The 70,193-nt window shown below is 54.1% G+C and overlaps 1 protein-coding gene across 1 annotated transcript; it reads right to left on the reverse strand.

Annotated features, from left to right (window-relative positions):
• Window positions 1-14,527: 14,527 nt before the first annotated feature.
• TRIM29 (tripartite motif containing 29) lies at window positions 14,528-40,401 on the reverse strand. Its single transcript, XM_030333625.2, has 9 exons — window positions 39,547-40,401; window positions 31,473-31,568; window positions 30,431-30,664; window positions 28,999-29,197; window positions 26,314-26,415; window positions 23,854-23,946; window positions 21,660-21,755; window positions 18,614-18,690; window positions 14,528-15,689 (listed from the first exon to the last, which is right to left on the reverse strand). The coding sequence occupies exons 1-9, from the start codon at window positions 40,348-40,350 to the stop codon at window positions 15,627-15,629; spliced, it is 1,764 nt and encodes a 587-aa protein (XP_030189485.1). The 5' UTR covers window positions 40,351-40,401; the 3' UTR covers window positions 14,528-15,626.
• Between the last annotated feature and the right edge of the window lie 29,792 nt (window positions 40,402-70,193).

Genomic DNA, 70,193 nt, shown 5'->3' on the forward strand with positions numbered 1-70,193 from the left:
TTGGCATATAATTGCTCATAATATTCTCTTATTATTGTTTTTACTTCTGCTATGTTTGTTGTGATCTCTCCTCTTTCATTCTTGATTTTATTTATTTGGGTCCTTTCCTTTTTCTTTTTGATCAAACTGGCTAGTGGTTTATCAATTTTGTTAATTCTTTCAAAGAACCAGCTTCTGGTTTCATTGATCTGTTCTACTGGTTTTTTTTTTTTTGTTTGTTTGTTTGTTTTGGTTTGGTTTCGAAAACATTAATTTCTGCTCTAATCTTTATTATTTCCTGTCTTCTGCTGGTTTTCGATTTTATTTGCTGTTCTTTTTCCAGCTCTTTAAGGCATAAGGTTAGGTTGTGTATCTGAGATCTTTCTTCCTTCTTTAGGAAGGCCTGGATTGCTATATACTTTCCTCTTATGACTGCCTTTGCTGCGTCCCAGAGGTTTTGGGTTGTGGTATTATCATTTTCATTGGTGTCCAAGAACTTTTTAATTTCCTCTTTAACTTCTTGGTTAGCCCATTCATTCTTTAATAGGGTGTTTTTTAGTCTCCAAATATTTGTTACCTTTCCAAATTTTTTCTTGTGGTTGATTTCAAGTTTCATAGCGTTGTGGTCTGAAAATATGCATGGTATGGTCTTGATCTTTTTGTACTTGTTGAGGGCTGATTTGTGTCCCAGTATGTGATCTCTTCTGGAGAATGTTCCATGTGCACTGGAGAAGAATGTATATTCTTCTGCTTTAGGGTGAAATGCTCTGAATATATCTGTTAAGTCCTTCTGGTCCAGTGTGTCACTCAAAGCCATTGTTTCCTTGTTGATTTTTTGATTAGATGATCTGTCCATTGCTGTGAGTGGGGTGTTGAAGTCCCCTACTATTATGGTATTACTATCAATGAGTTTCTTTATGTTTGTGATTAATTGATTTATATGTTTGGGTGCTTCACATTTGGCACATTAATGTTTACAATTGTTGGGTCTTCCTGGTGGATAGACCCCTTGATTATGATATAATGCCCTTCTACATCTCTTGATACAGACTTTATTTTAAAGTCTAGATTGTCTGATATAAGTATGGCTACTCCGCCTTTCTTTTGTTGACCATTAGCATGATAGATGGTTCTCCATACCCTTACTTTCAATCTGAAGGTGTCTTTAGGTCTAAAGTGGGTCTCTTGTGAACAGCATATAGATGGATCTTGTTTTTTTTTTTTTTTTTTATCCATTCTGTTACCCTATGTCTTTTGATTGGAGCATTTAGTCCATTGACGTTTAGAGTGAGTACTGAAAGATATGAATTTATTGCCATTATGTTGCTTGTAGAGTTGGAGTTTCTAGTGGTGTTCGCTGGTCCTTTCTAGTCTTTGTTGCTTTTGGTCTTTATTTATTTGTTTGTTTGGTTGAGTTTTTTTTTTTTTTTTCATCTTTTCTCCCCTCAGAGAGTCCCCCTTAAAATTTCTTGCAGGGCTGGTTTAGTGGTCACAGACTCCTTTAATTTTTGTTTGTCTGGGAAACTTTTTATCTCTCCTTCTATTTTGAATGACAGCCTTGCTGGATAAAGAATTCTTGGCCGCATATTTTTCTGATTTAGCACATTGAATATATCCTGCCACTCCTTTCTGGCCTGCCAAGTTTCTGTGGATAGGTCTGCTGCAAACCTGATCTGTCTTCCCTTGTAGGTTAGGGACTTTTTTCCCTTGCTGCTTTCATAATTCTGTCCTTGCCTGAGTGTTTTGTGAATTTGACCATGATATGCCTTGTTGATGGTCAGTTTTTGTTGAATCTAATGGGAGTCCTCTGTGCTTCCTGGATTTTGATGTCTGCGTCTTTCCCCAGGTTAGGAAAGTTTTCTGCTATGATTTGTTCATATAACCCTTCTACCCCTCTTTCTCTCTCTTCCTCTTCTGGGACCCCTATGTTTTTGATGTTGTTCCTTTTAAATGAGTCACTGATTTCCCTAATTCTTAAATTGTGCTCTTTTGCCTTAATCTCCCTCTTTTTTTCTGCTTCATTATTCTCCATAAATTTGTCCTCTACATCGCTGATTCTCTGTTCTGCCTCATCCATCCTTGTAGCCGTGGAATCCATTTGAGATTGCAGCTCAGTTACAGCATTTTTTTTAAAGTTCATCCTGACTAGCTTTTACTTCTTTTATCTCTGCAGAAAGGGATTCTAATCTATTTTCAACTCCAGCTAGTATTCTTATTATTGTGATTCTAAATTCTGGTTCAGACATCTTGCCTGTATCTGTGTTGGTTAAATTCCTGGCTGTCCTTTCTTCCTGCTCTTTCTTTTGGGGTGAATTCCTTCATTTCATGATTTTGAAGGGAGAAAACGAATTAATGAGGTAAAACAAATTAAAAATTAAAATTAAAAAATTAAAATTAAAATTAAAAAATTAAAACACACACACACAAATCGAATAAATGATGCTAGATCCTAGGTGTGTTTTGGTCTGGGTGTTGAAAGGGACTTGACAGATTAGAGAAAAAAGGGGAAAGAAAAAAAAAGAAAATTGTTTGAAAATTTGAAAAAATGAATACACTGAAGTAGACTAAAATGAAATGATGGAAGTAAAATTGAATTTGAAAAAATATACACAAAAGTAAAAAATATAGTAGAAAAAATAAACAAAAATGTTTTTAATAGAAATTGAAAATAAAAATGAATTTTTTCTCTTTCTGTATTCAAGAAAATGAAAAGAAAAAAAAAAGAGAAAAAAAAAGACAGAAAATTGAATAGGTGGACCAGTGAACAGACTGAAACATGATTTCGTTTTCCCCTAGGTGTCAAACTGTGAAACGCTTTATTGTCCATAAACTAAGCAGGCGGAGAGACTTGTGTTCCTGAAGAACAAGGTTGGCCCAGTTGGGCCGGGCTTAGTGTAACAGCTCCGCTCTCCACTAGACGGCGCTGCTTAGCTTACTGGGGCAGATCGTTGTGGCGCTCGTAGGTGCGTATGCGCATGCGCGGGAGCAGTTAAATGGCGTCACCCAGCCACCCGGTCTGTAGTGTCTGAATCCTGTTCTCCCCGATCAGCAATCGCGCACCCGTCCTTTGTCTTCGGCTTCCATCTACTCCCCGCTTTTACACGGTTCGTGACCAAGCCCCAGGCAGCACCTCCCTCCCGAGTTTTGTCTCAGATGCGGCTGTGTTTCCCGACTCCTTACTTCTGAGAAGCTGCGGCTTTGACCCGTTCTGCCCGTCTGCTGGAGGGTCTCACCGAGCAATGGCCGGGTGCCGGCCGCACCCAGGAACGTTGGCAGGACCGTGCTGCTGCTGCCCAGAGACTGCGGCCGGGGGCCAGCCCGTCCCAGAAAGAGTTTGCGAGACAGTGTAGCAGCAGCATTTCAGGGACTATGGAAAATCACAACACCCATCCGGCACCAGGCTTCACCCCCAACGACCTTGTTCCAGCACCGGTGAATGTGGTTGTTCTCCCGGGGCCACTGGGGCCTTGCCTTTGGGGGCGGGGGAGCCACACAGCCTCTGCCAGGTGTCCTCCCAGCAGGGGAACCACCTCTCCCCGTGTGGCCTGAACCCCGGACCCCGCTCTGCTCCTGGGGATTCGCCCTTCCCACCAGAGCACCACCAGGTACCAGCTGCGGAGTTTCAGACTCTGCGCTCCCCGTTTATAGTCTTAATGGAATTGAAACCCTCTCCTTTCTCCCTTTTTAGTTCAGTCCCTGCGGCTGTTTCCACTTTTCCACTTTTTCTCCAGCTGCTTTTGGGGGGGGGGTGCTTTTCCCATATTCTCCCCCCCCCCCCGCTCCCCGTCTCCACACGCAAAACACCTCCCTGCCCTCCGCGGCTTCTCTCTTCCCAAGTTCACCTCTCCTCGCCGTGTACCTGCTGAGTTCTGTGGTTCAGGTTGTGCAGATTATTGTGTTAATCCTCAGACCAGTTTTCTAGATGTGCAGGATGGTTTAGTGTTGGTCTGGCTGTATTTTGGGGACGCGAGACACCTAAAAAACTTCCATGCTGTTCCACCACCTTGGCTCCTCCCCTGTTGTTGTTCATTTATGAGAGAGACGGGGAGAGAGAGGGAAAATCTGAAGCAGAAAGCAGAGACAGCAGCTCTGTGCTTACAGCAGAGAGCCCGACACGGGGCCTGACCCCGCGAACCATGAGATCATGACCCGAGCTGAAGTCAGAAGCTTAAGCAACTGAGCCACCCAGGCATCCTCGCTTTCTCATTCCTAAGATTTGAGGAAAGGGGGATATGTCCTTGGTTTGCCTGCCAACTAGAGGCTGAGGGATGGATGTGGTGACCCACCCTCCCCCAGTTCCCTCCCAGATTGAGGGACTCAGAAAGTCATTTCCATGGTCTTTCTCACTCTCCCCCGGAGTCCCATCCCAGGGGCTTCCAGGCCCACAACGGCCAGCATCACCAGAGAGCCAGAGGACGTCACCAAGGCGATGGGTGACCTGAGCTGAAGCGGAGGGAAGCATGGATCTAGACCCCGGAAGTTAAGAAGCTTCTGCTCTGACCTTGGCTTTGGAGCTGATTTGAGCTCAAGGCAAGTGCCCAGGACAAAAGATCTACTTCTGACTAAAGTGATGATTTGGGAGGAAGCTTGGAGCAGTCCAGGAGCACAGGCTCTGGGTCCCGGCTGATCTGAAAGCTAACTCTGCCCCAGTTTCCTCTTCTGTAAAGTGGGCTATAATAGCCATAGTGAGGCTTGAATGTAGTTATCTGGTAACGAGTTTCCCTCCCTTCACCGTGGAGGCCAGAATAAGGCTCAGGAGGCCAGACCACCAGGCAGAGCCACCTGAAGACCTTGCTTCTCTTTTTGTGAATGCCCTCGGGTAGGGTTCCCCGGGATGGGACCCTCTCGTCAGGCAGAACTTGGCAGGTGGGTGTGTTGGTCACAGGAGCACTCAGGGGCTCTCCGCTTCTTCAGGGCATGCCAGTTGCCTCCACCTTTCAGGATGCACCCACCCAGCTGACACTCTGAGCCCTCAGAGAATGCCCTACCCCCCTCTGTGGCTGCCTGACTTCCCCGGTCCCCGGCTCCCCTCCAGGGTCCCCTTGACCTCCATGCCACACATAGCCATCACACGTGGCCTCCTCCTGCCGTCCTCACCCCTGTGGTGGGCGAGCAAGTCAGGTGACGTGTCGCGAGGCTCCGAGGGCTCCCTGTTAAGTGCTGTAATTTAGCCCGGGTTCTGTGTTTTGATTTTGCCCAGCTGCGTCTGTGTGCATTTAGATTAATCCTGTTAGCTAGTGGGAGCGGGGCTACCTGCTGTTTATCAAGAGTGCTTGTGTGATTCCCTTTTGATGTGTAGCCACCGTCCCGGCGGAGAAGCCTCCAGTTTCCTTCTGCCCGTAGGAGCAGGGAGAGGCGTGGGGGTCTGGCCTCAGGCACATTCGATCTTGCCCAGACCCACCCACCGGCTTGCACCGCCTCTTCCATCCTCAGCCCCTACCCAGGTCCCACTTTCACTGCACAGCCTTTGACCTGCTGCATCTCGGAGTCCAGAAGGTTCCAAGGACGTAGCCGTGGCTGCTCTAAAGCCCACAGGAGGCAGGTGCTCTGAGTGTTCGGAGACCCATCCTGACTCTGTTTTCTCGCCCGTGAGTTGGGGTGACTGATAGCCATTCCCACTTACGCAGACATTTGCCCTGAGGGTGAAATGAGAGTACCTGTTGAGAGCGCTTTGACGGGAGTCGCCCCTGCCGTGTTGTCAGGTACAAGGCAGGAGGGTGGTGTGGTGGAGCATCATGGGAAGCAGGGTCGGGTTCTGCTGAGACAGGTGAGGGACTGTTATTACTCCCATTTTGCAGGTGAGGCAAGTGAGGCACAGAGAACTTGCTAAAGGTGAGTGATTCCAGAGCTGAGAGCCACAATGGCGGATGGCCTTCCCAAGGTAGACAATCAATGTGTGTTGACTGAATGAATGAATGCCTTCACCGCCAGGGAACTTACTACCTCACCAAGCAGTCTGCTCGACTGTTGGATAGTTCTAGTTACTGCAAGATTCTTTCATTGAGTAGACATTGTCTGCCTCTTATCATACCTCCTTACCGTTGGCCCTAGCCCTACTCTGATGCCCAGGGGCTTGGGTCACCCCTGCCATCTCCAGCCCTAGTCTACAGCGGCTAGTCTACAGCCCACCCCAGGCCAACTCATGTCCTCAGGCACAAGCCCAGGGACCGCAGGGCTGAGTCTGGGGAATGACCACCCCCTACTGGGTACAGAAAGAGCCAGACCCCCCCTCCCTAGGGAGCAGGATCTAAGTCCTCCTCATAGAGACGAAGCTCTTGTTACAGTGATGTGGGAGCCGTGGGTCCTGGCTTTGTAACCCCCCATCAGCCACTGGGTCAGGGTATGGCAGGAGCAGGACCCAGGTGACAGCTGGCAGACGGGAGGGGTGCACACGGGGGAGCCGCTCCTTCCAGCAATCTGAACAATCCCACGCTTGGTTAGCTCTGCAAGTGACATTGCCTCTGAGCTGACCAGTTGTGGCCCTGAGTCTGACCTGACTAGAGGGCCATGAGACCCAATCTCGGGCTGTGAGGCTTGGAGAGCGCTTGGGGAGCTGCAGGGGGGAGGTGACTTCAGGGTGTGAGCCTCCCTTCCCCCCCCCCGTCCTGAGGAGTGCAACTAGCCTGTCACGATGTCAGGCAGGAGACAGCACCTGAGTCCACCGGGGCCCCTCCGGACAAGGTGGAAAGTCTGTTTCCAGGAATCATCCTGCCTGAGCCCTTCACCACAGCAGGGGGCCGAGGGCAGGGCCCCCTTCTGTCTGCCCTTGAGAAGCCAGGCTGGGAGGCACAGGCTGGGGACTGCTCCCTCCCGCGTCTGGGACTGAGACCCCCCAACAATCCAGGGCCAGGACCTCCGGCCACGTGCTGGATGCCGAGGGGACTCCCCCTGACAGGGGGAGCAGTGAGAGTCGTCGGTTCCAACGCCACCTGCAAGTCAGGGTGGCCACGGCGAGCCAGGTCTGGGACTCAGGATGAACCGGGCTTGAATCCTGCTTCTGCCCGTTACCTCACTGCCCCGGCCTCAACTTGCGTTTCTGTAACACGTGGAGTGATGCTTACCTTGCCGCGTCACATGAGTCACTCAGGCCGACTTGCAAAGGTCACTACGTATTTGGCATTCGTGAAATAACAAAGTGAAAGAAAGGGAGAACAGATCGGGGGCAGCCCCTCAGGGAAGGGGAGGAAGGGGAGGTGAGGACGTCTATAGAAGGGCAACAGGAGACATCCTCGTGGAAAGGATGGAAACCAAGGAAATGCTCTGTGCCTGGACCGCATCGATGCCAGTATCCTGGGTTGCGATATCGTACGTAGGTTCTGCAAGATGGTGTTAGCGGGGGCAACATGGGATCCCTTCGTGAATACACTGCATGTGGATCTTCAACGGTCTCAATAAGCTTAATTTCTTGAAAACCGTCATTTTATGTCTGCTGAAGAGTAAGCATCTATGACATTATCTGTTCTTCCTCCTCCCCGCCTCGAGTTCTTCTGTGAGCTGGGGTGGCCTGGGAATTGGCATCATATAGAACTGTCATGGCGAATGGCGGGGGGGGGGGGGGGCGGGGGGGCTGGGTGGATAAGAAGCGCCTTGACTGTCTGTCTAGCATCTTTTATTTCCATGCCTTCCGTGAGTGCTTAATAAATGCACAAGCGACTGAATGAGTGTGTGCGTGCATGAATGAATGCCCATTACAGAAAGTAAACTGTTAACCTCTCACGAAGTGAGATGGGCTTAAAGCACGAGATACTTGGGGTACACGCGGGGCCAGTCTTGCAGCCCCCAGATTGGCCAGCCCAATTCCCTGCCTGGCCTCATCCACCCCGGGGCTGCATCGTGAGGCGTGTCGGGGGGGGGGGGGCGGGAGCCAGCTTCGTGCCTGCGAGGACAGCAATGTGACACAGTTTAATTAGCACAAGAGTAAATTACATCAGACGTAGCGAGCCCCGACTTCTCCCGACGGCGTGGGGAAAATGGAAGCCTAGCATTTTCAATTTAAGGTTTAGTTAGATAATACCTATTGGTGCCAGTAGATTACAGAGTGGATATTAAATCCTGCAGGATTTGGAATCGGAGCGTACAAATGGAATCCATAAGTAGGGGGAAGCAGCCGGAAGGAGCTGGCCCTGTGTCCTCGGCTAACAAGAAAGCGTCTCTGCAGCCAGCCCAGACCCGGGTCCTTAAGCTCCCACCAAAGACTCCAGGCCGGTGAGAGGGGTTGGTGATCATTCTAGGGGCTCCCCCAGCAAATTCTCCCCACGTTATGGGTGCGGGTGCCGGGGCCCAAGTGCAACTCACATTTTAACAATCAGAATCGCAACTCACGTGTCGGCTCCTTCCAGCCCTTCCTCTCCTCTCCATCTGGTCGACTCCTACCCTACCTTCAAAATGGCTCAAGCCTTCCTCCTCCAGGAAGCCCCCAACTCCACTAGGATTCCTCCCTGAGCCCCACGAGCCTGGGCTTCTGGGCGTTGCAGTCACCACTGGTTATGGTCTTCAAGGATGACCTCGTACCCCCACCTCTCACTCTTGGAAGAGAGTGACAGGACTTACTCTCCTGCACCCTCGTTCTCAGGCGCACGGGAGAGCCAACGAACGCGGGCTACACAAATGGGCTGTTTGCATTACATGCGTATTGATTTGTGGACAGCCGATGAATTCTGAGGATGAGATACATGCGCAGCATTTGAGACTCAAAACGTAGAGAAGGACCTGGCCTGCTTTGCAGGGCCCGGCTCCTCCCCGGGGCAGCCCGCGGCGGGTGCAAGCCTCCAGGCCCGAACCTCCAAGCAGATCTGTGGGTGCATTTCCCCCTTTCTTGACAAAACAGCAGCATTCGCGCCACGTTACTCCCCCTTCACCGGCTTCCCTTCACCGCCTTTCTTGGAGCCTGGTCCCATCACTGCCGGGTGAAACATCTCTGGCAGGCCCGGCACGGAGGCTCAGACTCAGTGGAGAAGGAGGATATAGAAGCTTATTAGTCTAAGCAGGATGAAATGTGTAAATTAATTACCTCGGCCACCCGTGCATGTAGTGGCCCGCCCTGCACTCGGGGAAGACAAGAATTAGCCTCCATTCTTACAGTTTGGCAACCCTGCCAGACGCGACTGGGAGGGCCCCTGGCCGCCTGCCCGACACGGGGGAGGGAGGGCCCCAGGAACCAGAGTCGGGTGGTCTTGTGGGACAAGCAGGTCCCTCCCTAGATGGGGGAGGTGGGACTCTGTCTCCACCAGCAGCAAGAGCAGGGGGGTGGGGAGGGGCCTCCCTCTGTCCTGTCCTCGATGCCCGTTCACTGAGCACCTATTTACCAGGTGATACAAGGTGTCGGTCACCGTGGTGACCCTTTCCTAGTTTCCCTTCCTTTGATCCTCACCAAAACCCCAGGGGGCTCTATTATTAGAGCCCCACTTCACAGAGGAGAAAACTGAGGGCCAGGAAGAATAAGTAACTAGTTCTACTGACCCAGCCGCTAACTGCCGGGGTCAGGATTCAGATCCAGGACAGCAGGCTGCCTCCCAGGAGGACGGACAGGCAAGGAGCCGTCTCTGGGGCCCTGTCGCCAAATGCGCCTTCCCTGCTTCCACGCCCCCTGGCAGGACTCGCTCCCCACACCCCCACCCCAACCTCCCCCCCGGAGCCTGTGCAGCTGAGCCTTGGCCCTCCTCCCCCTGCAGCTGGGACCTCCCACCTGCCTCACCTGCCCACGGGCCCTCTGCTCTCGGCCAGTTTCCCAAACTGCCTCACCCCCCTGCACGCCTAGCCCCCTTGTCGTTGCTTCTTCCGCCATCCGGAATAGCATCACCCGCCACAATCGGCCCCACCCCCCCGTGTCTCCGGCCACCACCACTGTCCGCCTGGACCTCCACTCCAGTGTCACCCCAACCTGTCCCGGAGCCCTCTTCTTAGGGCGCTAATGTGATCACTCACCCTCCTGCTGTGGCGGTGCCACCATTTACGGGAAGCCCCAATTCCCCACGAGGCGCTGTGCCCTGGGGCCCTGCCCGCCTCACTGCTGCCCAGGGTCCCCTCCTCGGCACCCCCAGCCGGCTGGCCCCTGCCGTCCCCATACTTGCAGAACATACTCTTTCAGGCAGGTCCCCTGCTGGGCGATCCTCACCCCCAGATGCCCTCAGAGGGAGAGCCCGCCTCCCCCAGCCCTGCTCCCCGACGTCACCGGGTGTCATATGTCGTGCTCTGCAGGACACTTATCACATCTAAGTCAGCCCACATTCACCGGTGACTTTATCTTCAGCTTCCCCGACCAGCTGTAATTTCCACAGAGAGAGTGCATCCTGTCTCCCCGCGCTGAGATCTTGGTGCACCACGAATATCGGCAATGAATGAGGAAGCCCCTGGGTCCCGCCATTCGGAATCCTCACCCCCAGCCCTCTCTGTCACCTGGGCCTGCGCGGTGGACCCAAACCTAGGCTTCAGGTCATCTGGTCCAGGTCGCCCTCTGGGAGGGTCCCCTGCCTGAGCCATCGAAGACCCACAACCTTGCCTCCCAAGGAATAACCGTGAGTGCTTTTCAGTGACAGGCTCTCAAGGCCATGCCTTCCTCTGACAGATTCACCTTCTGCATGTTGCCAGTCAGCGCTAAGGCTTGCGGTCCATTGAGGGTCTACACACGAGGACGGAAATGCAGTTTGCCCCCCAAAGCCAGTAGGGAAACAAACTATCAGTCCACTTAGGATTAATTCCTTCACCACCAGCTAGCCAAAGACCTTCCCTTCCTCCCTGACCTGGCTTCTGCCCTCCCTGGAGAGCCCCCAGGGACTAGGGCATCGTTCTCAGTCCCTGGGGGAGGGGGGGTCCTGTCCCCCCCACTGTCCCCCCTCTTGCAAGAGGGTCTAGTGGTTCCCATGACCCCGGTCCCCGATTCCTCCTCCTTGCCTTGGCCCTTCCCAGCCCCAGCCTTGCCGTTTTTCAAACTTAATAGTCAATCCTCAGAAAGATAAAACTGCCTGGGTCCCTCCTGGGAGGCGATTTGAAGGTTTGGTGGGAAGAGGAGGCCCGGACAAGAGCTGGGTCCCCACCTCTGCCTCCCAGTGCCCACCCCCTCTGGACATTCATTCCTGGCCCCAACTCTTATCCTTCCGATCTCCCCGCACAGTCAGTCAGAAGGGAGATACAGATCTCCCCATCTGGTAAGCAGGAAATCTGAGGCTGACAGAAGTCAAGGGGCTCTGCCCCTCAATTTGCTGTCACCTTCGATTTTGAGGACTCTGCCTTTCTATTTACCACCTCACCTGTTGGTCTGCCCTGTACAGAGTCCCCTCAAGCTTCAGGGGCTGCAGAACTGAACCTGACATGCCCACCAGACCCCCTCCCTCAGCCTGCCCGCCTGCAGGGAGAGCCCAAGGGCAGCGGCCCCCACACGGAGGGGACCCTCCCCATGCCCCACCCTGCAGCCCCCCGTGCCAGGCTGGGCAGAGTTCGGTGGGGTCAGCAGCAACCTCTCGTTCCTGCCCAGCTGGGGGACTGCTGGCCTGTAATCACACGTCCCACAGTCTAGGGCAAGATCTGCTTAGCTCATGCAGAAGGAGTGCAGAAAGGGGCTCCCCTTGAGAACGAGCTGTGGGGGGCCGCCTTCGGCCTGGGGAGGGAAGCTCAGCGCCCTTTAACTGCAGTGAAATGCTGCCACCTGCTGGCCATGTCTCAGAACTGCAGGGAGCCGCCGGGCTGGTTCTGGGCCCGGAAAGCCGAGGGAAACCGCCCTTTCTGTGCCCCTGGTCCCTTATCCAAGGGCGGAAGCTAACAAGGATGGGGTTGGGATGCTGTCGTCGCTGCTGCTGCTGGCTGCTGTTGTTAATGCGACCACAACCACATTACCACGTCTCAGTTATTGATCACTTGCTGTGTCAGGTGCTTTGCACATTGTTCTCGTTCTGGCAATCCTTTAAGATGCTTCCTTCTTGTAGGCTGGGTAGCTTGCCAAGGTCACACAGCTGGTGAGTGCTGCAGCCGGGGTTCTAACTCAGGCAGTCTGGCCAACCGTCGCCCAAACTCAGAGTCCCAAGTGCCAACTCCCCCAAGAAGTGTCCCAGATATGCCCTCAGGCCTGGCGCCTCCCCAACTCTTCTGTTAACCTTCCCCACCTCCCCCCACCCCCCCCAGGGAACTGCTCCTTAGCCTCCAAGGCCTGTCCACATGGCCACACTCTTCTAGAACAAACCGGAATAACCCCTGACGTCATGGAGTCCCTACTGCAGCGGGTCCTGGAGATCCAGGCCCAGGGCAGAGCTTAGATGCCTCGGAGGCTCCCAGACCCTCCCTTCTGAGCAGGGAAGGCTTCTGTTGGGGAGGGACCCAGGCCCTGACAGGGCGTGGAGGTAAGGAGGGGAAGCTGGGCTGGGTAAGGGGAGCCTCGGGGATTTGAGAATCTGATCCACCCGGTTCTCAAGCCAGTCCTGGTCACGGAGCCCCCGCTGGGACGGCGCTCGATTCCCAGTCCTCCCAACTATCCTCGCTGTGATCCTTAGCTCACAAACTATCACAGCTGGGAAAGGACCTCAGGAATGATCCAGTGAAAACACCACCTCCTTCTGTAGATGGGGAAGGTCAGGCCCAGAGAGGGCAAGCAGCTGTCCCAGATCACACAGCCAGAAGCGACTGAGCCAGGAAGAGAACTCCCAGCGACCTAGCCAGGGCTCTCTGCTCAGCCCCAGTTCTGCCTCCCCCCTCCCGCAGCCCAGAGCCCTGTGGCCCTTCCCCCACGTGCCTGTAGGCTACCCACAGCAGGCCTAGAATTGCCTAAAGCCCACAGCCTTCGGGGACCAGACACAGGGGAGCAGGGACAGGGACTTGGCTGGGGCTGAGAGGAAAAAGAGTGGAAACAGCATTGATCCTCTCCTTTCTCTCCCTTTCTGGGAGAGACACCTCCCTTCCCCTGCACTCCCGTCCCTGAGCCCCTGTCTCGAGGCCTCCAAGGGGGCCAGTGTTTTCACTCATGCTGAGGGAAGCATTCTCAAGAAATGGAAGCAAGGATTCTCCTGATCACTGTATTATCACAGCTCTCACGGTAACGGAGCCAGCGGAGAGTGACGGGGAACATGGTGCTCAGGGGACATCCCCGCCCAGGCCCCAGCAGAGGACCCGGGGCCTCTGGACATGGCTGTCCTCCCGCTGTGCCGGCCTCCGGGCTGCAGGTGGAGGTTCCCGGTGAGGACCCGGCCAAGGGCAGACGGGGGCCCGGGGGATTCAGCGAGACAGGGGGTCCCCGTCCTTCTCTCTTCTGGAGCCAGCGGCTTTGGGAAGGGCCCCAAATGTTGGGGGACTAAGGGCTTTCTCAGAGAATCTGGGCATCCCTGGAGCCCAGGAGAGTGACCCTCCTCCCGCTCATAGCCACAGGATGGCAGGTCCTAAAGAAGGTCTGGGAGGCTGTAGGGCACCCAGTGCCCACGGGCTGGACCTGCTGGCCTGGGGGAGGGGCTCCAGAGAGAATTGCTCGTGGTCAGGGGCTGCAGGGAGCAGCGGCCAACCTGGGGGACCCCGTCCTCACGGCTCCCAAGGGAAGGCACGGAGGTGACACAGCACACTGCTTCCGTGGTAGGTAGCTTCCCTCACACTGCTGCACATCCTCCTGAGATGCCCCGTGTCCCCTCACCATCCTTTCCTGTCTTACCCCTTCCCCTCTGTCCTCTGCTTCTGGCTCATTTCTCCCCTCCCTTTTCTGATTCTAAGGAGCCCCCTCTGGAAAGTCTGGCCACTGGCCCAGCAGGGCAGGGAGAGGGAGGAGGGAAGGGGGTTGTCCCTCCATGATGCACCAGCAGCTAGCTCATTTAGGTACCTTGACTACGTGGCAGGGGAGAGAGCTGCTCCCCTGGTGTCCCTTGGCCTCGGGTAGGGAGAACAAGGAAGGACAGTGAGAATGAAGGAGACTTGCGGCGGTGGCGGGGGGGCGGGGGGGGGGGTTCCCGGCCACACCAGGGAAAGGGTGTGTTTTCCTTGCACCCTCTTCCTCTCTCTTCCAAGTCTTGCTTGCCTCTTCCAGGAAGCCTTCCCTGACTACCCCTCCTGGCCTCTCTGGGCTTCCAGGGCCTGGACAGCCTCATCTCCTTCCTGCATGCCCCCAGCCCAGGATGGTGTTGCCCTCAGGAGCCCACTGGTTCTCCTGCCAGGCCTTGGCCGTGGGGTCCCCCTGCCCAGAAAGCCCTCCCCACCACAGGGAAGCGCTTGGCCAGTCTTGACTCCAGCCACTCCTGGGTCCTGCTCCCCTCCAAGGACTGCAGGATAGGCTGGCTGGCAGGGGGGTAGGGGAGGCGGTCAGAGCACGCAAAGCCCTCTGGGTATTCAATGTACCGCAGGACCCTACCCCACCATCCTCCCTTCTGTTCACTGTTAGCTGAGGCCCGCCTGACAAAGGTCCAGTCTCCTGCACTGCACCCCAGTGACTCTGATGGGAGGTGGGGAAGGAGAGGAGGGAGACCTGAAGGAGCCACGTCTTCTGGAGGAAAGAGGAAAGATGACTCCAATGCCCCCAGCGGTGGGGAAGTGTTCAGCAGAGGGCCCCTCTGGTGACCCTCGAGAAATGCTTGTTCAGTACAGAAGTGGGTGATCAATGGTTTATTCAGGAGGGGAAAGCCCAGGCTGAATGTCCCCCTCCCCAGAACCCTCAGGGCCCTTGGGAGGGACAGCGAGAGGAGGAAGGGCCCCACCTTGCCGTTCCTGGTGTGGTCCCCTCTGCAGGCCCCGAGCCCCATGACGGCGTGTGACATGGAAGGTAGTCAGAGGGAGGAGGAAGACAGGTGCGGAGCAGTGTGGAAGGCACCCTTGGAAACAGCGGCAGTTACGTGGAAATTGCAAGTCACCAGCCCAGCCCCACTTTCCCCCCACCTGCTCACTTGCCATTGCTGGAGAGGACACAGAATTGCAGAACCATGAAAATTCCATAGGTAAATGGCATTTCCCTTGGGGCAGCTGGGCCAGTAGCTGTTTTCGTGGATGGATTGTATCATGGTGAGGAAATTGCTTATCTCAGCTGGTGGAAGAGGGAAGTATCTTGGCTAAGACCATCCTAACAGCCAGGAGACCCCATTCCCAGGGACTTCAGACTCAGAGTAGATATGGTGACGCCCAAAGTGGCCAGGATGATGCCAGACACTGGGAGCTTTTCCTGCATGGTGGCCAGGGCCTGCAGGCTCCTCCGGGCTGGGCACTGGTGGGCAGGACCAGAGCAGGGCACTTAGGGCCAGTCTCCTGATGGGGCCGGGCTGCTGGGAAGAAGAAGGTGGGCCCATGCGGGTGGGAGATGGGCAACTATCTTGGCCAAGCATCTACTGACCACATCACACGGGAAGGAGCCCTGGAGAGAAATGGCCAACAGGCCTCAAGACAGCAGGGGGGGCAGGAGAGGCAGGCTGCTACCACGTGGGCACCCACGGGAGCCCCAGCAATCCACCCTGGAGGAGGGTGGTGGGTTAGGGGAGGCAGGCCCACCTATGTCCCACCCCTGCGACGGCTGGCCTCTGAGCACAGGAAAGACGGTGACCATCAGAAGTCCCAACGCTGGAGAGGGGCCTGGATGGAGCATGGCTGATGGGGGAGGAGGGGGGAGGCTCCCATCCACCCAGATGAGAAGGATGCCAAGAGGAATAGGATCAGCCGGGGAGGGCAGGGGTGGCAGTGCCTCGTTTCTGTCCGTCTGGAACTCACGGGGCCTCGTTGGACCCCATCGCGTTGCCTTTGTTGACGTAGAACGGTCGGTAATGAGACTGCGGGAGAGGGGGCGAAACAAGAGTCGTTGGAGGAGGCAGATGAAAGCTGAGCCTATTAGCCAGACCCCCTAGCCTAATGTCCCCGCAGGAAGCGGCAGTAACCTGAACCCACAACTCTAGGGCCCTGCGGCCTCGCCTGCAAGCTCTCCCTGCCTTGTGAGCGGGGTTGGGCCCCAGTATTATTGGAGTCTCTGGGCTCATATCCTAATGAGAGCTCATTCCCGTCCATTGGTAAAGGAGCAAGAACCTCAGCCCCTCATCAAACCTTCTCTCCATGGCCCAGGAACACCCCCAGCCCACCAGAACCCCCATTTGTATACGCTTTCACCTCTACGGAACTGCACTATGCAGTTACCAGGGTCTTCCATAGATGGACCCATTTAGGTTTTTAACAGCCACCCAATTAAGTGGGTTATTATTACCATCCTTGTTTTATACATGAACACATCAAGGCACAGAGAGGCTAAGCAACTTCCCACGGCCACCCAGCAGCTGAGTAGGGGAGCTGGGATTTGAACCCTAGCATTTTAGCTCCAGAGCACGCCCCCCAATTCCACCCATGTCTCCGAATGACCCCTTGGGTCTTCAAGCATTTGCTTCTGTCGTCTCCGCATGACTCCCACCGACAGAGAGGGTGCAGGTCAACACCGAGCTGCCCAAACCCAGCCCCTTTGCCTCTCTCATCCTGGCCCCTCATCGGGATTCAGGAAGCGTCCTCAGCACAGAGTCAGCAACAACTTTCCTCCCCCCACTCTGCTCCCAATCAGCTCACCAGGGCCCTGAGAAATCCTCCAGCAGCGAAGAGGCCGGGATTCGCTGCTGCTTGCCTTGTGTGAGCACCCCCGGCCCCTCTGTGGGCTTCTGGAAGTGGCTCTGTCCCTGAGCTGGGTCAGGGACCGAGCCCATCTCACCCTCCACTGATGCCGGTACAGGAGACACCGAGGATGTTTCCAGCCCCTGCCCTTGACCTTGCTTGCCCGGAAACTTGTATCTACTGGTAGCTCCTTGCCCACGTCTGGTCCAGAGCAGAACTGGGGGCCTGAGGAGTGTGGGGGCCGAGTCCTTAGCTCAGACTTCGGTTAAACCACTTATTAAACAATGCAAGAGGGGCGCCTGGCTGGCTCAGTGGGTAGAGCACGTGACTCTTAATTTCAGGGTTGTTGAGTTCGAGCCCCATGTTGGGTACAGAGATTACTTTTAAAAAACAAAATCTTTAAAAGTTAAAAAAAAAAAAAAAAAAGTTTTTAAAAATAAGCAACACAAGAGACAGAAGCCCAGGAAGGAGAAAGGCATGGCCAAAGTCACATGGCTCCCCAGTGGCAGAATAGGCCTGGACCCGAAGGTAGGCAACAAGGCAACATGAATAGACCTAGAAATGGATGAACTCTTTCTTTCTGGAAGGCTGGGTCAGGCAAATGGGCCACAGGTCAGCGAAGGGTGCTGTCCTGTTAAGAGCCCAGAGTGGTGGGTAGGCAGGAACAGAGCTTCAAGGCCTCTGGGCTTGTCCCCATTTTCCCAGCCTGCCCCTGTCCCCTCCCTGATTCAGGGCACATCAGAGTTGGGAGGACTGTGAGATCATCCAGGCCATCTGACTCTCGTTACAGATGTGGAAACTGTGGCCCAGAGGAAGAAGGACTCACGTGAGGCCACACAGCAAGTCGGTAAGAGGGTGAGGGCCAGACCCCAGGCCTCCGGACCCCCAGGCCAGCCTTCTTCACATACGATCACCTGCCTCATACATACGAGCATCCTTCCAGTGCTGGGTGCGAGCTGCGGACGTCAGAACCCTACCTGCCAAGCACTGCTAATGAGCCTTCTCTGCAGGGACCCAGGCTCTCGGAGGTGAGAGTATGTGGTTGGGAGGGGAAGGACCGAGTCCAGGAACAAAAACCCTCTTTCTTTCTCCCCATATCTGCTCTTTGCAGTCCTGCTGCTACAATGCCTCTGGACCCAGCTCGAAATTACACACACTATCACTTAGCTCCCCTCACCAGCAAATCAAAAGATTCTCTCCAATTAAACCAGCCCCAGTCACCGTGGCCCGGAGCAAATCACTTCCCCACGCTCTGACCTCGAAATGCAAAGACAGCAGGGAGCGAGGGACTCGAGCCCCTGTCCCTGGCAGAGCCCCTGATGCCACCCATACCCCAGGGCAGCTGTCTGACTCTGTCAGTGGAAAGAGATATGCACAGCAGAAGGTGGGGGCACAGCCTGTCGAGGAAGCCCCTGCTTGCCTAGGTCTTGGGTCAGGTCTAAAGGTTATCAGGGGTCACTTCATCTCAGTACTACATTATAAAACAGGGGCAACAGTCTCAGAGAGGGAATCTGGGATCCCATGAGCTGGCTGGCCCCCAAAGTCATGCTCCCCTCTTGTGTGGCTTTTCAGTTCCTGGTTCAGGGTCATTAGCTACTGAACCCAAAACATCTCTGTTCTTAACACCGTAGCCTCTGCCTCACCGCACTATAACCCCCATGGCCTCTGTGCTGTCAGAGCTGGGGAATGGCCGCAGGGAAGTGGGACCCGTCACTAGGATGTCTGTCCCCTGGACAGAGAATATCACACTGTCAGAGCTGAGGAGGACAAAGCTATCATTCAGCAAACACAGGCACCCAGCAACCATTTGCCAAATGAAAAAAACCAAAAACCAAAAAAAAAACCCAGGGCTGCCCACTTTACAGATTAGAAGATTGAGGCCCAGAAAGTGTGTGCTTACCCAGACCCACTGCCTATTAGCCCTAGGTCTCTACTGCCCTTGGCTGAGTGTCCGTATTCAGGCCACTGTCGCCTCCCCCCTCCATCCCAGAGATGTCCCCATCCCCCTATCACCTCCCCTGGGAAGTTGCCCCTGGGGAGCCCCATTCAGTGCCCATTCTGGACACACCTATGCCCAGGCAGGCTCTCCTGGCAGTCCCTTACTCACCAGCAAAGTCTGCTTGCCAGATTTCCAAGTCTGGGGCTGGGTCTTGGGGCTCTGGCTCCTGATGAGGGAGGGATAGCCTGCGGAAACAGGAGGCGCCGGTCAGAGGGAGAGGGGCTGGGCAGTCAGGGCCTCCAGGACCACAGTAACACGGGTGCCATCTCCAAAGTGACCACCAAGCTCCATCCAGCCCATTACCAAGTGTGGCTGCCCCTCAAGAGGTATGCAGCAGCTGTGGGGGGCGGGGGGGGGGGCAGTGGAAAACCCTGGGGAGGCTGGCCAGAGGGAAAAGGCACCCAGACAGAGGGAGGAGGAACAGGCCAGGAGGGTGGGGCCAGGCCGCAGGGGAGTGTGGCCGCCAAATCCAGGTCAGGCTCACATTACTCCCCAAGGATTTCCCCCCACCCACCCTGAAGGTTCACACCACTGGCTCTGTGTCTTCCCATGAGCACAACCTGCCAGCGTTCCCACCAGGAGGCGCCCTTTCCAACTGCCCACGCTGCCTGGACAGGGCTCCATTGTCACCACCGTGGGGACTTTGCACACGGCTTCTCCTTCAGCCTCACCCCGTTTCTGTGAGCTCAGCGGTTGGCCCCAGCTGCACGGCCAAGGGAGCGGCAGTTTTTTGTGGGGTGTCGAAACCCATCCCCACGTTCCTCCTGCCCAGTTCCTCTGCCTCTGGCCTATTGCGGGGCGGGACGCTGGGGCCAGGGACAGGCAGTAATTTGCCCGGTGGCTATGGTCCGGGCTTAAGAGAGCAAGCCCACGGAGCCCAGAGCACATGGGTGCTACCCGGGCCTGATCCTCCCACCTACCCCGCTCCCCTTCAGCCCAGTGGGATCTGGGAGGACCTCTGGACCACAGAACAGTGGAAGGCACTGTCAGCCTCAGCCATCGGCCTGCTGGGACAGTCCGCAGGGCCTGGGGAGGAACGGACTATGACCCGGACTAGAGAAGCTCAAGAAATAAACAGGGTCTGTCCTTGGCTGGGGCAGCCCGGAGCCCTGTTCTGGGCTGCTCTAGAGGAGGATGAGCTGGTCAGGCCCAGAAACCACCTGCAGCCCTGACAGGCTGCCGGCCAGGCTGACCCTTCTCTTGGTCTGCCCTCCGCAAGAGGGTGGAGACAGAGCAGAGAAGCCAGGTCTCTCCCCGCATCTGGGGGAGAGAGGGTTCCGCGGGTCCTGAGTGGCAGATGGAGAGAGGGGGGGATTCAGATCTCAATTCTCAGTTCCCAGAAAGAAAAACCCATGCCAGCCATGAGAGAGGGGAGGATGGGGGTGGGGCCCGGGGGGGGGTGTGTGGTCCAGGAGACCAGCCGCGTAGAGCAGACAGAAGTCCAGGGGAAGGGTGAGCTAGGGAGGGTGCTGGCGGGGGGGGGGGGGGGGGGGGGGGGGGGGGTGGTGGGTGCGGGGATGCATCCCTCTTCCAGGGGACTCTGGGGAGGAGGGACCAGGGTCCCCTAGAACTGGCAGAGAGCCCCATAGGATGTCCCGTCTGCCCTGCTGTGGGAGAGACAAGGGGAGGGAAAACAGGCAGGTACCAGGATTGTTTTTAAACAGCCCGCTGCCGTCCAGGGGTTTGGAAAACTCTGTGGTGGCCTGTCCCGAGGTGGTGAACTGATAGGGGACTTTCCCAGTGCCTGCTGGGAGGGAGAGAGAGAGGCATTAGCAGCACGGCCTGGTCCCAGGAGGGGCCAGAGGGAGTCACAGCTCCCCCCGGGGCGCTGTTATCCAGGCAGCCTTATCCAGGCAGCGCTGAGCATCTCTGCCTCCTTCCAGGGCCGCGGGAGTAGGTGCAGGTGGGGTCCACCCTCACGGCGGGTGGGGGGGCTGGGGGGGCGCGGTGTGCGGATTCTGCTTGCACACAGGTAGGCACCTGCCCAGAACCCCCATCCGAGGCCATTACCGGCTGGGATGGGCTGATCTGTGTGAAGGCGACCACAGATGTTCCTGGGCTGTTCCTCTGGGGCTCGGTATATTTGAGGAGGGGCTGTCCTCGGGCCAAGCCTTTGACAGGGGAGGTACTGCAGGCCAATGGGGGGATCCACGGAAGCCTGAAAGCTCCAAATCACACCGGAGGGTGACTGTCTTCCCTGACTGGTGGCCTCTGATCTAGAGGCTTGACCAGAGAGCAGGGAGGGATGTGCTAAGAGGCAGACAAGGCCAGGGCAAGTGCCGGTTTCCTGGGCCTGGCTCGGGGAGAGGACATCCGTGGGGGTCTTGCGGGCTGGGACCCTCCGGTCACATTGCTTGTAAGGCGAGCAAGGGGAGCTGGTCCTTCCAAGAATCCCAGCCCTGGGTACAGGCTGGGATTCCAGCCCGGAAGGGACAGCTGACTGATAAAGCCACCCTCGGAGGCCACAGCTTGGGGGTCTGCTGCCCTGCACAGCCCCTTTCTCCTCCCCCCGCCCCCGACTCTGGCCAACCTGCTTATCCTTGCTTCCGGGCCAGATGCTTGTCCGAAGACAGACGGGGCTTATACCGGAGTCCACAGAGCTGTCCCTGGGGCCTTTCAGAAGAGACACGAGGGCCCTGGCCAACCTCAGGGGACATGAGTCACTGACCGCTCAGCTTCATCAAAGAATTCTGGGGAGCAGAGTCAGACTCGGGAGGCCTTAGAAGTGGTGTAGTCCTGCCTTTGCGAAAGAAGGCTTCACAGGACTCTGACTCTGCAGCGTGTTGGCAGCTGCTACGTGGCCACAGGGCTCTCGAGTCAACTGAGGCCGGCTGTCGCCGGATGAACCAAGTTAAGTAAACCTTCTGCAGCGGGAGGACTCCAAAGTTAGGCCCGAGGGAAGCACCCTGGGGATGTCAGGGGTGGCAGTGGGCATATGGCATGGTCACGTCCTGACGATGTGGCTCACCGTTGGTGGCCATCGCTGGTGTAGCCCGCGCTTCTCTAACAGCAGAGGCACAGGTGGAGGCAGCTCCCTGGCTCTCAAGCCGGGGTCTGTGCCCTACAGGGCAGGCGGCTGGTGAGGGAGGGAGCAGAGACCAGCATAGAGCTCAGCGAGTGACAGGAAAAGCAGGGCAGGGTGGGGACCGCTCACCTTTCAGGGAGAAGGAGGAGCTGCCTTGGACAGCGGGCAGGTCGTCAGAGCTCTGAATGGTGGAGGAGTATTCCCAGACCCTGGAGGTGTAGTTACCTGGCAGGACACGGGAAGAGGCATCAGACCCGTGCTCCCCCCGTGCAGCCTCGTATGGGGACGCAGAGGGCAGGACGAGACCATTTCTGCCAATCTGTCCAGCCCCCGTCCCGCTTCCTGCCAATCCTTCCTGCCATCAAACTCATGCTAAACCACAAGGTGTCTGCACATCCCTGCCCAACCTCAAGGCCGGGACTCAGGTGCCAAGTCCTCAATCAGCGCACAGCACTTTCCTGGGCCGCCGCCCCCACACTCACCGGCACCTCCACCTCCCGGCTTCACCTCCCTTCCCTCCTCTCCAACACTCCACCCTCCATCCGGGCTACCCCTGAGCTCCCCCAGCACCCCAGGCACAGACACTCGACCTGCTCCCCATCCTCAACACATATGTTGGATCTTCTGACGTCAGCTTCCCTGTCACTCCCCCAAATCTGCGTGTGCCTCGGCCCCAGGCTTCACGTCACCCTGCACCCCTCTTCCCCCTGGGTCCTAATGGCAAGTTTCATCGTCTGTGTCCCCCCCCCACCCCCGGGCTCCATGGGGCCAGGGGGCAGGCCTGTCTGGCCCAGCATCACACGCAGCACCTGGCACTGAGCCCGGTTCCTAGAAGATTTCCTTGTATGGTTGATGGAGGAATGAACGAAAGAACAAATAAATACAAACACATGCGAACACCCGGGGACGGAAGCGGCTGATACTACTCCTGAAACTCTGCTTGCCAAGTTGAACAGGAACAAGTGTCCGTTTGGAAGTATGCCCCGTAGTCTGGAGGAGGAGAGGCAGCAGGGAGGGCACGGAAAGAACGGCAGGAGCACCATGGGGACGCTCAAGTCTGGGGCTTCAGAGCCCCCCATGGACGACGCAGCCGTCCCGGGCCCTCCCTCTCAGCAGTCCGGACAGCCCCCTCCCTGGTGGTCCTCTCCCACAGCTGCCTGCCTGGGGCTGACGCTGGGGCTTGGCGGTCAGAGGTGGCTGGGGCCGCCTGCCCACCCCACCGTGAGCCCCTGCCAAGGGGACCTCAGGAGGGCTCTCCAGCACGGCCCCTGGGGAGCAGACCCACCCAGAGCTCCGAGGGGCCAGAGGCCCACACCCTTTCATCCACTTGTTTGGATCCACTCCTAACACTCTTCAACTCTTCTGTCCACTCTCCACTCCTCCTCTCTTTCAACTCGTGTTTGCTGAGCTCCCCCCTCCAGGTTTGCAGCAGTGAGCCGGACAGACCCAGCGTCTACCATGCATGTGGTAGTAGCAGTGTGAACCCAGTCCTGACACAGAGGCCTGGCCAGTGCCCTGTCCACGGGTGCCCTTGACCCTCCAACCCGCCAGATCTCTGAGGGCCCATGTCCTCACCGAAGAGGTCCCCCACCCCCTTCCTCACCTCTTCAGACCTCCCGGTGCCACATCCGAGGTGGGGGTTCTGGTGGAGATGCCCCAATCCCCTCCTTCCCTGCACATGGCTGGCACGCACCTCAGAGCCTCCCGGAACCTGGGTTCTTGGGGTGCATGGCCCTACCCTTGGCACGACGGTGCCCTCGGTGCACCGGGCAGAGGGGTCTCTGTGTTTGGCAGCTCTCCCAGAGGAAGCCACGTCTCCGCCCCTAGTTCACCTTCTCCGGGTCTTAAGGGCATGCCACTCACCTCGAAGGGTGGCAATACCTCCCGGATTTCCAGGGACGGCCCCAATTCGTATGATGCCATCCTCTCCCTTTACAGCTACACTAGTCTGTCTTAACCACCGTGACTTCTCCGTGCAGAAGTGTCCAAATCCATAAAGGACCGGGTCCCCCTCAGGTCCTTGTGTCCCCATGCTTGCTAAGGGAAGCTTCTACACCTAACCCCAGCTCCCAGTCTCCCTGACTCACCCTTCAGGGGGAGGAAGATCGTTTGGACTCAGCGATGCCCAGGTGCCCGGCTGCCTCTCCGTAGCCCAACTAATGAGGTCACACCCGCCCCCCCAAACACACACACACGCACACGCACACACTCTGAGCTCAGCAGGCCCCCTCCCACCTGTCTCTGGGCCCCTAGCCCACCTCAGCCCCCACATTCCCCTCACATCACGAGCCCTGCCCATCTACACACTGGGCCATTCTCTCACCTTTGGTGCCATAGAGATTGTTGAAGTTCTTCTGGTTCGTCTCCTTGGAGAGGCGGCTGGGGGACCCTGGCTGGTACGATGTCCTGGCCCCACCTGTGAAGCAGATGAGCAGGAACCATCATTGCAGAAAGGTGGGTCTGGTTCAAGGCAGGCCCATGGCTCCTGACTTGGGGGTTATATGGGACTCCTGGTCCCCGAACAGCCCCCATTGCCTGTCTCAGGACCTGGGTTTCACCACCAAGCTCCTCTGGGTCTAGGATAGGCAGTCACTTAATCTGCCCTCCAGCCAGGACACTTGAGAAGGAAGGAGGGCTATTAAGTATGCAAGAACATCAGGTGTAAACCTGGACAGATTGGGGCGTATGGTCACCCTACCCAGGGGGCTTTGAAGGTCACCAGAGGCTGGAAAAGCCAACACTTCCCTCCTGAGCCAGTCCCCTGTGTGAATGAGACCCCAGAGGCCAGGAAATGAGGCGCCCTTGAGGAAGGAGGATCACGGCAACCGTGCAGGGGGCCCAGGGATCAGGCCCTGGGCCAAGCAAGAGCTCTCCAGAGATGGTGAGTGGGTGCCCGCAAACACCTCTCGGGTGCTTCCCCGTCCGGGGACAAGACCTTACACTGCACGGCAACCTCCAAATTCGGGTTCCCACAATCTTGAGAGGACGGCAGACTGGGATTCATACCCCCACCTCACAGGTGAAGAAAACACACTCCCCATATGTGCCAGGGTCCTTCTTTCGGCCCCTCCCCTCCCACCTAACCAGCACCTGCTGGTCCTTCTCTAAACCCCTGTGCCTGTGGTTCCTCTCACCCAGGTGTCCTCTGTCCGTCACAGCCACGCCTCTTTACTGAGCACACTGCCCATGTCGGGGGGCCTGGAAGCCGACCTCCACCGGGAAGTCTCCCTGCCCGAGCCCACTGCCCCGGGGCCCCCAGACTCATGCCAGTGGCCCTCGGGTGGGCCTTGCTTCCCGATCCCCTTGCCGACTCTCCCTGGCCCTTCCTTTGCCTCTACCCTGAGCCTGGGAGCTCCCGGAGGGCAAATTTCCTCCTTCCTCCTGTCCTCCGTGCAGGGGCGGGGACACCGGATGAACCTGTTTCTTCCACCTACTAATGTCACAGCCTGACTCAGTGACAAGCTGAAAGGCTTCCTAGCATCTGAGCCTAATCTGTCTCCTCTCAGAGGGGGCAGTGACCAGGCCAAAGTCACCAGGTCCTGGCTCTGGGACAGCCCCTTGGCAGCTCTGTGCTCCTCCCTCCACCCCTGTTCTTGCTCTGCTCCCCACCCCACGACCAGACTCACGGTGGAACCCACACTCTCCTCGGTCTTCCACAGAGCAGGGGAGCCCAGCAGGGGCCAGCCAAGGGGAGCGATCGACGCACACCGGGTTCCTCAGAGGGACCAGCTTGGGCAAGGGATGCTGGGGAGGCTGGTTAGTGCAGCTCAGCCACTGGCAGACCTGGGACAGAGCCCCGGGGAGGGGAAGGGGCAGGCCTCACCAGGAATGTGGGGCAGGGGGCACCCGGGGTGCCCAGCTGCCTCGCCATGCCTCTGCCAGAGCCCAGGTGTTGTTTTCAAGTTGGGTGGAGCGCAGAGTTTTCTCCCGCTGAGCTCATCTCTCTAAATCCCCTACGCCCTTCCCATGGTGTGTGTGTGTGTGTGTGTGTGTGTGTGTGTGTGTGTGTGTGTGTCTGAGGTGTCTGAATCAGCGCTCTGGCCTGGAGGCCCCCCCCCTCCCCAGTTCCCTGCGCCTTCCCCACGTCTCCGGTCTCCTTTCCCACCTTTCCCCACACCCCCATTCTTCTCCCGACGCCCCCCACCCCCACTCACACACCTTCTGTCTGAGGGCCCACAGGCCTGGCACACCCACCCTTACATAACGGGCACTACTGTGGTTTGTTGCCAGTGCAAAAGAATGCGACAGGCTACCTACCGCCCCGGGCGAGGACGGGCAGGCTCTGGCCTATACCCCCACCCGGCCGGGACCGTCCAGGCCCAGAGAGGGAGGGCCAGGCGGCAGGCACGGGAGGGAGAGGTGAGGCAATGTGGAACCAGCCGTCGGTCTCCCTGCCCTTGAGGAGCAGACTGGCTCTGGAGGAGCCAGCCTCCCACGGGACCACAAACACTCAAGCGGAAGCGGAACACGGCTCAGGCCTGGCAGACGGCCGCTGGTGAAAACAGCGGCCGGGGGACCCTCCGGGAGGAAAGGCAAGGAAGGGTTCGGACTGGAGGCAGGGACCCTCCGGAGGGGAGGGAAGCCGTGAGGGGCAGGGTGCCAGCAACTTATCTCTAACCCGGATGCTTCTGAGGGTGAAAGAGGGCACCGTTCGAGGTTCTACCGGGACAGCGGGTATGTCCCAGGACTTCCCGAGGCAAACCGAGTGACGGTCACTCGACCAAGGCGGAACCCGGCTGAGTCTCCGGGCCCGTGGCCCGCAACGGCAGGGTCTCTCCCTTACCCTTGGGCGTGAGGTACATGGAGTATCTCTTCATGGCATCAGGCGCACTCCACTCGCTCGTGTAGCTGTTAGCGTAGTTGTTCATGTAGCGGTGGTCGCCCCCTGGGAAGGAGAGGGGTCAGTCACCAGAGGGGCAAGTGGAGAGGAGAAGCCGGCCCTTGGGGGCATCCCTGGGCTCTGCTGAGTTGGCCCATAGCCCCTCTGTCCCAGGGAGAGGCAAGAGTCTCCGACCTCAGAGAAGGCAACACCCTGCCCTCTGCTCCTGAGCTCCCAGGAGGCGAGAGAGACTCTACAGTGGGACATCCGCCTCCCTGGACTGAGCCTTGGCAGTAAGGCCACAGGGACAGCACCTTGCAGTTGACAAGGCGCTGCCGATCTCCGTTTCTTCTTGGTTGTGTACATCCTCATGTGACAGACAAGGAAACTGCGTCTCAGGAGGTAAGTGAAGCCACTTGCCCAATGTCACATGGCCCATAAGGGCAGCGTTGGGGTGGGAGCCCTCGTCCCCGCTTCCTCACTTCGTCCCAGCCACTGTTGGTGGCCCGAGGGGATGGAATGACGTCCTCACGCCGACCCCCATGGCCAGGGATCCAGCTGGCTGAGCAGAGGCACGCAGAGGGGAGTGAGCTGAATGGGAGGGGCACTGACTCTTCCCACCCCACCCCCACCCACCAGTAAACCCCCAAACCCAAACAGATCTGTGGAGCCAAGCTCGCCCTCCCCACCCCATTCCTTCCTCTCGCCACTTCCCCATCTTCTACTTTCCCTCTGCCCTTCCCTCTCCCTCTCCCCGGGGCAAGAGAAGGAACGAGAGGAGGCTCGGACCCCCATCCTGTATCTCCACCACCTGTGCCTAGCAGGGGCCCGACACACAGTAGGCACTCCTAGGTGTTGGCCCAGCCCCCACCCACCCTTCCAGCACCATGGCAAGCCCCGGATGAAGGCGATCTGGTGCTTCTTAGTCTCCGGGCCTAAGGCTGAGTCCCTGGTCCGATGGGCAGGCTGGCATCCGGGAAGAGAGGAGGTCTGACTCACTGGCCACCCACCCATTCCCCCCGGCCACCCCGCCCTAGCCAGGGACACTCCCAACAACAACACAGCAGCGACCAAGAACCAACGTGGAGGCCCAGGGCCCCGGGCACAGGTGCAGGGCCACTGACATCAGCAGCACCACCACCCTGCTCCTCGCAGCGCCTCCCTGCACACTGTGCACCGGGCACCGGGCCACACCTGCACAGAGGCCATGGCCGGCACGGCCATGACCTAGAAATGGCACGGCGGGCGGGCGGGCGGTAGGGCTCGCAGGCCACCCTGACCCAGTCAGGGCCACCCTCGTTGGTCTGGCCAGACCTCAGATGAGGGGCTCTGCCCTCGAGGCCCTACCCCAGGGACCGTGATCGTCACACTCCCCGACCCCTCTGCACAGCCACCAGCAGCGGCAGCTTCTCGGAAGGGAAGACGTGGAAAACTGAGTAGCTGAGTGTGAATCCTAACTACATCCCCTGCTTAGCTGTGTGCCCTTCGGAAAGCTGCTCCTCCGAGCCTCAGCCTTCTCGTCTGTGAAATGCAGTCCATCCAGCATGGAAAATAAGCTGCGGTAAGTGGAGAGCTCCCACAAGGCCAGCACACAGGGAGTGCTCAGTCACCGTTAGCCATCGCCATCGGTGTCATCACCGTTGTCATTAGGAGGAGCTCAGGATCTGAATGCCTCTTGAAGCCAAATGATCGTCTTGCTGCAATGGCTCAAGAATCCTCAGGTGCGACTGAATGTCCCTCCCATTTCACAGGGACACCGTGTGATGGCACCATCACCAACGCATATAGATGCCCCCCTAAACTTCAGCACATCTGCACGCCGTTATCCCCTTCTCATCCCCAGAGAATCGCATGCTCCACCTGGAGACAAAAGACAGGGACCACTCACTTCCTTTGGGGTGTTTGGAGCCAGAAGTGTCCTTAAGGCCCTGTGTTGGGCCTGGGCCACCGGGTGGGGCCTTGGGAGAAAGTGCTCTGGCATCAGGCCCTGAAAGGACTAGGCTGGGCCGGTGAGAAAAGACTTAATGGACTAGTTTCTCAGATGAGGAGGCTTTCTATGAGATGATTCAATTGGCCTCCGCGGGGGACAGCATGACTCAGAAGAGAAGCTGACTTCAGGGGCGCTGGTGAATCACTGAGACACATGTATCACATTGTCCCCAGCCAGCCCATTAGGCCAGGTCTAGCCTCTGGGCTCAACACCACTCAGTGTAGCCATGGTGACAGGTAAGCTCTCCCTCCAAGCATGATGCGGTTCTAGGTCATGTCTACTGGAGTCCGCAAAGCCACCAGGTTAGCGTCTGGCCCTTACAAATGGCAGCATCTGCTTTCCCACACAGCTGTTGGATTGAGGTCCATAATCAGATGTAGACCTGAATGAAATTAATCCCTGAGTTTGATGGATGACCCACCGAGAGGAGGCATTTGTGCAGCCAGTGCCCAGACGCTCGCTGCCCTTGAGGGCCCTTGTAATCACTGCATGACCTTGGCAGCAAGTTCAACGGAGGCCTACAATCCCCGAATCCCTCGGGTAGGATGGGTGGTTTGGAACAATGAGGGGCTGGCTGGCTAGGTGCCAGCCCAGGCAGCAGGGATTGGCCTCAGAGGAAAGTGCCCGTGGCCGTGGGACCTGCCCACAGAGGGACCTACCGTTCTCCATGTGATTCCTCTCAATGAAGTTGCGGCTCAGGTCGGCCTTGCACATCTTCTCAACGTGGCGCATGCACACATTGAGTAGGTCATCCTTGAAGTTGCCAAGCGACTGTCCCAGGCCCTCCCCCTCCAGCAGAACGTGGTAGGTGGGCAGAGGTGGGGGGAGGGAGTAATTGCTCATCAATGCACCGAATTCCTACCAAGGAAGGAAAGAAGCCATTAGCTTTCTAGGTCTTTGGGAGCTGGTGGGGGGAGGGGGGCTCCTCTGCAGGGGGCTCTCAGTCCAGCTGGAAGACTCAGTACCCGGAGCCAAATGTGCTGGATTCAAGACACAGCTCTGCTACCAACTAGCCACACTTGTCCTCATAAGTTTCTCCCTCCGTGAAATGAAAGGGTTTGACCAAACTCCACTGGAGGCTAACAGCTCTGATGGAGCTGGTAGTCAGATATGCGACTCTACGGTTCCCACTTCCACAACTGGACACTTCATCCTACCTCACAGGGGTTTATGAGAGTGACACAAGCTGTGGCATCTTTGGGAGTGAAAGCACTAAGGAAATGCAAGGAACTTCTAGAATGTTCTGGGTCAGCCACGGCACTACCTCCACCTTTACGTGCCATACTCAAGCCTGCCTCATGCTTTGTGCTTCTCCCCTCCCTTCCCCCTCACTGGAGAGTCCCTCCTCTTTCTCAAACCTCTCTGGGCCTTCAAGACCCAGTCCAAATTCCATCTCCTCCACAAAGCTGTCTTAGGTTACTCCTGCCTGCTTGCCCTTCCCAGAGCTTCCACAGAACTTATCTCCCGAACCACATGCTTTATCATTTAATTACACACTCTTCTATATTGCTCTCTAATTGTACACATCTTATCTTCCCAGCTGGATTGTAGCTCCTGGGGGGCAAAAACCATATCTTGTACTTTTCTATTCTCCACAGCACCTAGCAGAGTCCTGGGCATGCTGTAGTACCCAAAACACTCTAGCAGTTGGAAGGATGGGTGGATGAATAGACACACAGATAAGATCAAGGACAACACACGGGTAGCGCTTACATGCCACTCCCCCATAACCACAGCAGGCATCGCTAATCAATCCCAGAACTCTTTCCTACTGAGCCCGAAGCACCATTAGTACATATCAACTGAAGTTGGTACAAGGTGATATTTGTGTGCCATCTTTAGAGTAGACAGGAAAATGGCTTGGATGGAAAAAGTAAATGGGCAGATGCAATGGAGGATGGATGGATGGATGGATGGATGGTGGATGGATGGATGGATGGATGGATGGTGGATGGATGGATGGATGGTGGGTGAATGCATGGACACATGGGTAGCAGATAAATGAATGATGGACAGATGGATGCTGGATGAAGGTCTGGGAAAGCAGATGGAAGAACTGAGGGATTGAATGGTGGAGGAATTCCTTGTTACCTGCAGAAATAGCACTGAGTCACTGATGCTTTGCATCTGCTCCCTGGTCTGCTTGTCCTCATGCAACACCTTGGCCCTCTCGTCCAGAGCATCCACGATCACCTTCACTTGGTCCACGGCATCCTGCTCCCGCTGCTCCAGGGCAGCCCTCACTTCCTCCTTTTGTTTCTCCAGGTCCCTCACCAGGTCCCGGAAGTTTTGCTCCAAGATAGCCTTCTCGTTGGTGGTGAAGCTCTGGGTCCAGAGTGAGAGGAGAGAAGAAAAAGGCTTTCCATAATTAAAAAGAAACTCCCTCGCGGGATGTATCTTTAGGTTCCCAACCCAGAATCAGAGCCAGGCAGGGTATTTCTACTGCCCCGACCCAGCAAGCCTGTTTGGTTAAGAATCTCATTCAAAGGCACCATTGACATCATCTATTGACAGAGATGGCCAGGGTTTTTTTTACAGCCCGTTCTTCCTTATCTATCTGTGACTCCTCCCTGGGTGGGTTGACTAGAGCCATCATTCCAACCTTGGGCGATTCCAGAGACCCAGAAGTTCCCCCATGAGTCAGGCTGTGCTCTATGAAACTCAGCTAGAACCAAACATCATTCAGAAAGTGAATTGATGGGCTGTTTACGCAGCCAGGGTCAAGAGTCAGTGATTTCGGACTGTGGTTGGTAGTTACTCAAACCATGGCAGGCATACATCCAGCCATACTGGCACAAGTCAAAGGACAACGTCATGCATTTGGTGGCCGGGTGGTCTGGTAGACAGACCAGACAATGGAGGGCCCTGGAGGACCGGTTGGCTTTATTTGCTCCACCCCTGGAGGACCTGGAGGGGCTTTATTTGCTAGGATGATGTCAAATGAGCACAAGGTGATGGACAAGATCCCACCCAAATGCCTGGCCCAGACTTAGAAGGGGAACTGGTGGGGACGCCAGAGGGGTGGGAGGAGCCAGAAGAAGCGTGCAGCGTAGATGGGGGCCAAGCCTGGCTCCTCGCAGGTGGGACAGGTGGGGTGAGCCCACGGCAAGGCTGAGGCATGGAGGCGGCCCACCTTGATGCGGTCCTTCTCTTTCTGCCACTTCTCAGCTTCGTCTTCAATCTCGATGATCTTGAGCTGCAGCTGTTCCTTCTGCAGCGACAGCTCTGTCTGCAGGGAAGGAGCCAAGGTTGGAGAAGTCGGGGAGGAGGAGCACCAGAGAATCCAGGAGTGGACCCACCCAGGGGGCCGGCTTGGGCAAGGTTCGCCACCCAGCCCTTTGGCCTCCATTCTGCAGACATTCATCGGGACCCTAGGTATGCCAGCCACTGTGCCCTTCATCAGGGATCCAGCAACAAGCCAAACACTACTTTGCTATGAACTCGGGCCTCGGGGGCTGGACATCCCAGCTGTGTCTCTATAAGGACTAAACCTCCGCCAGGTCTGTCCGCCCAAAGTGAGCAGGAAGGAGGTTTGTTTATGGGGTTCCCCCTCCTTTCAATGGACCTGTGGCCACTGGGAAGAGGGAAGAAAGCTCCTGTCTCCTTCAAGCTTGGGGGAGCAAGGGACCCAGCCAAGCTCAGCCCAGCCCAGCCCAGCCCAGGGAGTATCCCGTGGCAGTAACAGTGTGCAACGTTTCTGTGCCATGACGTGGGGCCTGTGTTGCAAGCAGGAGCCCAGGCTGCAACCAACGGGGACTCCTGTCTGGACAGGCACAGCTATAAACCTGTTTACAGGAAAGAGAGTGCAGTCTGCAGTTTGGGCAGGATGGAGACCTCTATTCAGGGTCCTGGAGGAGGAAGGGGAGACCAGTGAGTGAGGCAGTGATGGGGCGGGGCGGGGGGGGGAGGATAAGAGAAGACAAGCAGAGATTCCAGGGATCCCCGCTCAGGGGAGGACACAGGCTGCTGGGGTCTGGGGTGGGTTGGGAAGGGGACCAAGGAGAGGTGCCTTGGGAGGGGAGCTCTAATGGATATGGAAAGTATAGATAATACTTTCCTTCCATTTGGGGAAATTTCTTCTCTGGAAAGCAGCTACCACAGAGACGAAAGGGGAGGCATGAAGCCAAGGCCAAGCCGATTAGGCCAAGCCAGGAAGCACCTCTTTGTTCTGCTGGGCCCCCTGCCAGTGCTCTCAAAGCACCTTCCAGCTCAGAAGACTGGTGGGTGATCTCCACCCAACAGGCAGGAAGACTAAGGCATCTGAGAATGCCTCGGGGTGCTTGCGGTCACCCCACTACCCTGGGTTTTGAACACAGAGTTCCAAGCCTTTCTCCAGCTGCCTCTTTGAGGAACCCACAAGAAGAGTCAAGATGAGGAGGCCACAAACCACTGGGAATGTGAGCTCCGTTGGCACGGGGTCCTGAGCCGGGTATAGACTTCGCCACACGTCACACTTAGAGTGCTCCACCCGGACGACAGGCCGCCACCTGGGGTCCCTCAGCACGTGCCCAAGGGGAGTGGATTGGTAGTGGAGACAGCTTCCCTGGCTTTCTTAGAAAGGGTGCCCAGAGGGCCAGGGAGCTGGTGGAGAAGATGGGGAAGGCCCGGGGCAGGAGGTGTGGAGCTCCCTGGCCCCTGATCCCACCCCACACCCGCTCTCTGCCCACGCTCCTGCGCCCTCCAGGCAAGGAGACTCTGCGTTCTCGGTAAGCATCCGCCCCACCGGCAATGGGCTGAAAATCCCGTAACGTGGAAAACGCCATCACCAGAGAGAGAAAATGGTGGTCCGGAGGAAAGAATGAAGGAAGTTGAGCACAGGGTCCGGCCTGGTCTCTGGAAAAAGGCTGGGGAGAAGCCAGGAGCTGATAGACACTGCGGTGGGGGAGCAAAGGAGTAAGACCCCACCGTGGACACGGAGACTCAGCCTTCGCACTCCCTGAGGATGCAGGGCCCGAGAGCCCAGGCCACAGACAGTAGAGCAGATCCAGTGGCCTGGAAGGACCTGGGTCATAGGAAGAGACAAGAGTCTGGACAATGGGTCTGTGCCAGGCACCTTGCCCATCCCGGGAGAGCTGCTGGGTGAGGCCCGAGGTCAAGGGGACAGCTGGAAGCCACTTCCTGACCTGGCTGGAGGCGGGGAATTGGCCGGGCGCTCTCTCCCCTACCTCGGCACCCCCAGAACAAGGCCTGATGGACAGGAAAGCAGAGAAGGAAAGTGCGTTTACTCCCACCCCCGGGCCTGTGGCTGGTGGGGGGCAGGGGCAGCCCTCCCATGAACGAGGCTGGGGGATCCAGCAGGGAGCCCACCCACAGCACGGGACTGCGAGTCTAAACATCTGAATCCAGTTACCGCCGCCCCCAGGCAGGCGACTTAAGTGCTCCGTGCCTCGGTGGCTCTATCTTCCGTGGACACAACAAGAGGCCCGCCCCCCAGGAGGTCATGGGAAGAGCTGGGAGCAGGACAGTGAAGCTGTCAGAAGGTGCCTGGCACAGAGAGAGCCCCGGCCTGTGGCCCAGCATTGTCTTGTGTGGGGCACCTTCCGTGGTCCAGGAGCCGTGCCGGACGCTCTCGCTCGGGCCAGGCTTGGCAGAGTGAGTGCAGTGTGGTGAGCAGGCCAGCGGGGCACAGGCGAGCAGGGAGGTGGGGGGGGGGGCGGACAGTGCGATCAGGTGGAGCCTAGCTGGTGTCCAGAGGTGAGGACCGCAGGTGCGGCCTTGGGATACACAGTGAAGGGTGCACACACAGAGGCCTGCGTCGTGGGGAACAGAAGCCCGGGGGACCCTGGGGAAAGCAGAATGGGGATGAGGGAAGGCCGACCTTGCCAGTGGGAAAAGGTATGACCAGAGAAGGTGAAGGCCAGGGGAGTCACGTGCAGCAAGCAGCACCTGCTAGCCGCTGTGGGGGGAAGGGGAGACATGAGGCTGGGCTGGGGCCTGCAGGTGAGGAGAAGTCTCACCAGACAAGCGTGGATTCGCCGGCCAAGAGAGTGGAAGAACCATGGAGTAAGAAGGAAGGGGTTAGCACGATGGAGAGCCGGGGCCAGGGCCGACCCTAGAAGCCCATCCTGCGGAAGAGAAGGAGGGAAGAGGGCAGCGGGGCTGGCAGAGGTGTGGCGAGGAGAGCCAGAGGGGAGGAGGGGGAGGCGGCTGATCTGGAAACATGTGAGGGCAGGGGCACAAGTGGAGCCACACTGTCTACGGCAGTGGGCGGGAGACTCAGGGCGGAGGAGAGACTAGTCTCCTTCTCTCTTTGGGGCACTGGGGAAGTCGGACACAGGCTGGGAGAGGGCCTCGCAAGACCAGACTGGCAGGACGCAGCGGGATCAGGGAAGGGCCCTTGGCCTGGGAGCTCTGTGCGGCTAGAATGGTCCTTGCTCGCCTCTGGGATGAGGGCTACACTCTTCGGAGAGGAGGGTTTGGGGTGAGACCCCTGGGGACGCAGCCAGCATCTGTGTGGCCCTTGGCAGTTTCTGCCCGCTTAGCAGGGCTGCACGAAGCTGGAAAAGGCGGGATATAGGAAAGAAGATAACGTAGGAAGGCTCCGCGATCCTGGGTTCCCCCACAACACTCGGAGGAGGAACGACACTTAACTGTATTATTGAATATCACCTACACGTCTGGCGTTGTCTCCTTTAACCTGGTGTCACCCCATTTCACAGACTCAGAAACGAAGGCCTAAGAAGATGACGTACCTTGCCCGAGTTCTCACAACTAGAAAGCGGCCGCGGCCAAGATACAACAAAGGACTCAGGTCGTAGTATGTGGCCTCTTCACCTGCAGCCTCTTCTCCGCATCTTCCCGGACAGCGTCCTTCCCCTTCAGTCCTGCCGCTGGGGCCTCAGCTCCCCACCCCTCCATCCCTGTCTGCGCCTTCCTCATCACTTCCTCCTACTCCCGGTTCATTCCCTCCACCCTGCCCAGGCCTGTCCCTAAATGCCTCCTTTGTTCCCTTCTCCTACACTCGCCTGGTTGCCACCCGCTCTGTTGCCCGGGATGGGCACTGGGTAAGCCACCCTGCCTGCAAATCCTTCTGGCCTTGGGGGACCAGAGGTCTCCCTGAGAGCAGAGTGACGGCACAGCAGCCGGTGCCTCCATCCGATGGGGCCCTCAGACACACCCGAGCGAGCGCTCACCTGGACATGTGACCTGCATGCCCCCAGGGAAGGGGGCGAGGAGGCTGTGATCCTCTTCTGGCTTGATTTGACCTCACGGGCCGTTGGCTCTGATATTTGCCAAATGAGCCAGTTAATTGCCAAATTTGTACTCTCAGACAAATGGTAATTATCTGGATAAGGATCTGAAATGCTGGATGGATTTCCCCATTTCCACCCAGATGTCAAACAGCCCAGCATTAGTCTGTCTCACCGAGGCTTACTGTCCCTTCTGCTTCCTCGGGTGTCAGGACAGGGAAGGGGCGACTGGGGACAGACACAGTACCACCCAGGCTGGCTCCAGACCAGCGGCGGGCCCTTGAGAACGTCGCCCCGCCTGTCCAGGCCTCAGTTTCCTCCTGGTGATATTGGACGTGATCCCTGACTCCCAACCTGGTTCCACGTTAGAATCCCCAAGGGAGACTTAAAAATACAAGATCCCAGGCCTCAAACCCCTGAACCAGAACCTCCCAGGGAAAGGCCCAGAAGCAGTGTCATGATTCACCCACCAGGTGACTCCAACCTAAGGATGGTTGTTGGGAGCCACTGGGCCCAGTGGCGCCCCCCCCCCCCCGGAAGGCCTGCCATCACCTGAAAACAAAGTTTAAAATACTAGAGGGGCACCTGGGTGGCCCAGCCGGTTAAGCACCTGACTCTTGGTTTCGGTTCGGGTCTTGATCTCACAGTTTGTGGGTTCGAGCCCCGGGTCGGGCTCTGTGATGGCAGCGTGGAGCCTGCTTGGGATACTCTGTCTCCCTCTCATCCTGTCGCTCGCACACTCATGCTCTCTCTCTCTCTCTCTCTCAAAATAAATAAACTTCGTTTTGAAAAATGGTAGCGAGGAAACAGTCACCGGAACAGTCCGAACCCCAGCTCTGCCGCTCTGCACTGTGACTTCAGGTAAGTCTCTTAGCACCTTCAAGCCTCTGTCTTCATCTATAAAATAGGTGAAAAGCACACACCCTGTGGGGCTGTTGTCAGGAGTAACATGTAAACCTCTGGTGCATAGATGTGTCCATAAAAATGGATGCGTCTCCTGCCACGTGCTGGTCCCTTTCTTCCCCTGTCTCCAAATAGTTCACAGGATAAACTGCTTCCCCTCGGCATCCACAGGCGAGTGCTCCCCCATTCGTGCCTCTCCAGGCTGCCGACCCAGAGCCCAGGCCAGACCCACGCCAGGGCCACGCAGCTGGTGGTGCAGAGGCTGGGCAGGTCACCCTCGAGCAGACAGCCACGGGCCAGGAGGAGTCCTCCCTCCCGAGTCGATGCAGCAGGAGGGACTTGGGATAAGACAGGAGGCAGGCCGTGAGACACAGAAAAGGAGGGATATGTGCAATGTAATCTCATCAGCCTACTCCACCCCGTCCAGAGGCAGGAGGGCAGACCGGAGGACATCTGTGGAGCGGGACTAGAACATTCTGGTCTTGGATCCACCAGAGGAAGGACTGTCATGCTTCCGCATCAAGTGGCCTTTTCCCCAACACTGCCTCCGCTCAGAGGCTCCAGGGAGAGTTGAAACCCAGGAGATGAGCACCCCCGCAGCCCTGGGTGTCCTTTGCAGCCTAATGCAACCATTCAAGGTAGGTCTAAGATGACCTCACCTGGGGCCTTCACCAGCCGGCCTGCAGAACAGGTTCTGGACAGGGCTCCTTGCAAAAAAAACCTGTGTGTGGGTTGACGTTTGGGTCTGCAGGGGATGCCTCCAAAGGACGCCGGGATTGACACGCTTATTCATTTCAATCAGTCAACCCACTAACCCCGCTCTGTGCCAACGTCCCCCACGTCTGACATTCCAGCAGAGCCAGGCCTAGACAAACAGCCGTGCTCCAGCTCAGCCTCCCGGCTGGCCCGCACCACTCCCTGCCTACCCCCTTGGCTGCTGGTGCACGCTCGTGCACGCGCACACACACGCTGTCTGAAGTTCCCACCGTTAGTCACTCCGGCGGATCAGACATTTTCCTCTGAAAGCCCCTGTAAAGCATGCGTATCCTGGATCCCATCCCCTCAATGCCCTGCCTCTCAGTTGCTCTCAAATCTTGGAAGAGAATTAGGGGGCTTCTTCCTCTACATGCTGGCACAGATCCCTTCCTCTCCCTGGGCATGTGTCCCCGTCTGCAAGGTGAAGGAGGAGACAGAGGAGACTGCTACAGTCCAGCTGGCCTGGCATTCCGCCCTCTACAAGTTGATGTTGATCTACGGCTGCTTCTGTGTAACTGGGCGGATGTTCCCCAGGCTTGTTTGTGCGTCTGAGCTCTGCCTCCTGACCTACATCGTGAGCCCTCAAGGGCGAGGGCTGTGTCTCTGAGTCCTGCGGCAGCCCCAGGCACTGGAAGGTGAACTCTTGAGTTTCTGGTGCCTCCACAGAGGGCTGACCAAGACCCTCGAGTCCTCCAGGGGCACTTGGACTTTTCTTAGGTGATACTTTTGTTTCAGACGCACTTTGCGGGCAAACCCTACGTATAAAACAGATAAATAAGAATGTATTCTGCTTGTAGAAGTGGGAGCCGGAAGCCCCTGCCTTCTTGGCACCAATATCTGCCCCCCTCCTTGTCGGGGAGGTGTCAAAGACATCTCCAAGAATCCTAGGACTCCATGGGGGAATTTGAAAACCACCAGTCTAGTCCAACACCTTGGTTTCACACATGGAAAAACCAGGACTGAGAGAGCGGTAGGGACTTGTCCACAGTCCAACGGCTAACGAGAGGCAAACCCCAGGGCTGGACCTCAGTCAGGCCTCCCAGAACCCTCTGCAGGGTTTCGGTTGCAGTAGATGAGGATGATGGCCCTTGTTCTGTTGTGGTTTCCCAGGTAAGCTCCCAAAGGACGGGTTCCACGGCTCTGCCCCAGCCCCGTCTCCCAGCGTGAGGCTTGAAGCCAGGCTGGGGTCCGGGCGTCGGGAAACAGGAAACACCTCCCTGGGCTAAACGAGGCCTCTGAAAAGGATCTTTGGGTCTTTCCTCATTTGTAACCCGTCTCTCTCTGCCCAGGGCTGTGGGCACCAGGGGTGCAGGAAGACAGTAATCGGCCAACTCTCGGTCAGGAAGGCTGAGCAGGGAGGAGTCCCGGGCTGCCCCATCTGGATGGTTACAGAAGCTGTTGAGGAAGGTCAAGTCCCCCACATTGAGCACCAGGAGGTTCACGCCGGGGGGAGGCTGTCCACGGCCACCCGCCGCGTTGCTGTTACAAGAGAGCAGGACGCAGCATCCATGGGGCTAGGGGCAGCAACCACAGCTGAGCCTTTGGCCCAGAACACCTTCCCCAGGTGTAGCACATTCACAAGCCTCCACACACCTCTGCTCCTCCCCGTGGAAGCCCAGATGCAATCACGTCGACAGAACCCATGCAAACACTTAGGCATCACCTCTACAAACATATGCACTAAACACCCACACGCACATATCACACACACACACACATATACGTACATCCCGCCCACACGCAAACTCCAACCCTCGCCAAGTAGTGTCCACCTACAAGCATAGGCACGTGCGCACGCAACCACACAAAGCACGCAGGGCCGGCCCAGCTGAGAGAAGGACAAAGGAGGCCACTGGGGACGGCAAGAGACCGGCCCGGGGATCAGATAAACAACAAGAAGCCTCTGTACTGCAAATGCAAACTCTAAAGCCAGAAGAAAAGAACGTTTAAGTGGCCCCCAAATGCCCTCCCCCTCCCCCATCACCCCTGCCCCAGGGGTCAGTCCTGCTCAGGTGGTAAGAATTCTGTGGCCCTCAAATTAAAAAAAATTAAAAAGAAAAAGAAAAAGAAAAGAATCGCCCCAGCCAGGCAGAGCGCAGGATTGAGCACTGATTCTCTGATCAGACTTGAATTTATCCTATGACCTTGGTCAGGCCCCCAGTCGTTCCTGCCCCTCCGTTTGCTCATCCAGGCAGTGCCCCTGTCTCCAGAGGCCTCAGAGCATGAGGGAACTGCCTCTGGCCCCCAGCCTGCAGGCGCAGAGGGGCAAGAAACGTATCCTGAGAGAGCCAGGGACCGACGAGACTCGAGGCCCAAACCCTGGGGGCCCCCAGCGCAGAAGAGGCCCCAGCAAATTACCTCCTTCTCGGCCTTGGCCTCTTCCACCGTCACCGTGCTGTGATTCTTGTGCTCCTGGAACATGCAGAGGTAACAGATGCAGGCCTGGTCGGTCTGGCAGAAGAGCTCCATGGTCTTGCCGTGCAGGGGACACTTCCGGGCCTCGAAGTCCCGGATGGGCTCGAGCAGCTGGTGGTCGCGGAAGGCGGCGCCCTCCAGGTGGGGCTTGAGGTGCAGCTCGCAGAAGGACGCCTGGCACACCAGGCAGGACTTGACGGCCTTCTGCTTGTTGCCGATGCACGAGTCACACAGGACCTCCTCGGAGCCCGACTTGGAGCGCAGGAGGAGGCCGCCGTCGGCCCGGGGGTAGCTGTTGCGCCGGGCCTCCCCGGGCTCCACGATGGACACCGTGGGCTTTCGGGGCTCCGAGAAGATAGACTTGCGCAGCTCCCCCTTCTCGGCGAAGGAGACGGGCTGCTTCCTGGCGGCCCCCAGCTGGAGCCCGGCGTAGGGGGACCTCTTGCCGTCCCCGGAGTCCATGCTGAAGTAGCTGGAGCCCTTGTCGTCCACGGACTCGACAAACTGGATGATGGGCCGCCGCCACTCATTCCCTGAGAACAGGGCGCTCTTGCCCTCCCCCGGTTTCGGGGCGCCGCCCAGGCTCTTGCCCTCGGCCGCCTCCCCGCCGTGCCCATTGGTGGTCTTGGCATCCTGGCCTTCGCCCTTGGCCCCGTTCTCCAGGGCGCCGTTGGGCCCCGGCGGGCTGCGGGCATCCCTGGCTTCCGGGCTGGCCCCGTTGCTTCTGGAGGCATCCGCGGCTTCCATGGCGGGTCACTGGGCAGGCGCGTTTGGGACTCGCTGGGGCTGCAGGTGGGTGACCTCTCGGGCCGGCGTCTCGGAGGGGAGTGGGACAGGCAGCAGAGCCCAGAGAAACACCTATAGGGAACAGGGGAGGGGGAGGAGGAGGAGGGGGAGGAGGAGGAGCGGAGGGAGAGGAGGGGCAGCAGGCCCAAGCCTGACACAACGGGCCCAGGAGGAGCAGGCACCTCCCAGAGCCAGCAGAGCGGCTAATTATACAGGGGGCCACGCCCTGCACATTCATACCTAACCTGATTTCTAAAGGACCTGGGTTTTTGTTTTCTTTTTCCTCCCCTGGTTTAATTATTTTCCACAGCTCAGCAAGCACACGGCCTGCTTCCTTCCGACGCAGCACCGTCTTCTCCTGAGGAAGTGGGGGGGCCTCTGTCCTCGCAGGTGGGCAGGCTTTGCTGAGCCAAAGGGGCGCCTGGGGTGAAAGGTGAGGTGTCTGCAGAGGCCCGCGAGACAGAGGGCTATTAATTGGGTCACACAAGCCAAATAGCCTTGTAATTTGCCGGATTTCAGAGGAGAGATTCCCCACCCTGGGACGGCGAACTTGCTTCTCACCTCAAGGGGAAAGGTGGGTGCAGTTCGATAGGGACTGTAGGATGGGCAGCGAAGTGGCTACTGATTATTGAACCCCACTTGCCAACTTCCAGGCATTGACCCAGGTACATCGCTTACATGAGCTTGTTTCAACCCCACCATGACCTGTTCGATGATTCTTTTTTCATTTATTTATCCTTGTTCATTTATTTTTGAGAAAGAGAGAGTGGGGGGGGGGGGAGGAGCAGAGAGAGAGGGAGACAGAGGATCCGAAGCGCAGAGCCTGACGCGGGGCTCGAACTCACGAACCGTAAAATCATGACCGGAGCCAAAATTGGACACTTAACCAACTGAGCCACCCGGAGCACCCCAATGACCCTATTTAATAGGTGAGAAAACGGAAGTTCTAAGAAGATGATTCGCTGGCCTACGTCAAGCGGCAGAGTCAAGATTCAAACCCAAGGCCTCTGAACTGCCGACGTTCCTTCTTCAGCCGGGGTGTCACGGAGCCGCCTGAACGTCTCAATGGAAGATGACCTCTAGAAGCCATGCCTATCCTAGCAGCCCGAACGAGATGCACGCGGCCCTTACGTTATTTCTACCCACCCCCCCACACTGGTATTCTTTTTTTCATGTTTTTTAATAGTTATTTTTTATGGAGTTTTGTATTTTAATTCCAGCATAGTTAACATGTAGTGCAATATTAGCTGCAGGTGTACGACAGAGTGATCTGACAATTCCATACATCACCCAGTGCCCATCAAAACAAGTGCACTCCTTAGTCCCCGTCACCTATTTCCATCCCCCCCCCACCTCCCCTCTGCTAACCAGTAGCTTGTTCTTTCCTTAAGAGTCCGTTTCTTGGGGCGCCTGGGTGGCACAGTCGGTTAAGCGTCCGACTTCAGCTCAGGTCACGATCTCGCGGTCCGGGAGTTCGAGCCCCGCGTCGGGCTCTGGGCTGATGGCTCGGAGCCTGGAGCCTGCTTCCGATTCTGTGTCTCCCTCTCTCTCTGCCCCTCCCCCGTTCATGCTCTGTCTCTCTCTGTCCCAAAAATAAATAAACGTTGAAAAAAAAAAAAAAAGAGTCTGTTTCTTGGTCTCTGTCTTCTTTTTTTTTTTTTTTTTTCCTCCTTTGCTCATTTGTTTTGTTTCTTAAACTCCGCACAGGAGCAAAATCATATGGTATTCGTTGGCCCTTATGTTATTGCTACCAGAGCAGGTCAGAACCTGTTTGGACTAAAAAACAGAGTAACAGTAATGAGGGGGGTGCAAGCAGCGACAGGCCGAGTAGCTGAGGCCCTAGGCCCCAAACCCTTCACCCTCCTCTGTCTCCACAGCAGTTTTGCTGTACGGCTCAGAAAAAAAAAAAAAAAAAAAAAAAAATCTGCCTGCCCCTTCTGGGCCAGGCCACAGAAAATACCCTCCGAAAAGAGGCCAGTGAGGGGTGAAACTCAGTCTCAGAAGGGAGCTGTTTGAGTATGACCGTCATATAAATAGAGACCTCAGGGAGCAAACTGAGAAAGATGACTGCCACCGCCTTGCCTTCTCTCTCTGACCACCTGCAGGAACACTGGGGACCCTCAGCTCCTGCCAAGACGTGCTCTCGGGTCACCCCTGGCTGCAACCCATTGCCACGGTCCTGGGAAGCCAACACCCCCATCGAGGAAAGGGCTGTACGTCGCCCAGGCTGGACGGGACGGGGCATAGCGGCAGGTGAGTGTGGTGGGGGTGGCAGGGTCTGGGCTGTGTGGAGGGGAGTGGGTTTCCCTTCCTTTCCCTGCAATCCAGGTCAAGTTCTGGGGGCCCTGCCCCTTTGGCTCACTAGGCTGAACAGCTAATCCTTTGCAATAACAGCCCCTGGGAGCAAGAGCAGAGACAAGCTTTTCACAAAGCAGCCAGAGTTCTAAGAAGAGGTGGGGGGTAGGGGCGCCTGGGTGGCTCCGTCGGTTGAGCGTCTGACCTCGGCTCAGGTCATGATCTCGCGGTTTGTGCGAGATCATACTGGCTTGGGAGCCAATAGTGTGCAGATTTATTGACATGTACTCATCCTTTTTTAAAAAAAAAAAATGTTTTTAATGTTGGGGCGCTTGGGTGGCTCAATTGGTTGGGCATCCGACTTTGGCTCAGGTCGTGATCTCACAGTCTGTGAGTTCGAGCCCCGCGTTGGGCTCTGTGCTGACAGCTCAGAGCCCGGAGCCTGCTTCGGATTCTGTGTCTCCCCGTCTCTCGGCCCCTCCCCTGCTCATGCTCTGTCTCTGTCTCTCAATAATAAATAAATGTTTAAAAAAATTGGTTTTTAAAAAGAAGAGGTGGGGGGTAGTGTTGGAGATGGAGACAGCTGGCTTCATGAGGGGCTTTCTTCTTACCTGATGTCTCTGTTCCCAAGCCCTACTAAACCCCCTCTTGTTTTTACTCACCGGTAAGTTAGCTAGCTCGTTGGGCCTTCCGGGGTGGAGAACCGTTTCCCAAAAAGTCGGGCCCAGTTCCCCTGGGCTTTTGCTTGAGGCTTGGAGGGAGAGGTAGAGAAAGAGCAGTACAGGACTGTTGGGTGGGGACACGTCCGTCCCTCTTCCCCTGATAGTGACTCCCCCACCCTGTGAGAACGGCCTATGGAGAAGAACGAGCAGGGAGGGCAAGGAGGAGAAGAGGAGCACCCAAGCGTTCCGGTTATGGATCCAACATCAGTGTTGGCTGAACTGGAGGTGTCATGCTAGTGGGTGTCTGCTATTCCTTAGAACGCATGCACCTGTCTTCTAGGAGTCTAGGCAAAGATTTTGAGCCTTGCGAACAGGTCAACACAGAATAGATGCTTGTGGATGGGTGGGTGGGTGGTTGGATGGATGGATGGATGGGCAGACAGTGGATGGATGGGTAGGTGGGAGGGATGAGTAGATAGTTGGCACCTTGGATACAATAATTGAAAAGAAAGGGGAAGAAGGAAGATAGGTGGGAAGCAGAGAGGTAAGAGGAAGGAAGGAAGGAAGGAAGGAGGAGGGTAGGTAAGTGGGTAGGTAAGTGGACTGACAAACTTTAGCCTTGGCTCCTTCAGGGTGACAAAGCACTGATTTGTGGCATTTGCCGGTTTCTCCCACCCTGGCCGATTCCAAGCTACCAACACAAGGTGTTCTGGGAACAGAGGCACGCTATTGGCTCCCAAGCCAGTATGAGCCAGTTCCAGCATATCACAGAAGATTGGTGGGTGATTGAAGTAGATAAATTGACTGCAGGGGGGAAGATAGAAAGACGGATGCTGGAGAATGCCGCTCTCAATTGTCCTGGGGGAGGAAGACAGGTTCAAGGGATTTCAAGGCAATGGAAGACAAGGCTAATTTATCTCTTCCACGAGCCTTTCCCTCTACTGCTGGTCCTCAGGGATGGCTCCCTCCCCTGAGCTCCTGGAACATCCCTGTCTCTCCTGTTAGAGGCATTTAGCTCGGACCACCCAATGTCGCCAATTATTCACTCATTCACACAGATTTCTCGAAAATCCTTCCATATGCCAGGCTCTGAACAGGGACTGATCACACAGACATGAATGAGAGTCCCAGACCTCGCTGTTGGGAAGCTTACAGCCAGTCTGTTAAGAAAACAGACCAGTGAGTCAATTGTTGGAATCCGGTGTGAACGGCGAATGAGAGACATCTGTGTGAGTGGCTCGGGCTTCCCGGAGGAGGAAAGCCCAGGACGCGCTGAGAGAGGCCTGTGCCTCCCAGCAGGCTGAGTGTGGCTCACTTCCCCACTCCCCGTGCACAGGGGCACCCTCCCCGGCCAGCCCGAGGCAGCGTTTGACGTGGCTCCAAGGAGATTTATTTGGTTCAATTCTCAGTCGATGCTGGGGGACTGGCTTTTTGGTCCCCCTGAGCAGGGGTCCCAGTCCCCTCCCTTCCTTGGGGGACTGTTCCCTGCAAATGCCGGGTGGACAGTAGAGTCTCCTGGGGGTCCCCAGAATCCAGGGGCTGAAAAGACATTCTCAGGGGAAGAAGTCAAAGAAGGAGTTGTCCTTCCCGGACTGGTTGCAGCCTTCACACACTTCCCCAAGCCCATCGGCCGGTGGGGCTGAACCAGAGAGGCAAGGATTTCTACCCGCTCGAGTGCTGAGGTCTGGGATGGACACTGAGGACCCTCCGTGGGGAGTGATCGCCCCCAGAACCCCCCCCCCAGACCCCTCACTCCAGCTCTGCCCTCTGTGCCCACCAAAGGGCCTAAACACACCTGACCCCACCTGCCCGAGGTCCCACCCCTCTGCAACTCCAAACCCAGTTGCCCAAGTCCCAAGAAAACACATTTCCTGATGACCTGCAGGGCCTATGTGTCACGTGCAAACTGGCAAAAAAGCCCCCAAAGGCCGATGCATCCACCCCTGCGGCTTGGGAGTGGGGGCTGGCTACAAAGGGAGCTCTTCATTTTCAAAGGCCTGGGAAGAAAGGGATCCCGGGAACTCCCTCAGTCAGTCATCTCCCGTCTTATCCTGTTCACCCCCCAGCCTAGCTTAAAGCCCTCCTGCTGCAACATCTCTCCCTACACCAGGTGAGGGTGGAATTCGGCTGCAGCCCCTCCTCTAGCCCTTGCAGGTTTGGGAGGAAGAAAAGCTGGCAGGTGTGGCCTCCAGAGAAGCATCCTTATGCAGCTGGGGTGAAGTCCGTCTCTTCAGATGAGGCAGGCCCAGCCAGCCCCCACCGAGTCCCTTTCTCCCACGCCCACCTGCTAGCCAACCCCAAGCTTCCTCCTGGCCTTCTTTCATGAGGCATCTCAAAGCCGTTCCCCTCCTAAGAAGCCTCCCTGGGTTCAACGGGTGGGGCAGCCTCCCCCACCCACAGCTGGGGCCTGGTAACACCTGACTCCATCACCAGTCACCTTCAGATGAAAGAGGAAACCCCTTACGAGGAGTTAAAACTCCTCCGGCTTCCTTGAAACCCCAGGGTTGGGAGGGAGCCGCTGCCTCTGAGCGAAACTCTGTCTCGAAACGTCCTCCGAAAGACTGGCGAGCGAAAAGCTGCCTCCGCCTCCTTCGGCCATCCGCGACAAGCTCCGGGGAGGCTCACTGCAGTCTAACTTAGATACTCTCTGTTTTTCCCTCTGAGTCTAACTTCGTCTATACGTTTCAGCCGCAGATGAGGAACTGAGCCTCCAGCTCAGCAAAGGCCGAGATGAGGGACAATGGCATCCGTGAGGGGGCAGCTCTGGTCCAGCCCCGGCGGTCCTGTGGTTCTTTTGGCCGCTCGGCATCTGTCTCCTTTGGGAGCGCCTCTAGCTGTAGATAACAGCAGGAAGGCCGTGGTGGTTCAAAACTTTATAGAAAACTCCTCAAGTCTCATTTTCTCGTGTCTGCTAGCCTAATAGTAGGAGGTTTATCCTGAAGTTGGAGGGGTTTAGATTGTATATTAAGAAGAACTCTCTAGGGGCGCCTGGGTGGCTCAGTCGGTTGGGCGTCTGACTTCGGCTCAGGTTATGATCTCACAGTTTGTGAGTTCGAGCCCTGCATCAGGCTCTGTGCTGACAGCTGGGAGCCTGTTTCAGATTCTGTGTCTCCTTCTCTCTCTGCCCCTCCCCACTCATGCTTTGTCTCTCTCTGTCTCAAAAATAAATGTTAAAAAAATTTTTTTTATTTAAAAGAAGAACTCTCTAGGAGTCCCTGGGTGGCTCAGTCAATTGAGCGTCTGACTCTTGATTTCAGCTGAGGTCGTGATCCCAGGGTCGTGGCACTGAGCCCCGAGGAAGGGTCTGCACTGGGATTCTCTCTCTCTCCCTCTCTCTCGCTCTCTCTCTCAAATTGGGGAAAAAAAAAAAAAGGAGAAGGAAGAGGAAAACAAGAAAGACAGCAACAATAACAACAACTTTAAAACCAGGACTGATTTCTACCTGCCTAGGCTGTTTCAGGCCTCCACCTGGGAGGGAAATGGAAGGGGAAGGAACAGACACTCGTAGCACACCCTCAGTGAGCCATGGTCTCAGCCTGGGGCGCAGAGAAAATACGACACTGTCCCCTCCTTCAAGGGCCCTTGGCCGACTGGGTCCTCAGGGCTCAAGCAATAGTGTTCTTACCCTTCCTCCTACTCCAGAACGTCCCCTTTCCTCCTTCCAGGGCCTTCTGCCCCCCTGAACAGACACTGGGCCTTAACTGTAGCTCTCAAGTAAGCAGAAGCAAGGAGGGGCCTCCGCCGGGGACAAGCGGTGAGGTCTGGATCTGGCGGCATAACCCTGACCTAGGACACCTTCAAAATGAAGAGGTTCACAGAGGGACCGCCATCCCCAAGTCCCCTCGCTTGGCACTTGCCTGGGACTCTGTGGAAAAGGCCCTTTGGATCAGGCTGGCTTCTCCCCGTGGCTCCCCATAAACACCCATAAAGGAGGGGGTGATGATTAGTTTCATGTGTCAACTTGGCAAAGCTATAATACCCAGTTATTTAATCAAACACTAATCCAGGGGCTGCTGTGAAGGGATTTTGTAGACGTGGTTAATATATATCTACAGCCAGTTGACTTTAAGTGAAGATTATCCTCTATAATGTGGTTGGGCCTCACTGAATCGGTTGAAAGCCCTGAAGAGTAAAAACTGAAGTTTCCTGGAGAAACAGGAAATTCTGCCTCAAAACCATACCCTCAGCTCCAGCCTGAGTCTCCAACCTGCCAGCCCGCCCTCTGGATTTTGGATTTACCAGTCCCCACGATGGCATGAGCCAATTCCTTGAAATGAATCTATTTACATACATATATATCCTGTAGGTTCTGGTTCTCTATGAAATCCTGGCCGATTCCTGCCGCGGCCCAGCTCTGGTCCCCCCGGTGGGGGGTGGGGGGGGGGGTTGACAGGCTCTTCACGAGAGGGGCGCCTCCCTAAGGGCCTGCGGGTGCAGCCGGGTTGGGGTGCCAGTAACATGCCGGAGGGAGTTTGGGCGGAGGAGGCTTGGAACTTTCTTGGTGTGTGAATCTGGGCAAGTTACTTAATCCCTTGGAGCCCCGTTCTGGGCCTACGAAATGAGACTAATCATAGCTCCTTGGCAGGACTGTTGAGAGATTAAGGAGGTTAACAATGGTGAAAATGTCCACAAGGAGCACAGCTCACAAAAACTGCCCGACAAGGTTTTTGTTTAATGTATCGCTTTAAGGGAAAACGAGCAGGGCTTATCCTCTGTTGGAGGAAGACTAAGGAAGGGGGAATTATCTAGGGGACAGCTGGGCTTCCTTCCCGCCCCCGGCCTGGGTGGGGCGAGGCCTTGCACCTGGCTTTGTTCCAGGCAACTGCCAGGTACCTTCCAGCTCTGAAATTCTATGATTATAGGGCCGCAGCCCACAGAGAAGGGCAGTGAAAATAATTAAAGACTTGGAAAACACAACCGGAGAGGAAAGGGTGAAGAGCGCTGGGATTATTTAGCCTGGAGAAGGGGTGGTTTAATAACACCCTTCTTAACCAGGGAGGGTTATTTGGATGTAGGCACCGGCCAGCTCCTCTCCCCTTCTCCAGAGGACAAACAGGAGGGGACAGGCTCACAGCACAGCTGGGGGGCCGGGAGTCAGCCAGCAGAGTGTCTGTCTCACCTGAGATAACATCTACTCCTGTAGAGGGTTTGGGAGGGTGATTTGCAGACCTGCCTTGTGGTTGGCAATGGATTGGGTGACCCCTGAGTTTCCTCCCTGCTGTCCGATTTCTAGAAAGTCATTTCCCCCAGAATGGTGAACACTAGGAGGAAAGAGGAAAACCTGAGAGCAGACCCAACAGGGGTGGGGAGGCTGGCCCAGAGGTTAGGAGGGGTCAGTCAGCTCAAGCCCCGCAGAGCAGGGACCGGCACGGAAAGACACCTGTGCCCTAGGCTGCTGCTCCCAGGACCTCGGGAGGCACCCGCCTTCCCCTCCCTCCCACGCAGATTAAACGTGAACCTGCTCGGGTTCTGACAGTGCTAACATCTCAGAAGGACCTCAAGGAGAACAGAATGCACTTCTCATCCTGAGGCTGCAGCAGGCAACGCTCTCTCCCAAGGAACATGCACGTACGTCCACTTCCCTCCTGGACCCCTAAGCTTCTTCCCCAACTCTGTCATCAGAAAGACAACACTAGCCACTATTTTTTACTGTGGGCTCTCTGCCCACAGTAGGTTAGCCCTGATTTCACAGCTCTCCCTGGAACGTGGTGCATGGTTCGGATGAGGAGGCAGAACACAGAAGCCCAGAGGGGTGAAGCAACTTGCCACGGTCACACAGGAGAGCTGGGACTCAGCCCGGTGCTGAGTCTATCCATGCCACACCGCTGAACTTCACTACGAACCCGTAAGATAACATTGTCCCCATCTTAGCGACGAGCGAATGAAGACTGAGAAGTACTCGTGAAGACATCCCAGGTGCCAAACCTGAACATTTCCCCAAAGAACTGAGGATGATGGGGGTCGCCCCCTCCCCCAGTCTGCAGCTCTCTGATCCCCACAGAGGGAGGCAATAAATCCCTGTGACACCCCCCGGCGGATGGCAAACAAGGGTCACTCACCTGTCCACCAGAGGAATCGGACAGAATAATATTAACAAATAGCATTACTATCATTATTCACTAAACACGTACCATGCCGCAGGCCCTAGGCTCAACGCTTAGGTGGATTATCTCCCTCGATACTCCCATAATCTTACAAAGCGGCTGCTTTCATTCTCCCCGCGTTGCAGAGGAGGAAACTGAGGCACAGAGAGGTTAAGTAACCTGCCCAAGGTCACGAGGTTAATAAGCAGCAGAACTGGGTTTTGAACTCCACGTAATCGGACTGCGGATTCTAACCCCTTCAACCGTACGGTTAATTTCTTCCTGCCGAGCTAAGCACGCGAACTGATTTGAGTCTCACGGCTACCTCTGTGAGGTCAATTCCCTCCGTGCCTGCTCCCCTGCATGGCTGCTCCTGTCCCCACCCTGGCTCAGGGGTGGGGGAGGGCCCTCCCCAGGAGGAGGCCAGGAAGCCAGCATCTGCTCTCCCCCCACCCCCTCCCCTCTGGCAACATCTGCCTTCCTGTGGACGGCCTCACCGGAACCAGGGCCCAGACCGCCCACCCAGAATACGCTCCGACTCTCAGCGGGAGCCACAGCCAGAACTAGACCCAGACCCAGAATCCAGAGCCCCAAGCAGGACCGGGACCGGGACTGCAGCCAGCCGCAGGGCCACAACCACACCCGGAGCCAGAGCACTCCCCGACAGGCACAGGGGGCAGAGGAGGCTGCCCGGCCCCACAGAGGCAGAGGCGTAAGTCCCAGGGGAGAAGGTGAGGCAGGCTCTGCCTGAGTCACTGCCCAGCCTGAGGGCTCTCTGGAGGGAGGGCTGGTGAGGGGAGGACGTGGAGGAGGAGCACCCAGGCGCCAGCTCAGCATCACCCTACTCCAGTCCCGCTCTGTTCCAGGGGAGTCCCCCCCGCCGATCCGGGCAGAAGCACAGTGCCCTGGGGAAGGGGTGCGCAGGCCGGCTGGGTATGGACGCTATCTGGCAGGGGTGCTGACCTCCGGGCCTCCTCTCCCGCCCGGGCCCGCCCCGCATCCTCAGAGTCTGCCCAGACAGAACTGTCTGCAGTTTCCAGAAGGCCCTGCCCCTGGGGTCTCACTCTGGGGCTGTTTCCCCTGCTGTGTCTTTGCCATATGCCGCCGTCTCTGGGTCTTGGCTTCGTCGGCATTTCCTCTGAGAACCGCTTCTTGAGCCCTGCTACCCCGGTCCAGGCTAGGCGTCCGTCCCCTCCCTGTGCCTCCCCAGCTCCTCCTGGTTCCCCGGTGGCTGTCCTTGTCACACCGTACGGTAGCCGTCTGTTCCTCCACGTCCTCCGCCAGCCCGTCTCTACGGCCACCAGTGTCTAACTCGGTGCCCAGCACGCAGCGGGTGCCCAGTAAATACCTGCTGAGTTAAGGGATGGTTAGAGCAGGAAAAAAGAGAGAGAGCAGACTGTAGGTGTCTTGTGGGGCCTGCCCTGGAGCCTGAGGTTTCCGGAACGGTGCCAGGCGCTCAGCTGGTTCGTGGCAAGAACTATCAGGGGCACAAGGGCTGAGATGCTGACAACAGTCATGAATGAGGCAAGTCACCCCGACGGAGGGCGGGGTGGGGCAGGGCGGACCCAGAGAGGAGGTGCACTGGGGCGCAGCGCTGGGAACGCGGCTCAGATTCCCCTCAAATCTGACAGTTTTCGGGGAGGCCCGGTGAGGAGACATGTCAGGGCAAAGGCAGCCTGTCCGTCCTGTTGCAGGGAGCAGGCTGCCTGCTGCGTAGCCACAGGGTCAAGACAACACCCTGACCCAGGAGGCAGCTAGGCGGGTAAGAAAGGGGAACTGGAAGGAGAGTAGCAGTAAGGACGAAGCAGAATGCAGCACAGAGAGCAAGCCCCGAGCGCAGATTCCAGAAGGGGAGGGAGGCGGATCAGGCGGAGAAAGCCAACGTCAAAACGTACTTCCCAGCCTACAAAACCCCTTCCCCAGCACTGTCTCCCAGGCACGCACAGCAGCTCTGCGAGGTGTAATTATCCTTTTCCTTCCTTTTCTTTCACTTCCTATTACGGGAACCTTCAAAAACACACAATGTAAACATAACAGTATAATTGAGATCCCTATATACCCATCGCCCCACTTCAACAATTATCAAGCTGAGCCGTTCTCTGTATTTTCACTATGTTTTCGCCCACTCAACTTTTATTATTGACATTACTAGTTTTTAGAAAAATTTGCATGCATTGAAATGTACAAATATTCACCGTAAGTTGTTGATACATCTTTTACCCAACTCACCCACATCCCTGTCATAATATGGTACTTTACCATATCTCACTGGAAAATTCTCTCCTGTTCGTTCCCTGTCAGTCCCACCACCCACCTCCACCCCAAACGAATCTCTTTATGTTATTATTCCTTAAGGTCTTTATTAACAGGTGTTTGCTGTTTGTTGACTTTTTTTTAATCAAATTGTAAACTATTATTACCAGTTCAAAGTGAGGTTCTTAAAAAAATCTCAACTTCACCAGATATAAAATGATTTAAAAACGTTTAAAGAGCAGGGCGCCTGGGTGGTTCAGTCCGTTAAGCCTCTGACTTCAGCTCAGGTCATGATCTCACGGTCTATGAGTTTGAGCCCCCCGGTCAGGCTCTGTGCTGACAGGTCAGAGCCTGGATCCTACTTCAGATTCGGTGTCTCCCTCTCTCTGTGCCTCTCCTCCACTCACACTCTGTCTCTCTTTCTCAAAAATAAACATTAAAAAATTAAAAAAAAAAAACACAAACCTTTAAAGAGGTATTGAGAAAGCCCAGGCTTTAAACACGCACACACACACACACACACACACACACACACACACACACACAGGGGCGCCTGGGTGGCTCAGTAGGTTAAGCATCCAACTCTTGATTTGTGCTCAGGTCCTGAGCTCACGGTTCGTAAGATCGAGCCCCACGTCAGGCTCTGCCCTGGCAGCACAGAGACTGCTTGGGATTCTCTCTCTCTCCCTCTGTCTCTACCCTTCCCCTGCACATGTACACACATGCTCTCTCTCCCTCTCAAAGTAAATAAATAAAGATTTTTAGAAAGTAAGCACAAGAGTGCCTGGGTGGCTCAGTCAGCATCCGATTTTGGCTCAGGTCATGATCTCACAGTCTGTGAGTTCAGGCCCCGCGTGGGGCCCTGTGCTGACAGCTCAGAGAGCCTGGAGCCTGCTTCCGATTCCGTGTCTCCCTCTCTCTCTCTACCCCTCCCCAACTCATCCTCTGTCTCTCTCCCTTTCTCAAAAATAAATAAACATTAACAAAAAAAATTTTAAAGTAATCACATAAAGAGACATCTTGAGATAAACGTAATTAAAAACCCCAAGCTGCATACAGAGTAGAGACAGGTCCAGTCATCTGGTCGACAGGGAAAAAGCAAGCAACTTGAGGTCCTCAGCTCCAACCTTGTCATTTCTTACTGCTGGAAGCTACTGTTCGTTTCTCCTTTTGGTTGGACTAAACCGGTGATGGTGGCATGAGGAGGCTGGCGTTGACTCAGCCCGTCCTGCTCAGCCTCCAGAGGGATCAGACAAGCCGACGAGTTCTTAAAAGTGGGAATTACCCGAAGAGTAGGCGTATGTGGAGCTTGAGAAAAAACTGTCAAAAGTTTTTCCAGAGAGATTGCACGCTTTTGCATTCCCACGGGCAATGTGCGTGCATTCCAGCTGGCCCACGGCCTTGTCCATATTTGGTGTTTGTGAGGCTTTTAAAATTTAGCCATGCTAGTGGGTGTGTAATGTGCATCGCGGTAATGCCCAAGGATGTCAAGCAATGTTTCATATGCTCGTTGGCATTCACATGTCTTTTTCTGAAGCACCTGTTCGAGCCTTTTGCCTGTTTTTAATGGAGTTGTCTGTCTTTTTATTATTGAATCATAGGAGCTCTTTGTATATTCTGGTAACAAGTCTTTGATCAGATATATGTCTTCTGAATATTTATTCCAAATCTATGGCCTGCCTATTAATTTTCTTAATGGTGTCCTTTTATCAGATTTATCAAGGCATAATTCACATAAAATTCACTAATTTCAGTGGACAATTCATTGAGTTTTTAACAAAAGTGTGAAGTTCTGTAACCACCATGAGAAGCAGGATGTAGAACTCCAAAACGTTCCCTTGTGCTCCTTTGTAGTGAATCCCATACCCCTCGCCCCTGCAAATCACCAATCTGCTTTTTCGCACTATAGCTCTGCCTTTTCTAGAATTTCATATAAATAGAATCTGGCACTATGTAATCATTTACGTCTGGCTTCTTTCAGTGTAATGCCTTCGAGATTCATCCGTGTTGTTGCCTATGTAAGTTCTTGGGGCACTTGGTGGCTCACTCGGTTGAGTGTTCAACTCAATTTCAGTTCAGGTCATGATCCTAGAGTCATGGGATTGAGCCCTACATTGAGCTTGTCACTGAGCTTGGAGCCTGCTTTAGATTCTCTCTCTCTCTCTCTCTCTCTCTCTCTCTCTCACTCATCCTCTGCCTCTCTCCCCGACTCGAGCTGTCTCTCATAAATGAATGAATGAATGAATGAATGAATAAATAAATAAATAAATAAATAAATAAAAGTTCCTCTTGGGGCACCTGGCTGGCTCAGTGGTGGAGCATGTGACCCTTGATCTTAGGTTGTGGGTTTGAGTCCCATGTGGGGTATAGAGATTACTTGGAAATAAAATCTTGGGGCACCTACGTGGCTCAGTTGGTTAAGCTTCCGACTTCAGCTTAGGTCATGGTCTCAGGGTTTGTGAGTTCAAGCCCTGCATCAGGCTCTGCCCTGTCAGATCCTTGGGATCCTCTGTCTCTCTCCCTCTCTGCCCCTCCCCCACTCACACTCTCTCAAACATAAACATTTAAAACATAAAATAAATAAAGTAAAATCTTTAAAAAATTTTTTTAAGTTCCTTTTTATTGATGAATAGTATCCATTGCATGGATAATCCACAATTTTTTTATCCATTCACCCCTTGATGGGCAGTTAGGTATTTGCATTTGCAGCTGATATAGATAAAGCTGCTATGAATACTTACATAAATGTCTTTGTGTGTTTATTTTTATTTCCCCTGGGTAAATACCTAGGAGTAGGTTTGTTGGGTCATACAGTAAGAATATGTTTAACTTTATTTTTTAAATTTCTTTAATGTTTATTTAATTTTGAGACAGAGAGAGACAGAGAGACAGACAGAGAGTGTGAGTGGGGGAGGGGCAGAGAGCGAGACAGAATCTGAAGCAGGCTCCAGGCTCCGAGCTGTCAGCACAGAGCCTGACGCGGGGCTCGAACCCACGAACCGTGAGATCATGACCTGAGCCAAAGCTAGATGTTTAACCAACTGAGCCATGCAGGCGCCCCAGCTGTGTCATTTAAAAAGCAAAAAAAAATTTCATGTTGATAAATCAAATCTATTGATTTCTTTTTTCTTGTAGGGATTGTGCTTTCCGTGTCCTATCTAAAAAAATCTTGGCTAACCCAAGATCAAAAAGATTTTAAATCTCTGACCCACCATTTCAAGTTAATTGTTGTTTATGGTATGAGACAAGGTTTTGTTTTGTTTTGTTGCTTTTTGTTTTTAGATTTTCAGTTGTTCCAGGACGATTTGTTGAGAAGACTGTCCTATTTCTCCCATTGAATTACCTTGGCATCTTTGTGAAAAATCAATTAATCATCTATGTGTAATATATTTCTGGACTCTCTATTCTGTTTCACTGATCTAAATGTTCTACTCCATACTATACTACACTGTCTTACTGAAATTTTACTATAAGTCTTGAAACCAGGTAGTAATTTCTCCAACCTTGTTATTTGTTTTTCACGTTTTTTGTTTTGTTTTTGTTTTTAGTTATTATAGTCCTTTGCATTTCCATATGAATTTTAGAATCAGCTTGTCAATTTCTCAACATACCTGCTGGGATTTTGACCGGGAGTACGTTAAATCTGTAGATCAACTTGGAAGAAGGACATGTTAGCCATATCAAGTCTTCTGTCCATGCATGTTATTTAGATCTTTAATTTCTCTTTTTAGATCTTTAATTTCTGCTAGCAGTATCTTGTACTTCTCAGTGTACTATATAACTTTTGCTAATTTGTCCCTAAATATTTCATGTTTTTATGCTGTTATAAATGTTATTTTAACTTAAATTTCTAGTTGTTAATTTCTAATAGAAAATCATTAATTTTTATAAATTAAACTTAGATACTGCAACCTGCTAACCTCACTTATTAGTTCTAGTATCCTTGATTTTTTATGAGTTCCTTAAGATTTTTCTAAACGGATAATCATATTGACTCCTCCCTTCAAAACAACCTACACTTTATTTCCTTTTCTTAAATTTTTGCAGTGGCTAAGACTTCTAGCACACTGTTAAAGAAAAAGTTATAAAAGCATGGGTGAAAGTGGTCAAAAGGTAAAACTTCCACTTATAGTACTAGTAAGCACTGGCAATGTAATGCACAGCATGGTGACCATAGTTAATAATACCGTGCTGTTGGGGCGCCTGGGTGGCTCAGCTGGTTGAGCGTCTGACTTCAGCTCAGGTCATGATCTTGCGGTTGGTGCATTTGAGCCCTGCATCGGGCTCTGTGCTGACAGCTCAGAGCCCGGAGCCTGCTTTCGATTCTGTGTCTTCCTCTCCCTCTGCCCCTCCTGCACCTGTACTCTGTCTCTCTCTCAAAAATAAATTTTAAAAAAGGGGCACCTGAGTGGCTCAGTCAGTTAGGCATCCGACTTTGGCTCATGTCATGATCTCAAGGATTTGTGGGTTTGAGCCCCGCGTCGGGCTCTGTGCTGACAGCTCAGAGCCTGGAGCCTGCTTTGGATTCTGTGTCTCCCTCTCTCTCTGCCCTCCCCCCCACTCATGCTCTGTCTCTCTTTGTGTCAAAAATAAATAAACATTAACAAAAAACATTTTTAATTTTAAAAATTTTAGGTAATAATGCTGTGTTGTATATTTGAAAATTGCTAAGAAAGTAGATAGTTCTCATCACAGGAAAAAAGTTATAACTATATGAGGTGATGGATGTCAACTAAACTTATTGTGGTAATCATTTTGCAATATTTATATTTACCAAATCATTATTTTGTACACCTTAAACTAATATAATGTTATATGTCAATTGTATCTCAATAAAACGGGGGAAGGTGAGAAATAGTTATGACAGATATCCCATCCTTCCCTTGTTCCCGATCTAAGAGGGAAAACATTCAACCTCTCACCAAGTACGATGTTAGCTGTAGGTTTTTTGTGGACATCCTTTGTTGAAGATTGTGTAAATTTCCTTCTATTCCTAGTTTGTTCAGGTGCCTTGATGTCATTTTTCTTAGTTTTATTCTACTTAGGTTCATGGTGGGGGGGGCGGTTGATCTGTGGTCTCATACTTTTTATCAAATCTGGAAACATTTTAGTCATGAATTTCTCGGTTTTCTTCCTGCCCCCTTATGGAAAGCTAATTCCACGCATATGAGACGGCTTGACATTGTTCGACAGATACTGAAGCTCTGTTCATATTTTCCCAGTGTTTCCCTCCGAGCTTCATTTTGAATCATGGATACTGCTGAATCTTCAAGTTCATTGATCCCCTTTAGTATCTAACTTGTCAGTCATCCCTTCTGATCTATTTTTATTCCACATACTAGATATTCAGATATTTTCATCTCTGGAAGTTCCATGTGGGTTTTTTAAATATTATCTACCTCTCTCACGTTATGTTCGTGTCTTCCTCCACCCTCTGGAACCTGGGCAGCCTCTTTACGATACCTCTTTTAACACCCTTGTTTGCTAATTTTATTATGTATGTTTCTCTATTGGTTGATTTATCTCCTGCTTGTGGGTTGCATTTTCCTAATTCATTTCATGCTTAGAAATTTTTATGAAATGCTAGGCATTGTAAATTTTATGTGATGGGTGGTGGTTTTTGTTGCACGCTTTTAAGCAGTGCTACACTTTATCCCGGTGCACAGTTAAGTGACTTGTAATCAGTTGGAGCCTTTTAAGCCTTGTGTTTAAACTTCATTAAAGTGGACCCACAGCAGCGTTTAGACCGGAGTTAATTTAGCCCCACTCCTAAGGCCATAACCTTCTGAGCATTTTACCCAACGTCCCATTATGGTAAGGTCTCTCCACTCTGGCCGGAGAGAGTACAAGTTCCCAAGTTCTGTGTGGGCTCCAGAAATTGTTCGGCTCCCTCCTTTCTGGTGATCCTTTCCCTAGCTTGGGGCCCTTTCCTCCCACACATTATGGATCAGAGGCCAAAGACGGAAGGGACCCCTCTGCAGACCTCCAGAACTCTCTCTTTCTGTGTAGCTTCCTCCTCTTTGGCATGTCGCCTGCAAGTCCTTGGCTCCCCTGAACTCCAGTCACTTTCTCCTCAATTCGATGAGGCCACCGGCCTCTATTTAGCCTCTCTCTCCCTCTGTTCTGTGACCTGGAAACTGCCTCCAGGAAATGAAACTTCACTTCATTTGTCTCCCTTCTCTCAGGAATCACGGCCCTGTGCTGACTGTTGTCTAATATCTAAGAAATATTTACCATATATTTTGTCCAGTTCTCTGGTTGTCTAAGGTGCCAGGTGTCTGTGACGCCGATCACCAAGCTGAAAGCGGAAGTGTTTCATGATGAGCACAGTTTGGGTTTAGTTGTTTTCTGTGGGTTTTTTGTTTTGTTTTGTTTTTTTAATGAAGGCTAATTTATTATTTTTTTTGTTTATGGTTATTGACTTTTGGGTCCTGTTTGAGACTTCTTTGCCTACCTTTGGATTTCAAAAATATTCTCTCCTGTGCTTGCTTTAAAAATACTTTAGGGGGGAGCCTGGGTGGCTCAGTTGGTTGAGCGTCCGACTTCAGCTCAGGTCACGATCTGGCGGTCCGTGAGTTCGAGCCCCACGTCGGGCTCTGTGCTGACGGCTCAGAGCCTGGAGCCTGTTTCAGATTCTGTGTCTCCCTCTCTCTCTGACCCTCCCCCGTTCATGCTCTGTCTCTCTCTGTCTCAAAAATAAATAAACGTTAAATAAATAAATAAACTTTAGGGGCACTTGGGTGGCTCAGTCAGTTGAGCCTCTGACTCTTGATTTTAGCTCCAGTCATGATCCCAGGGTCACGGTTCAAGCCCTGCCTACGGCTACGTGCTGGGCGTGGAGACTTCTTGGGATTCTCTCTCTCTGTCTCTCTCTCTCTGTCTCTCTCTCTCTCTCTGCCCCTCTCCCCAACTCATGCTCACTCTCTCTCTAAAATAAAATAAAATAAAATAAAATAAAATAAAATAAAATAAAATAAAATAAAAAACTTTATAACTCTAACTGCTATATTTAGGTCTATGTTCCAACAGACTCTAATTTTTTTATATGTGATATAAGGTTCAGGAGTCAAAGCTTATTTTTTTTTGTCTAGACAAAGATGCCCAGTTGTTTCAATACCATTTGCTGAAAGGTTTTCTTTTCTCTATAGAATTGCCTTGATAACCTCCATCCAAAATCAATTAACTGTGTAAGTACAAGTCTATTTCTAGAACCTCTGTTGTGTTCCATTGATCTACTTGTCTATCCTTACGCCAATACAACAAGGCTTTGATCACCACAGCTTTATAGTAAGTTTTACAGTGATCTACTATAAATTCTTGAGCTTTGTTTTTCTTTTTCAAGATTATTTTGTTTCTTTTGAACTTCCATATAAATTTCAGCATAAGCCTATAAAATGTTACCACCAAAGCCTTCTAGGATTATGACGGGAATTACATTAAAATCTAGGGATTAACTTGGCAAAAATGACATATTGTCAGTATTGGGTCTTAACAAATATTATATTTCTCTTCATTTTTTTAGGTCTTCTTTAACTTCCCTCAGCAATGTTTTGTAATTCTCAGTGCACAGTTCTTGCGTACCTTTGGTCAAAGACTTTCCTAAGTATTTTGTTATCTATAATACTATTGCAAATAGAATTTTTCATTTTCCAATTGTCTGCTGCTAGGATGTAGAATCACAATCCACATGTTTATATTGACCTTGTAGCTTTCAACCTTGCTAAATTCACTTATGAGTTCTAGTAAGGTTTTTATCCATGTAAACTCTTGTGGCATCTGTGAAAACAATGTGTTTTACTTCTTCCTACCCCAAATTTGTGGTTTTTTTTAAATTTCTTTTTCTTGCCTTGTTGCATTGACTATGATTTCCAGTACGGTGTTGAATAGAACTAATGCAAATAGACAACCTGATGTTATGGGGAAAGCGTTCAGTCCTTTACCAGGAAAGATGACATTAGCTATAGGTTTCATATAATGCTCTGTATCAGATTGAGAAAGTCTCTTATTTTCCTCGTTTACTGAGAGTCTTTATCGTGAACAGGTGGGATTTTGTCGAATGCTTTTTTGTGCATTCATTGAGATAATCAAATGAATTTTCTCCTTGGCTCTGTAAATGAGGTGGGTTATAACAATTGATCTACAAATATGAAATGGATAAACCTCGTATAGTCAGATATGTTTTACATATTATTGGATTGAATTTGTGAATATTTTGTTAATACACTGTCTATACACTTATATATGTATAGTTGGATTCAACTTGTAAGTATTTTGTTAAAGGTTTTGTATATATATTTATGAGAGACAGTGACATATAGTTTTCTCGTCTTTGTCAAATTTTGGTCGCAAGGTTATGTGCGACCCTGACAAGACTTGAGAAATATTCCTGCCTCACTCTGTTTTCTGAAAGACTATGTGTAGTGTTGGTATTATTTCTTCCTTAAATGTTTGATAAACCCAACAGTGAAATCATCCAGGCCTGGAGTCTCCTTGATGAAGTTTTATAGCACAAATCCAAGGTACCGGATAGGTATAGGACTACTTTGATTTTCTATTTCATTTTATGTGTGTTTTGACAAGTTCAACACTGTGGTCCTCAAGAAGGGGTGGAGTGGCAGGAAGGCCGAAAAAGAAGAGACAGATGTTTCCGTGAGATCCAGCAGTTCCTGGAGGAGACCTACCATATTTCTCCCGGGGGAGAACAGGGATATTTCAGGCAGTAGGGAAGCATGTTCTGTCGGAGGATAGGGGGAGTTCACTGGGCCTCACTAAGGACTTCCCGGTGACACTTTACAACAATGGATGAACCAACATGTGTCCTGAATACAAGCTCACAGAGAAACCTAAAAACTTAATCAGCATCCCAGAGAAGCAGCCTATTTGGTGGACCCCAAGACTGCACCTGCTTTACCTTCATTACAGTAATAACTTTCTTTGTACAGCTGTGTGTGTGTGTGTCCTCAATATTTGAGTCTGCCAGATATGATGTGAGGATGCCTTACAACCTGTGAAAATAGTACAAACTGCATTGTTATTATGCCTTCTATTTCAGTCTCCTGTTTGTTTATCACGAATCAGTTTCCTGGAGATACATTGCCTCCAGGTGTACTGACAGAATCAAGCTTCAGAATGTGAAAACAATGGACAGACTACAAATTTCAGTGATACCTCCCCCCCACACACACACACCCACGGTACTGTGGGTACCCTTTTGAAGAAGGCCTGACCTGTGGTCCAGCCAGGCACACGGTGGCTTAAGGTGGGTACAAGAAATGAGGAGGGGCTGGACCAAGGGCCGAATCCCACATACGTATGTCATTCTGGGCATCGCATCTGTCCCCATCACCACCCTGGACTTCGCAAGAACCTCCTGCTGCACTCCGCACAGTGACTCATGCCCCGTCCAATTCATTCTCCATGCAGCAGCCAGAGGGACCTTTCTGAAACATAAATTTTAGCTGGCCATCGCCTCCTTCTTTCACATGCCTGCCCCACCGAAATCCCTTCATGGCTTCCCATTTCTCTCGGGGAAAAGACCCAAGTCCTTTCTCCTGGGATAAAGACCCTAAGACGGTTCACAGCCTGCATCCTCAGAACTTGGCACCAGCAGATGCTCACTGAATGAATGCGGTCCTTGGGCCGGTCAGCACCCCTGAGCCATCCTAATTCCTCCTCGGTCTGTGATGCACATTAAATGAGTAACTCGAGTGAACTTGCTTCCGAAAGCGGTAAAGCCCTGCAAAGTAGTGTTTATCCCCATCCGTGAAGTGGAACTTGGGAAGGACGCAAGCGGAGGGGGCAGAGGTGCGCCGGCGGGCGCCCCCGTGCGGCGAGACCGAACCAGTGCGGCGGCGGAGGCGGCTGGAGGTGGGAGCGGTGGGAAGCCAGCGAGGCCCAGGCTCTCAGCCTCCCAGACCTGCCCGGGCCTGCTGGGCTTTGATGGCTGCTCCCCCGCCACCACCACCCCCCACCCCCCCGCACAAAGTCCTGTTTCATGCCCAGCGCTGGAATGGGCTTTATGTGTGCCCTCGGGCACCCGCAGCCGGCCAATGGGGGACCTGGGTTAGGTGTCTAGTGAGCATCTGGGGGTGGCAGGGGCCTGAGCTCCATAGGTTCTGTCCAGCATGGGAGGAGGGGGAGGGGAGACCAACCTGACCAAGGACGCAAAGGGGCTGTTGCGAAATCCACCGTCCGGCCAGGTAACCAGAAAGATAAAGGCGGTGCTCGTTCTAGACGGCAGTCCAGCTAGTTAATATCTGCTGGTAGTGTGCTTTGTTCGGGGCTCTATGCCCAGCCTCATCAGGGAAATGTATCTTGGTTTCTGTCTCTGGGTCTGTGTCCCTGCCCTGGGTCTCCTCCCCCTCTTTGCAGGCAGGCACCGCAGAGCATGGATTCATTTCCCATCCCTAACACCAACCACTGCCTGGCACAGAGCAGGACTGGAAAGCCTTGCTGAGTGACCGGATGTACTCATTTAATGCCACAAGTACCCTCTGCAAGGGTGGGGGTGTGCGTTTATCGTTTTCATTTTCCTGATGAGAAATCTGGAGCCCAGGGAGGCCACCTGCCCCGGATCTTGCAGCTATAGAAGTGAGCAGGTGCAGGGGACCCGGATAGATAAAATGTGCTTCTCATGGGAGATTCCCTGAGCTTCATGGGCTCTAACTAGGCAGCTTCAGGGCAGAGAGCCCACCCACCGTGACCGACCAGACCCACCCCTACAGAGCCCCCCCGGCACTGCAGCGTGGGAATGGCTGTCCTTGCCTGGCTCTGAGGTCGTACTCAGGGTCGCTGTTGAAGCAGCATCACGTGTGCTGGGCCCCTGGAAGGGTGAACAGGAACCTCACCCTCGTCCAACCCAACCCAGCTCGCCCTGCACAGCCAGCTCTCCGTGGCTGTGGTCCGTGGTCAGGGCACGTGGGCAGAGCAGACAAGAACCTGGGGAGACCCACTGGCTACACGGGTGGAAACCGAGAACGGCTGCAATGTGTCCAGGACATTTAAGAGCCGAGGACGAAGCAAAGCCTGGGTTGCCCTCTGTGGCCACAGTGTCCATGAGGACATCATCGTCGACGGGACCAGCCTCTGAGTGGTCATCTGAGCACCCCGGGAAACAGTCCCTTCCTTTACCTTCTATCACGGAATGTGGCCCAGGCAATGATGGCTTCTGTGCCACCAGGGATCCATCTTCCACCCAGGAAGTCTCTCCTGGAATCCAACTACAATCCCTCCTGCTGGCGTTAGCTCACTCCTCACGCTCTGATCTGAGAGGTGAGGAAGACCAGATCTTCATGCTCTTGCCTTGCCCTGGGCCCAGGAAAGGTTGCCATAAAGCTGAGGAGAGAAAGTGCTCTTGAACATCAGACTTGAGGTCCAGGAGCCTGGCCACCAGATACCAATCTGATGTCCCACAGCTTCTGCCTGACCAGCGCCAGGAGTGACCCATTAGGCTGAGCCGCCAGGCGTGCTGTGGCCGCGTCCTTGAACCCCTTATCCATTACAGACACGCAGGAACACGCCTATACTCAGACCGGCCCTGCCGATGTCAGACTGAAGGGTCCCAGCAGTGGGGAGCCAGGGAGGCAGCTGGGACCTGTGTGCTGAGACACTGGCCTGGGGGCTTGGGCTCCTGCGAATGGCTCTAGCATGTTTCGAGGTGAGGTTCCACCGTGGCTCTTGGGGACAGGATCCCAGCCCAGCCAAGCCACGACCACACCCCGGGGCCTGAATCGAAGCAGGACACAACCCCTGGCTGCGGGGAAAGAGAAAACAAGGGGTGACAGCAGGGGCGGTTCTCCTGAACACAGCTCAGGCATCAGAAGGGTTCACAGCTGCACAAGCCTACGCTCACCCCACCGCACGAACGATCCCCTGGTGATCCTCCTTGGAGAGCCCGGAACACTGGGGAAGAAAGGTGGGTGAGGAAGGAGTGCCATTAGGAGCCTGCTGCCGGTGTCCAGGTAGGATCGGGAGGGCCTGGAGGATGGCCTCGGAGGAAGCACACGGCGTACCCAAGCCCCAGCCTGGAGATAGGGCAGTCGGAGCAGTGCCTGAGCTCAGGGATGAAAAGGTAGTCACAGCCCTGTCTCAGCTCTGCCCTGTGCCCGTCCCATCTTGCCCAGGTCACTTGAATTGGCCAAGCCTATGATCGATCTCCTCTTTAAAATGGAAAGGAGAGGGGCGCCTGGGTGGCTCAGTCAGTTAAACGTCCGACTCTTGATTTCGGCTTGGGTCACGATCCCAGGGTCGTGGGATCGAGCCCTGAGTCGGGTTCCACACTGAGCGTGAAGCCTGCTGATGACTCTCTTTCTCTCTTTCCCTCTACCGTCTACCCTGTTCTCGCACTGTCTCTCTCACTCTTGCTCTCTCTAAAATAAAATAATAAAATGCAAGGGAGACACCCCACACCTGTGCCAGGCACCTGGTCCTGGGGGAATATAGGGGAAGTGGCCGAGAAGGGAAAGAGGAGGGCTGGTAACCCACCTCTTCCCACCTCTGGTTCTGCCTCAGTGGCCTGAGTTGGGCTGGTCAGGAAACCAGGTGTGGCCAATCAGCACTCTTGCCCACCACCCCCACCCCCCACCCCAGATGAGCTCTCACTTGGAAAGTACCTGCCTGGCACAGGCGTGAGCTCAAATAAGCCTCCTTCCTATTTTGTCCCCGCCACCTTCCAAAGGGAACGGGACTGTGGTTCCTCCTTCCGACCACAGGGTGTCTCCACGCCCTTGCTCAACCAGCCACCCAGGCGGGGCCCAGGCTGACTTTGACACTGCCCTCCATGGGTCTGGCCTAAATCCTTCGTGCTCCTGGTCAGCATATCCATCCCCCCCGCCGCCCCCCACCCCTGTTTGGTCTTGACTGTTATGAGCACAAGGTCTGTGCCACCCACACCCCCACCTTGCCGGGTTGAGCTGAGTGGCCTGGAGGGCGTGTCACTTTCTGGGTGGGCCTGCATCCTGTGGACCCCTGGGTAGTTGGTGACCTCCTCAGGTTCCGGTCAGCAACTCAAGGATGGGATTTTTTCAGGAAATCCTGCACCCTCCCCATGGTGGGCCTTGACCGGCCTGGAGAGAGGCTCCTGCCACCTGCTTTGGCGACCCCTGCCCAGTCTGACCGAGTAACTGGTGGCCTGGGTTTTGCTTTCTAGTCTCCACCACCTGTGTTCTCCTGAAGTTCTCCCTGGGAGGGTAATTAGAAGATGCATAGTTCTCTCCTTTTGGAGGATCAAATGAGGTTAAGTAGGTGAAAAACACGATGTAAGCTTGTTATTACAATTTAAATGTTGGTTGCCGAAGATAGGGAAACTGAGGCCCCACAAGCCACACAGCATGTCAGCGGTGGCCACGGGGAGAAGCCTGGGCCTCCTGACCCCAACCTAGCCAACTCGCCCAAAGAATCACATTTGGCTTCGAAATGGCTCCCTCCATGTGACTGCAGTCCAGTGGTTTGAAAGGGCAGCAGAACGGAGATCAGGGGGCCAGAGGAAGGCAGGGACGAAGGGGTTAAGGGGGGCCTGGAGCTGGATGGCTGAAGGCTATTAACAGGCCAGTAGGAGAGGAAGAGGCCAGAGAGTGGGTCTGGCTTTGATTAGGTCCCAAGGCCATCTGGAGAATCAGACTCTGGAGATTGGTTGGTTTTATAGGGGGCAGATGGCATGAATTATAGGGGCTTTAATGGGGAAGGGGGCTCTCCCCACAGTGCCTCTGAAAGGGTCCGGGTGGGGCCTCTTCCCTCGCAGCCTGGACCGATTGCATCAGCTTCCGCCCCTGCTGTGCCTTCCTGCCTGCAGTACAGGACCCCTCTTCACGGGCCCCACAGTACCCACCCCCTGAGGCGTCTGAGAGGATGTGCTATCACTCACAGGAGAAAGAGACCCTCTGCTCTTTCTACAGAAGCCACATCAACATGTGGTACCAGCCAGGAGCCACTGTGTGATGGGTGAACCACCACGTGGCCCAGCGAAATGTGAGTAGCCATCTTGCCCCCAAGCTAACTGCAGACCTTAGACAGTAATCCACCCATATCCTTGATGGTGAGGAGCTCGGAGACCATCCTGTCCAAAAGCTTCCACAGAGGCCAAGACCACACAGCTAACCACTCAGTGCTGGACCTGAACCCTAGTCCCCCAACCCTCTTCCTGACCACACTCCCTCGCACGGCCTCTCTGGGTGTCCTTTCCTCACGGAACCAACAATACCTGTTGGGCCTCCCTCACAGCTGGAATGGAATGAAATGTTGGCTGCAAAAGGCTTTGAAAAATTAGATCCGCCCCGCAAAAGATCTCGGCATTATTGCAGTTTGGTGAACAGAGCCCGGAAGCCCACGGAGCTCCCTGGAAGCAGGCCAGCTAGTGGTTCCCCTCTGAGGAGAAGGGAACCCCACCTGACAGCCCGATTCCCTCTCCAGTGCCGCTCTGCTCAGGGGAAGCCAGTAAGGCTCAGCCCAAGCAAACATCTTTAGGGCGATGGGCCATTCTGGAAAACAAAAACAAAAACGAAACAGCTCTCTCTTCCTGCATCCCAAGGCCAGAGATGAATTATCCCCGCCTGGTATCCCAGACGGGGAAGGGGGAGGGAAGGAGGGTTGACAACCAATTCTCCCACCATTTTGGATATATCTTGGCCAGCCAGAAAACAGCCTGAGCCATGCCTATCACCCTAAGGTATATATCTCTGACATGACAGTGCCTCTTCTACAAATCCACCCTCGGTTAGATTTGCACAGACGTGTGTGCAGAGGGCTGTCCATACAGCTTTGCAATAACTGAAGACTGTCCTTAGGGGACGGGGTAAATGCATTAGGGCACATGCATACTGTATAATACCAGGCAAAGAATGAAGTAGATGTATATGCGTATATAAGTGAATATACGTATATATAAGTGAAATCGACGTACAGGAAGATCTGTAAGATACGCTGTTAAGAACAAATCATACATGGAAAGGTACGCGTATAATATGTTCCTGTTTCCCACACACGCCAAAAGGAGATGTAAATAAAGCACAGAACGTTTCTGAATGATGCACAACACAGCCGTTAATCGTAGTTGCTTCCCAGTTGGGAGACAGATGGTGTGAGGTAACAGAGGACTTACCCTTAAGTACATGCCTATTTTAGCAATTGGAGATGTGCTACTTTTTCAGTGAAATGAAGGGAGGGAAAGCCAGTCTAGAAAAATAGCTGCTTGGGCTCGGCCACATCCCTCATCTTCCCCTTTCCAATTTCCTGCAGTTTTACCCCCGCTTCCTTTCCACCTGCTCTGACCCACGCCAGCCCATAAGGGTGTTTCCACCTCAGCCACCCTTCATTCTGTGAGGACCAAGGACTCCCTTCCGTGCCCAGCTGCAAGAGGCCTACGAGGACCTCAAATGCTTGGAGGAGCAAGGTCGCCCCAGGTAGGAGCCGTGGGAGCAAGCCAAGGGGCTTGGTTTCCTATTAACTGCTGGAAGGAGTGGCAGTTAAACACCAAGCTTCAAAGAGTCTAAGATTTTCAAAACTCGCTTTTGGGGAATATGCAGCTTTTATTGGAGGTGCCAGACGTTAATGAGAGTTCTGGATCTTTCCCAGCCCAAAGAGCACTCTCCCTCTCTTCCCCACCCCCCCCACTCCTTCCAGCAACCGGCTAGCCCCCCTTTGATGAATGGAGAGAGACTGAAGGTTCCAGGGGTATTCCTGTCCCACTCCTCAGCCCACCTCTCTCCACCCCCTACACTTCGAGAGGAAGGTGTGGAAGCTGAGAGGATCCAAGGGGAGGGGAGTTAGGAACCCAAGGGAAGGGCTGGGGGGCAGGTTCAGACAGAGGCAGAAAGGCCAACCTTGCTTACCTGCTCCTTTGGAAAACGTTTCATGGCCAATGATTAGTTGTCCTATGCCTGCCCTATGCCAGTTGGATGAAACCCTCAACACACACTTGCTCCCTCTTGGAAATGATCGTGTTCTCAGATATTCTGAGATCCTGACACAGAAGGAATTGTGAGCGCTCCATTTTGTCTGAATGTATGTAGAGTCACAACTGAGCTTTTCTTGACCACATTTTCATAGGACGAAGGGCTCACTTCCCAGTCTTGGAATGTACCTGGTGAGCTTGAAAGGTAGGCAGGATGTCCAAAACAGAGGGGCGCCTGCCAATAAATACACTCTGAGCAGAGGACACAGGCAAAAATATTTGTAGGATGAATATGTGCAGAAGTGAATGAGTGAATGACTTTACTTACAACACAAAGACGTGAAGTTAGACATTAGAATTTATACATTAGATCGTGTTAGATATCTAGATTAGAGATTAGAAATTACTCCTGTTAGTTAGGCATTGGGGCCTCTGAAAAGACTATACCATGATTCTTAAAGGAAAGGATCTTTCTCTTAGTCATCTTTATAAAGGATGGATGGATAGATGGATAGATGGATGGATGGATGGAATGGATGGATGCATGGATGGATGGATGAGTGAAAGAATACATAGTCTCATGATCCCTGGAGATATAGGGATATCTTACTATATAAGACAGTAAGACAATTATATATCAAAAGTTATATAGGGGCAAGGTGACCTATTGGGCCTGTTTCCAATCCAACTATCTGCGGCTAGAGCGAGTATTCAGGAATATTTGTATCTAGACTCTGAGCATATGATGGTACTCAGGCTTCTCAGAAGTTACTCCTTTCCAGTCTGTGAGCAGCCATCAGGGAATGCACTCTCTCCACTGAATGAGTAGGGCAGGGCGGTCATCTCCAACACTACTGGCTCTTGGAATCATCTTCCACTGCCAGTAACCATGGTGACTCTACTTGGTGACCCACCAGGAGCTCGTGGTCCTCCAGATTTCTCAGCAAAATCCCCTGCGAGAAAATGGAGAAAGAGTTCTGTCCTTTTCTCAATACCTTCTTCCCAGAGAGTGTGTCTCAGGTCAAACAGAGAACTAAAGTGGAGATGTGCGAAGTTAATTTGTTTGTGCCACTCAGGGTAGAGCTTAACAGCAACACAACATTGGGGGAAAGTTAACTTGTCAGTTTCCAAGCACCAACAAAGAAAGACGGTACAACAGTCACTGGCCTTGAGACACAGCTCTGTCCCCTTCCCCTCCAGATCTCTTTGTCTCTCAATTTTCCATTCTTTCCCTAGAGTCCCTTCCATCAAGTCAAGGACCAGTGTCCTTCAAGGACCTACTCCTTCCCTCCCCACAGAAAGCCCTCGTGTTTATGGCCTAGAATTTAGCCAGATGCTCATGGAGACTCTCCTCTTGGCAACAGTTGCTAGTGGATCTCCCATGGGGGAGCTGTGGCCAATGTCCTCATTAGCCAAGAAGCAAACATGTCTCCAATCCTGATGAGCACTTGTTCTTTTCCCAGAACCAACACGGTCTGGTCTCATAGGACGAAGGGCTCTTTTTCCTCTTAGCTTGTCTTTGACCCTGCCCTTATAAAACAGTAACTCCAGCATTAATTTACCTAAGAAGGCATCACTCATTCCTGAGCTTGGCTTACAGTCGAAGCGTTACCACATCAGTTGTTAAGTGTTCTCAGCATCTACAATGACTAATTAGATTTGTTCTAATTTCTAATACCCCCTTGATGAAAGATGTCACGGCCACTGGGTAGTTCATTCTGCCATAATAAGAATTATCATCTAGAATGGTCCATCCAGCTAGATCCTATCTCTGAGGATGGAGAATAGCCCAGATCCTATCTCTGGGCTATGGAGAATATACTGTTCCCGTAATATCACCGCTGGGATGCTAGGGGGGAAATGCATCCGGGCATCCCTTATTCCCCTGGTGGATATGTATGAATAACTTGACCCTCTACAGTTTACCAAGCATGTTAATGTGCATTATCTTTTCTCGTTCAACTCCTGGGAGGTTGATAGTATTGTTATCCCTAAAGCACAGTTAAGGAAAAAGCAACTGAAATTCAGAGACTTGCCGAAGGTCATATAATTGGTAAAAGACCAAGTCAAGAATGGAACACAGGCCTCCTGACCCTCCTGCTTTCTCCACTTTACCCTTTTCAAAAATTTTATATTTCCACCTAGAAGCCGCTATGCGTGCTAAGACTGCTAATGTGCCCAGGAAGCGTTACAAAAGCACTTCCCACTTCCTGAGGCTGGACTGGGTGCCGGGGGCTGGGTGCCGGGTGTCCTGAAGCTGCAGAGAAGCAAATTCCAGCATTTCTGATCTTCTAATGCCTAGAAAGAAACCAGGCCATGAACAAAGAGAGCCCATTACACCATCTAAAGGGAGAGAACGGAGGAAGGAAAGAGAAGGAGAGAAGAAGGAGGAGGAAGGAAGGAAGAGAGGAAGGGAAGGAGGAAGAAGATACCAGTAAACAATTTTCTAAGGATTTCTGGGAAACCACACATACTCCAACATGGAAAGCACGCGCGCCGCGCGCACACAACACACACACCACACACACACACCCTGCACATCTGTATGAGGGTGTAATGGAATGAGCATAAGCTTCCGAGCCAAGTGGACCTGGTCAGTTACCCAGCTCTAACATTACTGCCTGT

This window comes from Lynx canadensis, chromosome D1 (genome assembly GCF_007474595.2).
Source record: "Lynx canadensis isolate LIC74 chromosome D1, mLynCan4.pri.v2, whole genome shotgun sequence".
Classification (NCBI taxonomy): Eukaryota; Metazoa; Chordata; class Mammalia; order Carnivora; family Felidae; genus Lynx; species Lynx canadensis.

What these genes read in the sequence shown, in the direction of transcription:
- TRIM29 (XM_030333625.2), bottom strand. Translation starts at nt 40,350, where the DNA reads ATGGAAGCCGCGGATGCCTCCAGAAGCAACGGGGCCAGCCCGGAAGCC. An exon ending in AAGAGAAGGACCGCATCAAG is followed by an intron (nt 30,665 to 31,472) that starts GTGGGCCGCCTC and finishes CTCTGGACCCAG; the next exon opens with AGCTTCACCACCAACGAGAA. An exon ending in ACTCAGTGCTATTTCTGCAG is followed by an intron (nt 29,198 to 30,430) that starts GTAACAAGGAAT and finishes CTTCCTTGGTAG; the next exon opens with GAATTCGGTGCATTGATGAG.